Source organism: Leiobunum rupestre, chromosome 10, assembly GCF_980474605.1.
Source record: "Leiobunum rupestre chromosome 10, qqLeiRupe1.1.hap1, whole genome shotgun sequence".
Taxonomy (NCBI): Eukaryota; Metazoa; Arthropoda; class Arachnida; order Opiliones; family Sclerosomatidae; genus Leiobunum; species Leiobunum rupestre.
The window spans coordinates 56156924-56217871 of record NC_143393.1 but is presented as its reverse complement, the minus strand read 5'-3'; the positions used below and the strand labels follow the sequence as shown (position 1 = coordinate 56217871).

Here is a 60948-nt window from a genome sequence, read left to right as displayed (position 1 = left end):
CGATATAATCGTGAGTATTTGTACTGAAGATCATCGCTCGGCTAACTTTGTTGTAACTTTTGGTTCCCGAATAAAGTTGTTTCCGATTAGCTCTCAAAGTATCTTTTATTTGAAACAGAAACCATGATATGGATTCGGTGTCTTCTATCAGGGCTTTTTGACCTTTTGCAAAATCTCCTAGCACTTATTTTCCGATATTTTTATCTTCAATTAAAACCGTCTTTAATTGGAAGATTTCTCCAGAATTTTCTGCCTATATTATAAAAATAATCATAATCGAATAGATTTTAAGCACTTTCTATAACTATAAGTCTTAAAGTTTGTCCTTTTATTTATTTATTTGAATTTTATGTTCGTAAAAAGTCGAGAGCGGTTAGCTCTAGAGCTTTGAAATTTAAACTCAATGCTCAGGGCATGATTTGCAACTAAAGGCGCCTAATTTCAAATACCTGATATGGTTATTAATCTAATTCAATTTTATTTTTATTTTACTCGACTTTGGAATTTCGTCTCTTTGCTTCCCTTATCTAACTTTTCGGCTGGTCTCGGCTTTCATTTTTTTTCCGACTTCCACCACTTGGCTTCTCTTATCTTTTTTTACGTTTTTGCTTTAAGGCCTTTTTGCTACGCGTGTTACCGTGTGTTAGGTTTTTGCTACGCGTGTTGCGTTTTTGCTACAGCGTTTACCTTCCCTACGTACAAATCAGATCTAATTCATTCGAACTAAGAACCCGGGCGAAGCCGGGTAAAAAAGCTAGTTAACTATAAAGTTGGCGGTAAACTGCGACAACTTATCGCTTTCAATAATGTGATCATGTTTATTACGAAAAATTTGCAAACTTTAAAAAGCAATGTAAAATTTGCTGTTTTAACGATATATGTAATTGACTGAACAACACTGATTTTTAGTCGGAACGGCTCAGAAGAAAAAATGTTTCAACAGATTCCAGCATACCGGTTAAAAATACTTAAATGCGACATTTACCAAATGGCATTATTTTTATTGAATCGCAAGATCAGGTTTATACATCTGACACGATAGGAGGATCCAATTTATAATTTCAAATAAGCCATTTTTTTATAGGACTATTGTAATATCCAGAATCGTTGAATTTCATTTAATCTCTATAGTATCAGTTAGCTGTTAAATACTTGACTAAATTCAAATGACATATTTTGTTATAATAATGCGTGTTTAATATATGTTAAGCGCTTGTTATTAATGTATGAGGAGCTATGCAGGTGTACTTAAGATTTGAAAATTCCAATTTTAAAACCATGCTATGCGGCGGCGCGTCTCCGTATGAGACGCTGTGACCCCTGCTTACCAGCCTTTTGGAGGCAAACCGCGGGATTCCGATGCCAGTTGTGCCGGTCTTCTCTAGGTGGCAGCAGGGTTGTACAACCCTGGTCGCAGTGTGCCCGTCATTCACCTTTTGCAGCCATTACTGAAGGGCTGGCTATCTACCTATGTAGATAGGGTGTCAAATAAAGGTGGTTGATCATCTACTCTTATTCTAACAGTTGTGCGCAAAGTGGTGTGTTGGTCATCTTTTTGTTGCACATTTTGCTGGGTTGACTGACTTGCGGCGAAGGGGCGACTGCCAGCAGTAGGGTTATTTTGCTACCCTGGCTTGTTTTGTCTCATCTCAGGGCTGTGGGTGCTGGCGTAGGGCATAACGATGATGAACTCAGGAGCACCGGACTATAAATCGGACTTACATGGTTAATTTATAAGTTGGTAAGCAGAATCGTGAATGAATCATCTTTCACGACTCACAAAGGAACGACTGCTCGCCAGTAACGTACAAGCGTTTCAATTTTGCAAGAGATGGTAGGAAACAGGTTTATTTTTATGTGTTACGTTAAGCGTCTTGAAACAGCATTCCCAACGGCAAAAATGTTAAATTCATTGAACCCCCTTCAACCTACTACTTTATAAACCTTTGAAACGGTTTTGCTTTCTACTTGATAAATAAATTGCTTAGCTTACGCTGTTCTCGGGATGTTTATAAGAACGTATTGAGCCACAGACATTGCCAGTTCACTGTATTGAACTTTTCCACTAATAAAGTCCTCAATAGGGTTTTGACGTAGAAAAATCTATAGAAAAAACCTTTGGATTATTCTTAACTGTTCGATAGAGTCTGAGATTGATTCTAGTACAATAACTTACGCTGATTTTTTTTTACAAAAACGTATAAAAACAACTGCCCATTAATCGATTAAATTAGCTGTGTAAAAACATTTGTAGATAGGCACTGATATAATAATGTGTTTGTTACTAAAAATCCTACTACGTTCAAAAGTTATAATGATCCATAGTCGCTTAGCTCCATAAAATAATCAACTTAACCTACTAGATATTTTTTTATATTGATCTACAAACGACATCGCACTTCTTCTATGGGATTTGGCTTTCGACAGATTTTTCTGAAATTGAAATATGTTGCTAAGCCTGATCAAAGGAGCAAAATTGTTCATTGCCATTTTTGCCGAGCTCCTATAGTTTGTCCATTATCAGCGGTCAAAAGTGGACAAAACGTATTATAGTCTAATTGTTAAAAGAAATCAAGGCCGATCGGTTAGCGTTCTACGTTCGCTAGTCCGGGCTCACTATCAATAGAGTTTTCTCTCCAAGATTCGCGGTGCGTCCCAAAACAGAGCGTCGGATTTGGTTACTTTCTGATCGCCCGATGAACGAACTCAGTGAATAAATAATTACATATTTAGTTTTAGATGTCGTTTGACCGTGACTTTAGACTACTGTGTGACTAAAATCGATAAAAAAGTGTTTGATATGTTGTGGTGTGACTGTTTCTTTCCTATCAGCGAGTGTTGAATGGGAGATTCAACGAAACGGTTAATCATATATATTCTGATTTCTTAAGAATTTATTTTATGTTATGTTTTCTTTATTATTACTCATAAAATAGTGAACAATAAATTACTCCACGTACGAAAATTCATCGAATAATAAGTTTCGAGAAAATAAATAATGAATAATGAAGTAGAGGTGTAAAAATCTTGACAATAAAAATTTATTTATAGTGAGCCCGGACTAGCGAACGTAGAACGTACGCTAACCGATGAGCGCTAACTCCTTTTAGCAAATTGACTACACTAAGTTTTATCCACTTTTGACCGCTGATACTGGACAAACTATAGGAGCTAGGGAAAATTGGCAATGGACAATTTTGCTCAATGTTTCAATTTGAAAAAAATCTGTCGAAAGCCAAATCCCATAGAAGAAGTGCGATGTCCTTTTTAAAAAAACAAAGGCGTAGAATGTAGAATATATCTTGAATGAAACTGAAGTTATAACCATTTCCTTAAAATATATTCCATATTTTTTAACTGTTTTTCATTTCACGTTATACAGTATAATATTAGACATGTTGGCATAAATGCTATTTTATGTGGCGATGCTTTAAATTTCGTTTAACACTTATACCACTAATTACCTATTTTTTTTAGGGACAAGATTTTAATCGGAATATTTTAAATATATTTCTATTAATATAATAAGGAAAAAGGAAATATTTTCTCACCATTGGAATAGTGAAATTCAAAGAAAACTGAGTCATTTCTGTCAATAAATATTTAATAATATATTACATTTTGTTAAAAAAAATATTCCTCCTGTTTATTTTTACAATCTCTCTGAGTAGTCCAGTAACTTAAGTGTTTCGATTCGGAAAACTTTCTCCTGTTTTGGATTTTGAAGGCATTTTCATTTAGTCATAATGTATAACATTTAAAAAAACCCTTTCTTTTGTTTCCGAGTACAATTTTTAATAACTGAACAAGGCCAACAAAATTGGGTTTGTATTATTTCTACGGCTATAATTATAAAAATTAAGGCCGGCTTTTTCTACAAAAATGGTCTTATGAAATATTTCGGTACGAGCCATCGTTTTTGCGCAATCGCAGTTAGAATGCCGTTTACATAAGACACCTACCTTTACTTTAACTTGGGGCCTATAATTATCGCAATTGGGTTTGCAGTCGTAAATACAAATTAAATGGAGATATTAACCAAAACTCAGTTTTTTGCGCCTATTTCCCGTTATAAATTATGGTGCTCAAAAGAAAATGATAGGGATTTTTGACAATTTATATATTATGAATTATTGAAGGTGTTTGCCGAAATTAAGCTCGGTAGCAATTACTGATAGCTTAAGTAAATTATTATAAATTTGCATGGTGGTGTATGAACACCAAATACCACAGATCATAAAACAAAGATTAAATACCATCAATTTATAATTTTAAGGATTATAAAATTGAAATTCAGTGGGCAGTTTGGGGTGGTGAAATGGTTTGCATTTTCGACTTGCAGCAAGAGGAGCTGGGTTCAATCACATGTGGCACTGGTTGAAAACTCGGAACCACTCCTTCCGCGTTGAGTTGCAAGTTCTCTCCCCACTGGTTTACGGGGTTTCCCCCGAGCTCATCAGTTTCCCTTTCCATAAAAACTGGTCGACGTTAACGGTAATAGTGAGTGTAGGGAGCTGTTGGCTCGCGTGGCATGAAGGGCTTACCGCCACACTCCTACGCATTGTTATCCGGCCACCTGTATTCATTGCTTTCAAAGTCGCTGGATAACTTAGGCCGAAGGTGGTGCCTAGTTAAGGGTATTAGCCCGACACAGAAAAAGGGTAAATTTATTTAAACAATGCGGTTCTTCGAAGCGAAGGTATGCTCAAAAGAGAATTAAATTTTAAATTGAAAAGAGGTCTATGAACGTTCAGAATGCGTTAAATGTCTATACAACAGTAAACGATCAACTGTTTTCTATTCATTAAAGTGATCCCATTGTTATACGTCCCTGGTGCTTTAAATTAATTTGAATTTAATTTTTTTAATTTAAAAAACATTTCCCTTCCCCCCATGCGTAAATTTCACCCTATGTCGAATGCGAGCAACCACAGGCCCTTTGAATGAACCGTTTCCGAGTTATGGCCGAATTTGTACTGAATCGCTGCGGACTCATCGGATCCTCAAAATAGACACTAAAATATAATTTTTAGGCAACGGAGGGGAGAGAAATCCGATTCCCCGCTTTTTCCCCCCTCCCGACAGGCACCTGTGCACGCGGGGTAGATTTTGTGGCCCCCGCGTGTTTCTAGGAATACGGGGGTTAACTACTGGTCATTTATGAATACAATTTCTAATGGTATACAACGCCCTTTTTTCGTTTTACTTACTTTACTCGTAACTTCATAACTTGTTTTACGTGTTTTCTTATCGGCTTTAAATGTTTGATACATTTTCAACAGTGCTCCCGCCAGCAGTAGGCACAAGTAGGCACGTGCCTATGTTCAAAAATTTTAGGCCTATTTTAGGGGCCTCTAAAAGTTTAAAAAAATTGTCTCTGGGGCTTCCAAATGTTATTTTTAAATTTTATTTATTTTTAAAAATTGGTCATCTAGCCCCCTAAAAAAAGAACTCCCATTCAATTCCAATTTCCAAGAGTCCTAAATGGCCCAACAAAACGTTCCCTTTTGAGCCACCTATACTCGAAATCAATATTACTTGAATACACAAACAAAGGCAGCGAACTCTGTGGTTTCTGCTTTTGGTAGTGTACTCTATTAACATTGATATAGAGTATATGACAAAAGACTGGCCCGGGACGGGGAAGTCCGTCGTGCAAGGAAAGCAGCAAAAAACAAACCACCTGTTAGCCTCAGTGATAACTTAGCTCCAACCAACACAATAAACATAAGCTTAGTTTCTAGGAATTCTAGAAAAGGGGGCATGAAGTGAGAAACTGGATTTCTCTAATACGACTTAAACCGTTGCAACGCTTAAACGAAGGGAAATCCCAGCGGAGCTGAAGTCGAAGCGTAAAGCATCGTACCAGTCACTACTTTTATTAGAGAGCGTCCTTGTCCCTTTTGCGAAATCAAGTGATATCAGTGACCACTGATCGTAGATAAAGGACCTAGACCTTCGGTGGTCGGACTTGTTCCAGATAACGCGCGTTTCTTCATTTCGTTTTCTGCTCCTGAACAAACAGGTAGTTCTCAATTTCGATTCTCTCCCAGTCAAATTTTTTCTAAGTCTCTTCCGAAACTAACTTTGCCAATACAGCCTTTTTGAAGGCTATTTAGCTGTTTTAGCTAATTACCTATTCTAGAAAAAATATTCAAACCGCTTTTTTTAGGGCTTTGATATAGCTGGTATTATTAAAAAGTCTGTTTGAAGACTACATAGCTTTAACTAAGCTTTATTTTCTTAAACCTTTATAAGGTTATTTCGCTATTAGTATATAATAGTAGCATTTTCAAATATGAGTACCAGAAAATTTTTATCTGGGTCCCAAAAATGAGAAAAATGGAAAAGGGAAGATAGTTTCGTTAGTAATCAGAAAGGTGCAATGGCACGTTTTTTGAAATCGTCGGCGCAAAGCCATAACTATAGTTCTGAGAAAAACCTAGTCAAAGAATTAGGAAAGGGTTTAGAATCCTTGGAGACTGATAACAGTCACTGTTTTAGTATAACTGCTGAAGTTCTTCCAAACGTCAGTACTGATATGGAAATGGAACTGACTCATGAAGGAGAAATTGCAGAAGTAATTGCAAACCCCAACTCTAACCATGCACAAAATACATCAAACGACGTGTCCAATTCAAAATAAATGGGCTTACACGCGTTGAATAACTTGGATATTAGTCTAGATAAAGATTGCCTTCCAGTTCAGCCTAAACTAAATCCTTTTCCTAAAAGATTAATTGGCGGTAAAAATCGAGGTTTCAATTCTTCTTGGTATGACAAATATCAAATGATTGAATATTCAGTTGCAAAGGATGCAGTGTATTGCTTTTGTTGCCGTTATTTTTAGGCAGTAGAAACACTGCATTTCTAAAGGGATTTTCGGATTGTAAAAACATGGGGACACAGTTCAAAGAACACTTCACTTCCAACAAATCTTCTCACCAACTAGCCTACAAAATGTACTTAGACTACATGGAATCCAAATCCCGTGGATCAATAGTTTGCCAGGTTAACGACCACCATAGACTAGACGTTATTAGAAACAGAGAGGTCCTATCTACACACGTGGAAGTGATTATTTTATGTGCCCAACAAGATTTAGCACTTCAGGGGAACACTTACACATCCGCCGACAATATTGGGAATAGGGGAAACTTTATTGCAATATTAGAGATTTTAAAAAAATGTCATGATATAAAAGCAAGTTTATTGAGAAAAATTATTTTTCAAGAGGTCAACTACTATAGGGTAGTTTGGGCGCTTGCCCAACGCGTTTAGCTCCGGGGTCCGAATTAAAACGCAATAATTAGATTACTTTGAAATTTAAAATTGTCAAAATTATTTTAAGCACTAAACAAGAGGCTGTTTTACACATCAATATTAATTTAATAAGTTAAAACACAACAATAAAACAGTTCAGCTTGAAATAGCGCGAAACTAGACAATGGCCACTGTAGTCTTCCCCCTTAACAATGGGGGAGACAAGCCTAAATAAGTAGTTGATGAATTTGGGTAAAGAGGTAATCGTAGGGTGGAATTCTTCGATTAAAAGTAAAGTTGGTAATATTTATTTGTAAATAATATACTTAATAATAAAAAAATTATTAATTTAATAATAATAAAATTTTTATTAATTTAATAATGATAACATTTTTAATGATATAATACTAATAAAATTTGTAAATAATTATATACAATTTGGCTAGTTAAAGAACAACAAAAATTACAAAGGAGTTTTTTATGGGGGCCTCTTAATCACGCAGTGCCTACTCGCGAAAAAATCCTGGTGGGGCTACTGATTTTCAATTATGTGGTTACGTTGGTTTTATTTATTTTGAGCTATGCGCTATTGCTTAGCCTTAACTACTCATTGAAAGATTTTTTGTATGCGTCGGGAATTGTTAACGGTAGGGTGTTAATGGTCTTTTTTATTACAATATTAATTACCGTTAGTATATGGATTGACATTTTCTGATTTCTTAATATTTAAGTTACCTTGTTGTTTTATTGGGTTATTATATATTTTTATGGCATATTTTTGCTAATACAATGTTTATTACTGTGGGTATTTAGATTGACTTTTTCTTGATTCGTAAGTATTTTAATTAACTTGTTACTTGGTTGGGTTATTATTATATATTTTTCTATTGGTTATTTTTCTTGTTTTATTTCGTCTATCGAAAGTGTTGATAATGTGGGGGATAATTCATGTCTACGATTGTTTATTTGCATTGATTTTTATCGGCTTCGTTTGGTTGTCGTAATGAGCCCGCGCAGTTTTTATTAGTGCTTTCACTTAAAGTTTTGGTTTTTGCTTTAACTTTTGTGTTCTTATAAATTTGATTGTTTAAGACCTATAACACAATGGGTTGGGTTTCGTCTATGAAATAGTTTCTCGCACGTTCTAACAATTTAAAATTTTGTATTTTCTATTTCTCATTTTCTTGCTTTGTTATTATAATAACATTTTGGGTCTACATTTCGTTTTTTGTTTTATTGCTATAATTTAATACTATAAAATTTTATTTTATTACATTTGTGATATTTAATATAATTATAATAAATATTCTACTGTTTGGGATATCACGGGGATTACGTTTTTTTGGAGGACGCTTTGAATATGGCGAAATATCGTTTGAACAATATGTAAAGAATAAATTGAAATTGAAAGATAATGAAAGTTAAAAAATGACGGGTACTACTTCGTTTAAAAGATAGTTTTATTTAAAAACGACGTAGTCTCCGTTATGTATATTTCACTTTCATCATACAATTTTACCGTGGTAGAAATGATATATAAATATTATGACAATGAAAATAAATAAATCGCGAAGCAATATTATTCGATGAAAACATTATTAATCCACCACCCTCCTACGCATTGTAACACAGTCACATGTTTAACAGCTTTTATAGTCGCTAGATGGCTTGGGCATTAGCCTAGAATATTATTTTTAATATTCTTATCGATATCGTTACTTAAAAGGCGGGTTAAAAAATACGTTTTTATTTTTAAATCAAATTAACTTTTCGTATGTTGATTTCAAATTTCGTAAAAGGAGTTATTGACATTTAAAGGAAAAATTACTTAACTACATAAAACGTGTGCGTTTCTTTGATACTTCTGAAAATGGAATGCCGTGCGAAAATCCGTCGCAATAAACAACAAATAGACACGCATATTAACTGACACTTAGGATTGTTATAATTATTAAATGGAAAATGAAGCTCGCCATTTGTGCACAAAACCATAATGCGAACTAAATATATTTTAAATATGTGAAATAAGTGAAAGAAGCTTACCTAAATACAACGGAAACAAAAAATTTCCTTAAGAAAAGAAGAATATAAGGATCCTTCTCCAACGTTTTGGAAATTTCTTACGCAGTAAACAGAGCTTCACAAAGGGTTACTGTTATAGGAATTTGGCAAATATTGGTCAAAATGTATGGAAAACAAATATCTTTCTGTATAAAAATAATGTTTTTCCGATTCGATTAGACAAAATATTTTTCTGAGTGACGAGAATCGATTACGTAAACCTGTTAATAGTGTTTAGTTTCTCACCATTAAAATAAACTGTCTATTTTCCGACTGGGCCTTTGGTGCCAAGGACAACTATTAAAAACCGTTGTGTTAAAGCTTGTGGCCGAGAGTGAAAAGTCAATAGAATTCCTTTCACGTTGTGTTTGCAAGATAATTTACAAAATTACTATTCAGATTTCGACTATATACTTTCCCACAATTTTAATAAACCTTATCAAAATTAAATTTAAGGATATAAATGGTTAACTTAAAGGGTTTTTTTACGACGTTTCTTCGCTAGAAGCCTTTGATAACGCCAAAGTAAACCCAGTAAGTTTGTTAGCTAATAGTGAAACTAAAGAAGCATAGTAATAGAGTTTTACCATTTTTCTACCAAATATGTTAATGTTTTTGTACTGATTTTACTTAAAAAAATTCTGAAACATTGTCAAGCGGTTCTTTATCTTGATGGGTAAAACAAAATATTTAATCACAATATTTTTAAGTCTTTTTTGGTCTGAGTGATACGTTTTATTAACCCGAAAACTATGCCTCAATATCACTTTGGATGATAAAACACGCGAATAAGTAGATAAGTCCATATTTAAAAGGGATAAAATAGCTAAACCCTAAACAAATTTTAAGAAATTAAAAAAAAACGTACAAATAACTCGTACCAATAGGTCTTTGAATAAAAAAACTACATAAAAAATTAGATTTTTTACTCGAAAATCTATTTGATCCGAGATTCGCGTCTTTTGGTTTGCTCGAAAACCTATTGGTACGAGTTATTTGTAAGTTTTTCAATTTCTTCTCATTTGTTTTTTAAATTTCTTCAAATTTGTTTAGGGTTTAGCTATTTTATCCCATTAATTATGGACTAATCTACTTATTCGCGTATTTTTGCACGGTCCATAGGTGTTTTCTTCTAACTTAACCTTTCAATATCACTTTCTCGGCTCTGACCTATGAACTAAAGCAGCAGTAATTCCAAATGATTCGTCTGCGGGTTTTTATGGCCTTAACACTTACAAAAGTCAATCGTTTTTATACTCCTTTTTTCAAAAACCTTTCCTTGAGTACTGATAATTACCCATAGAGGTTATTTAAAACTACCATTATTTCCATCCACAAAAAAAGGTGGTAAAAAAAACAGGCCTATATTATAGCTCCCATTCTTGGTAAGCTATTGGATCGATTAAATAATAATTGGCAATAATAATTTAGTGCAAAGTGTAATCTTCATTCTAAATCGAAAGTCGGCTTACTTGCCGGCTTGGGAACGACTAACACCATTTGTATGGCCTACAAGCGAATCATGAATAATTAAGATGCTAGTCAAACCTGTATTGGCGTCATTTTGGATTTCGAAAAGACCTTTGACTCGATCAAGAAAAAATGTAACAAGGGTGTCTATGCTATGAGTAATAGGGGTCTTGCAGTAACTGTATTAACAGGGCCTGTCCTAAAGAAAGTATCCTTAGACTATCCGAAGAGTAATTTCTTATAAATGAGTTACCACACAGGTCAATTATATTGGTATGAAGGTAAATGTGTTGTTTGGAAAATTTTAAATTAATTTATTATTAGAAGAAAATCATATAGAGACCCGAATAGTATTGCGTAGGTGACTTTATTTTAAAAACATTTAAAAACAAATATTAGTCGACTAGTTTCGGCGGTGTCAACGCCATCATCATTTCTCGCGCGTGCATTGTATTGTATTTAAATGCCCTGTTTTAGGGTTTTGTAAACACCTATTATTAGAGAATAGGGATGACATAATTTTTTGTGGGGGAAAGTCATCTATAAATCGGAGACATGGGACTCCCCATACTTAAACCGTGACGCTGTTTATAGATTTTTTTATCGAAAGTAACATACGTGTTTTCTACACCAAAAACTTACTAGTGTTAATATTCCATTACCTTCATCCGTTGTAGAAAACGTTTTTAGTCTATTTGCCAGAATAGACAGTTTCATCCACAGGGACCTTCTTAAAATTTGTCGTGAACGTTAGTAGAAGGAAAGTGACGGTCTGGCGCCGATCCCGGGATCGGAATCGTCGGGATCCGGGATTTAAGGGGTGAAATGGGGGTAAAATCGTCGAAAAGTCAATGTATTTAAGGTATTTCTCGCGACGATTTGTTTTTTCGTATATCAACATATTGTGTTCAGGCGAACTTGTTTATTTATCTCCGCTTATCTTGAAAGACACTTGAACGTATATCTTATCGCGTTTTATCGTACGGAATAAGTTGAAATTATGTAAAAAGTGATAACCTGGGCGGCGCGCGTGCGCAGATTCCCCGGGAGGCGCGGTTAATTTGAATTTAAGAGTGTTTTGACGTCATGGAATATTCGTTTTTAAATTAGAATGGAAATATTTTTAAACTTCATTTTAATATCATTGTAGTACTTAAATGTTATTGGCACTTGAACCTATCTCACGAGTATTTCAAACAAATATTTCGTGGATTTGAGTGTTTTGACGTCATGGAATATTCGTTGTTAAAGTGACGTAGAATGGAAATATTTTTACACTTCATTTTAATATCATTGTAGTACTTAAATATGATTGGCACTTGAATCTATATCACGAGTATTTCAAACGAATATCTAAAGTTTTCTATATTTTTAACATTAACAAGTCTCCAAATTATACCAACTTTTAACCAATTTTCCCAAATTGTACTAATTTTTAACAGAATTTCCTAAATTATTCTAATTTTTATCATAAGCCAACTTAATTTTAAAACTATTGTCTATTTATGAAAATTGAGTTTGTAGATATTTTGAATCGTTTCATTTTTATAACTGGTTAAAAGTTATTATAATTGGGGATATTTTGTTAAAAGTTAGTATAATTTGGGAGATTCTTTTAAAAAACTGTATAGTTTTCGTTATTTTCAAACAAAAATAGAAAATTAAAGCCTGCTTTTTGATTTTGGATACCTTGGATCTTAATAACAACGCTAATCACTTGCATCTTGTAAAAACAGAAACCTGAGATTAGAATTAAAATTTGCAAAACCGTTACCGGAGACGATTTCCATTCTAATTTACGCTGAGTTTCAAAATTTGATTGAAATTGATAAAAATCGAACCGTGATTTTCGATTACAGTAATTAATGGATTCGCCACAGATAACTAAAATTCTTGAAAAAGATTTAAGTACTAAAAGTATATTTCGAGGCGTGTTCGCGGCTGACAAGCTACCTAAATAGGTAAAAATATTCCCTTCTCTATTTGTTGTAAATACCGATACGAGTGCTGAACCTGGAGAACACTGGGTTCTAATACATTTGTCTAAACATAAAAATAGTGAATACATGGATTCCTTTGAAAACCCGCCAGATTATTTTAAATTTAATGACTTTATTGAACGAAACAGTAAAACTGTTACTTTTAATTCTAATCAATTACAGAGTAATTCTAGTAATACGTGTGGAGCATTCTGTATCTATTTTGCTATAAACAGGTGTAAAGGAATAGAAATGTATAACATTGTGTCTAGGTTTAAGAAAGATAAAAATGTAAACGATAAAATGATTAAAGAGTTTATCTGCAAAATGTATTCAATAAAATATTTTTTTTACAATTTATAGCAATAGCAGTTTTTATATATTCATAAATACAAGCATTTTGTTATCATTTTTCAATATCTTTATGACCGTGCGCTAAGGTACGAACCCCGCCGGGTAGAATATATCTCTTATCATCATTTGGTGATAAACAAAGTTTTCTAGTATTTAAAGTAAATAGCTCATGCTTGAAACTAGCTATACGCATAATCTCGGCTGACATGGTTTCTTGATTAAAAAGACAACGTTCATAGTCTTCGTGGCGGATGACGATTCTAATAACGTTCATGGCAACACCCTTACAAACCTTTTTACCTCTCCGAGGGGACAAAGTCCCCTAGGAGGGGTTATACAACGACCGTGTCTGTCTGTGGGTCTGTCTGTCTGTCAGGACTGCGAACGCGTTCGCATTTTCGGTGCAAAGTGTAATCACTGCGTACGCAGTTTCTCAAAGGGTTGGCAAAACCACCGTGTGACGGTGAGCGTTAACGGATGCATTTGCGGTTTGGTTTGGATGGTGTTTTTTCGCTCACCGTCGTGACGGTTTGGTGTATTACGTTTTTGTAATGTTTATGCGTAGGTTGTGAGTGTTGAATTTGTTGTGTTTGTGTTCTGATGGTTGTGCATGTTGAGTCTGTTGTGTTTATATGGGCGTTTTCTCTCCAACTTCTTCTTTATGACTTTGGGACGGACCGAGTGCTGAGTGTAATGCTACCTCTCAACGTCCAATGTCAGGGTTTCCACCAGTTGTACACGGTATTCGTCTTAGTATCAATTTGCGATCGCATCGGGCGGGATTTGAACCCGAGACCTCCTGATTGACAGGCGGACGTTCTACCACAGAACCACCGACACTTGTTACGCCTTATTGAAAATTAGACCTTCAGCTTTATCGGAAGCGTATTTAATAGAGTACGAAATTTTGGTTTAATTGAAATAGAATTGAAATTGAAATTATTGCATCGAAGAAATTCTAATTTAGCGTTTCTCTATTGATTAAAAACAAATGCGCCACCCAGGTTTCGAACCCAGACCATTCGGCTTGGCAGTCGAGCGCTCTACCACAGAACCACCGATAGCTGCTTAGATTCACTGAAATTAAGACAGGCATCGTAAGCATAATAGGTAATAAAGTCTTTTTTTATTAATGAATTTATGAAGGCCTAATCTGGTATTTTTTAAAGGTTAAATCTTGTTTTAGCGCAATCAGCCGAGATTAGAGGGTTAAAGGGTAGACCCTGTGGGTGGTCCCCTTTCTTAACGACCTATATATAGTTCTGTTAATTCAAAGGAGATAATTTAACGTTAATTGCTTTAAGAGGTGGCAGTTAGTCAAGTGGCTCTCTGTGCTTTGTTGATGGTAAGGTATTTGCTTCTTGTAAATACATTTGGTGTGGATATTTGGATATCTACGATTTCTAACGCAGTCAATGATTTCTTGGGTGTGCGAGTCATTATATGATATTGGAAATTGGACGGCATTGGTCTTTTTCATGTGGTATGCGTCACAACGTCAACAGGAAGTGAACGAGTCGTCCACTACCAGATATATACGGTATCTTCATCAAGGGCGAGTGTTGAAATAAAATGAGCGTTAAAGATGCGGCAAGTATTTCGTAAGCGAGTAATTCCAAAAAGCCTCTGTAGATATGTCTTTCATTAAAATTTGCTTCGTATTATATTTAACTGATAAACTTGTTCTGTAAAAGGGTTTAATTCAATTGTGCATTGTTATAGTACGCCTAACTTACTGTTGTAACTACTTAACTTATGATATTCTGAATAAATTAAAATTGGTCGTTTCGTCTCAATTATTTTAATTATAATTAAAATTTTATACCGGGCGGGATAGAAATGGGTTAATATTTTTAACAAATAACTCTAAATTGCGGAGATATATCTTTAAGGGTTATCTCGAGAAATTAATACCACTAGGGACAATTCTATCGAGGAGAGGTATATTTTGGCTTGCCAACTTGTTATGGTTTAAAATTGACTCAAAAGATTTCCCCACGCGAACTCCTTTTCTATCTCTTCAGCGGTCTTAGACTCCCCGTACGATTTAATAGAATAAAGCTTTGGACGAAGTCCTACAAAGCTTTGAATTAACTGTGAATTTGTCTCGTCTTTAAAATAGCCGAGAGCTTTTTTATTCTGAGTAGAATGAAGGAAATGCGAAGGTGGATAATCAGAGAAGTCAAAGCGGTTTTTATGAACTTCAAAGTCTTTATTAACATCATCCGCATTAATGTTGTACGTTAAACTGTCTGTTAATATTTTATGTATTAGTACTATTTAAATAAAAAAATTAGTCGAAAATGATATGTCAATTGTAATAAGCTTATAAATTTAGGAATAAACTTATATATTAAAGATAGTGTTGTAAATAAGAAAATTAAAATTAAAAAAATTAATATGTAAATATAGGTATAAAATAGGACGAAAACCACTTATCTATATTTTAAATAGAGTAAAATACAATTATTATACACAAATATAGTCAGAAAAATACTATAAAAACTCTTTATTCAACTTTAATACGATAAATTAAGTTTCCAATGTGTAAATAAAGGTCGGAAAATACTCTACGGTCATTACGTATACATTTCAAATATGAAAATATAAATAGAAAAATACTACTAAAATCCCTTTTAATACGGCATAACACAACTCCGATACGCAAATATAGACAGAAAATACTAATAAAAAACTCTTTACTCTACGTTCGATTCGTTAATATACATTTCCGATACACATATAAAGATAAAGAATAACTACAAAATATAAAAAGGTAGAAAAATAGTTCACATTAACCATTATGAATTTAATCTTACAACATCCTTCCCGTAGAGTAAAACATATTTGTTCAAGGTCTACTTGTTTCCTCGTTATCTTTATCTCATGTGTTTTAAATAGCGTACGGAATAAGTTAATAATGTATTGAAATGGTGTATGTTAAAACGTTGTAGAACAAAGTGTAAAACATATGTTCAGAAAATTAAAAATACTTAATTAATGTACTAAAAGAACCTATTGTAACAATTCCAATATGTAAATTTAGGTATAAGGATTGAAAAAATACTTAGTTAGTGGGTTTACTGATAAACTCTTAACGAATTCAACTTTAAAGGGTTTATTAGATTATTGTTTTAAATTTTATTCAAGTTCAACGTATTAAGAGTCCTTCAAAGTACTATAAAAGGATTTTATTTACAAACTAAATTCATATTTTCTTCAAACTTAGAAGTTAGTTTGTATGAAATACTTACTAATACCTGAAAAATGGACATTAGGCCATAACGTCGACGCCGTTGCGTATTGCTAGATCTGAACGTGGAGCTAAAGATACATGTACTATAGAATAAATTAAAGGGGGATAATTTTAGTAACCATTAATAAATAAATACCTATACGTCCATTTTAGTTGAAACGGATATAAGCATTAGGGTATTATTTTTCTGACTATATTTGTGTATAATAATTGTATTTTACTGTATTTAAAATATAGATAAGTGGTTTTCGTCCTATTTTATACCTATATTTACATATTAATTTTTTTAATTTTAATTTTCTTATTTACAACACTATCTTTAATATATAAGTTTATTCCTAAATTTATAAGCTTATTACAATTGACATATCATTTTCGACTAATTTTTTTATTTAAATAGTACTAATACATAAAATATTAACAGACAGTTTAACGTACAACATTAAGACGGATGATGTTAATAAAGACTTTGAAGTTCATAAAAACCGCTTTGACTTCTCTGATTATCCACCTTCGCATTTCCTTCATTCTACTCAGAATAAAAAGGCTCTCGGCTATTTTAAAGACGAGACAAATTCACAGTTAATTCAAAGCTTTGTAGGACTTCGTCCAAAGCTTTATTCTATTAAATTGTACGGGGAGTCTAAGACCGCTGAAGAGATAGAAAAGGAGTTGCGATTGGGGAAATCTTTAGAGTCAATGTTAAACCATAAAAAGGTTTGTAAGGGTGTTGCCATGAACGTTATTAGAATCGTCATCCGCCACGAAAACTATGAACGTTGTCTTTTTAATCAAGAAACCATGTCAGCCGAGATGATGCGTATATAGTTTCAAGCATGAGCTATTTACTTTAAATACTAGAAAACTTTGTTTATCACCAAATGATGATAAGAGATATATTCTACCCGGCGTGGTTCGTACCTTAGCGCATGGTCATAAAGATATTGAAAAATGATAATGAATGCTTGTATTTATGAATATATAAAAACTGATATTGCTATAAATTGTAAAAAAGTATTTTATTGAATACATTTTGCAGATAAACCCTTTGATCATTTTATCGTTTACATTTTTATCTTTCTTAAACCTGGACACAATGTTATACATTTCTATTCCTTTACACCTGTTTATAGCAAAATAGATACAGAATGCTCCACACGTATTACTAGAATTACTCTGTAATTGATTAGAATTAAAAGTAACAGTTTTACTGTTTCGTTCAATAAAGTCATTAAATTTAAAATAATCTGGTGGGTTTCCAAAGGAATCCATGTATTCACTATTTTTATGTTTAGAAAAATATATTAGAACCCAGTGTTCTCCAGGTTCAGCAACAACAAATAGAGAAGGGAATATTTTTACCTATTTAGGTAGATTGTCGGTTTTGCAAATTTTAATTCTAATCTCAGGTTTCTGTTTTTACAAGATGCAAGTGATTAGCGTTGTTATTAAGATCCAAGGTATCCAAAATCATAAAGCAGGCTTTAATTTCTATTTTTGTTTGAAAATAACGAAAACTATACAGTTTTTTAAAAGAATCTCCCAAATTATACTAACTTTTAACAAAATATCCCCAATTATAATAACTTTTAACCAGGTATAAAAATGAAACGATTCAAAATATCTAAAAACTCAATTTTCATAAATAGACAATAGTTTTAAAATTAAGTTGGCTTATGATAAAAATTAGAATAATTTAGGAAATTCTTTTAAAAATTAGTAATTTTAATATTTTTATATTTTTTATTTTATTTCATATTTTATTTTATATTTTATTTAACAGGTCTTAATCCAATCAATGACATACAATATTATCCCTTTACTTATCTGCTCCCATCCAGCTTTAACAGCCACTTTAGTATGTAGGCACTTAATGATACTAAAATGGAGCTCAAAATAACACTTCAAAACACTCGTGACATTTGTCAAATATTCCCTAACGTAGTTAAAAAATAAAGTGTACTTCATATCGCTATTTAAAACACTAGACCTAAAGATAAGCAGAGATAATAATTATTAATTTAATAAAACTCATTTATTAATTTTATAAATTAACTTGAAATATCGTAAAGCCGATAAAAATAATATACATTTATTACAAATCACCCATTTTAGGTATAAAAATGAAACGATTCAAAATATCTACAAAACTCAATTTTCATAAATAGACAATAGTTTTAAAATTTAGTTGGCTTATGGTAAAAATTAGAATAATTTAGGAAATTCTGTTAAAAACTAGTAATTTTAATATTTTAATATTTTAATGTTTTTATATTTTTATATTTCTATATTTTTATTTTATTTTATTTCATTTTATTTTATATTTTATTTTATATTTTATTTAACAGGTCTTAAGCCAATCAATGGCATACAATATTATCCCTTTACTTCTCTGCTCCCTTCCAACTATCTTGCAATATTTTCAATCCAATTGTATTTGGTTTTATATCTTTAACTTTATTTCTCAGTACAATTTCCCTTTGAGAAGCTTCTTCTAACTTCAATTCCCACTTTTTAAATGCTTTTCCATTTCGTCCAAATGCCCTTTTATTTCTTGCATATCTAAGCACGTCCTATTATACTCTTCCACTATTTCACTAACTTCCTCGAATGAATGGAAATCCATATGACTAAAAGTATCAGAACACAATAAATATAAAACGTCCAGCAATGTTAAAAGTTAGGTCACCAGAAAGACCATTTCCTCTTGTTGTTTCTATTTCAGTGGAGACGAAACTTGGACTTCAAGACGCCCACGTCTTTTACGTTTATATGGATTGTTCATGACGGTTCAATTTTGATTTTATAAATGGGCACGTATAGTAGGGAGCTGGATCGAGAGTGTGGGGGATAAAAAATTAATCTAGGTGAAAAAATTATTATAAATAAATATCGATTCAATATACGAACGAAACTTAATTATTAATTTAATTAAACTCATTTATAAATTTTATAAATTAACTTGAAAAATCATAAAGCCAATAAAAAATATAAATTTCCTACAAATCACCCATTTTAGGGATAAAAATGAAACGATTCAAAATACGTACAAAACTCAATTTTCATAAATAGACAATAGTTTTGAAATTAAGTTGGCTTATGGTAAAAATTAGAATAATTTAGGAAATTCTGTTAAAAATTAGTACAATTGGGGAAAATTGGTTAAAAGTTGGTATAATTTGGAGACTTGTTAATGTTAAAAATATAGAAAACTTTAGATATTCGTTTGAAATACTCGTGATATAGATTCAAGTGCCAATCATATTTAAGTACTACAATGATATTAAAATGAAGTTTAAAAATATTTCCATTTTACGTCACTTTAACAAAGAATATTCCATGACGTCAAAACACTCAAATCCATGAAATATTCGTTTGAAATACTCGTGAGATAGGTTCAAGTGCCAATCATATTTAAGTACTACAATGATATTAAAATAAAGTTTAAAAATATTTCCATTCTACTTTAACAACGAATATTCCATGACGTCAAAACACTCTTAAATTCAAATTAACCGCGCCTCCCGGGGAATCTGCGCGGGCGCGCCGCCCAGGTTATCTTTTTTTACATAATTTCAACTTATTCCGTACGATAAAACGCGATAAGATATACGCTCAAGTGTCTTTCGAAATAAGCGGAGATAAATAAACAAGCTGGCCTGAACAAAATATGTTGATATACGAAAAAAAATCGTCGCGAGAAATACCTTAAATACATTGACTTTTCGACGATTTTACCCCCATTTCACCCCTTAAATCCCGGATCCCGATCCCGGGATCGGCGCCAGACCCTCGCTTTCCTTCTACTAACGTTCTGGCGTAATTAATTAGCTTCACTATTTAAAAACTGTAGCAGCTAGTCGTGGTTTTAAACCGGAAATAATACAAAAAATGTTCAACAAAATCAAAAGAACTTATGAAGGACCTAAAACTAACCTCATACCTATAAAAAGACAGAAATAAGAAATGTTTTAAGTCATTAACGTATTTTCCTAAAGAATCCGAAAAATAACTGCTTTAAAACGAGTAATATTAATATTGCTTTTAGACCAACAAACCTGCTTAAAAATATTTGATAATAGCAAAGACCGTTCAGACGATATGCGTAAACAAGGTATTTCATTAATACCTTGTAGATATTGTAACCAGATTTATATTGGTCAAACAAAACGGAACTTGAAAAAACGTTTAGCAGAACACAGAGGTCATATTAACAGGCTAGAACATGAAAAATCAGCCGTAGCGTTCCACAGAAAAAAAAACCAAACATGTGATTGACTTTGAACATTCCAAAATTAAAGCGCAGCCTAATCATTACGCACGAATAAATATACGCGAAGGAATTGAAATCGCTTAACGTAAAAATTTTGTCATGAACTTTAATGAAGGTCCGTTTTTATTTAACTGCTGGAAAAACTTATTTAAAAAATGAATGTCTTTATTTTATTAGTCTCCCCCCTACAATTGTTGGTATACGTTATAAATACAATGCACGCGCGATAAATACTGTTTGTCTTGATGATGGCGTTGACACCGCCGAAACTAGTCGACGAATCTGTTTTTAAATGTTTTAAAATAAATACGCCTGACTTAGCGTAAGGTTAGAACGTTTAACTCTTATTAATTTATTATTAATATAATAATTAATAAATGGATAAAAAAGCTAAATTTAAGTCTTAAATAAAAATAACCGAAATTGTATAAAATAGCTGGTTAAATTCCTTTAAATTCATAACACGAAGCGTATAAATAGAAATTTTAAGAATAGACTTGTATATTTTAGAATATTCGGGAAATAAATGAGATCCAAAATCATTTAAAAAAGTTCCTAATGTGAAAAGGAGGCCCAACTTACTTGACGTACCGAAAATACTTCATGGTTTTTGCTATTTTGACAAAGCGTCCAAATATTAATTTTGTTTGAACTTTTAAAAGTTCTTTAAGTGTAGCTATATCAGTGCAAATAAATATTGCATTTCCTAGCTGGTCATAAACATACCCTGCGATATTAAGGTTTATTTGGTTTTTGGTAACTATAAAAGATCCATTAAATTTCAAAAAGGATTGTACACAAAAACCACTCTCTTTTGTAAACGACCATGCTTTTAATAAGACACTTTGCTGTTAGCTGAAAGCAACCATTTCCGATGAACTGATATGAAGGTGTTATCGAACTTTTCGAGCGAAAATTGTATTTGCAAATTGCAGACGTGTTTAAAAAACTAACAAATGAATTTGAAAACCAATCTAATCCATTCTCTGTTGATTACCTGAACACTTGATCATTTCAGGTGTTTCCATCATTCTGAACACCGCCTTTACAGCTATTTGCGGACTTTCACATCTTTGGAGCGGTTTTAAAGTAGTGTTGAAATCTTAACTGTAAGCTAGCGCTGACTTAACATTTGTCTTGGACACAAATGTCAGATTTCCAAAGATGTAAACAAGAGAGAAACTCCTACTTAAAAAGCCTAACTAGAAAGCTGAATTGGAAAATAGGCTTAGAACGAGTAGGATTTCAAATCAAATTTTATTGCAGCCCCATGAGATGTTTATTTTACATATATAACGGAGCTTATTCATTAAACCGATTTGTAAGCAATTTTTTGTATTAAAAATAGAAAACAAATAATTAAAAGTGTACTTAAAATTACATAAAGGTAACCAGGGATGAAGCGGCGGAACCAACCGGCTAATCCGAGGAAGCGACTTAATTCATCCGTATTTCGCGGGGGTGGATACGAAAGTAAAACTTCTATTTTTTCAAGATCTGGTCTAATGCCGCTACTCCTGATAATATACCCTAACAATATACCCTAACAATTTGACTTCGGTGCGGGCAAATATGCATTTATCTAGGCGAAGGGTCAGACCGGCGGCCTGGGGAGCGAGAGGACGTATCGGAGGTCAATTACGTGACGGGGCCAATTGGGGGAGGCTGTATTTATAACGTATCGATACAAACTCGTGTTTTATTGCTTACGTTGTTCGGGCGGAAAAACTTGGTCCATAAAATGCGCGAAAGATGCTACCGGGCGTTAACTAGACCGAATGGCATCACGGGAAATTCCTATTTCCCGCTCGAGGTTATGAAGGCTGTTTTCGTAATACTATTTTTATTCATAGAAATTTGCCAGAATTTCGAAATCTATTGTGGTCAAGTGCGTGGGGGAACCGATTGCGTCTAATACTTCGTCTACTTTGGGGTAGGGATACACAGTTTTAATGGTGATCTCATTTAACTTTCGGTAGTCTATGCAAAAACAGGTGTCACCCGTTATCTTCGGAACTAACACGACGGGGCTACACCACGGGGCCTTCGAGGGGCGTACTATTCCGGCGTCTAACATATTGTCCAGGTGCTCTTGTATGACAGATTGTTTCGCGGGGGATACTCGATAGGGGGCCTTAGCGATCGGGGGGTTGGTTCCGATTTCTATGACATGCTCTAAAAGATGGGTTCTATCGGTTTTATTGGCCAAAAATGGAAATAATTCAATTAATTCCTCCTTTTGTTGGTTATCTAATTCCGCGTTTACGGGAAGGATTAGTTTAGGGGGGTTTTGATCGGTGATTTCCGACTTGCTCAATTTCCATGCCTTCCCTGGGATCTTTAATAAACTGCAAATAATGGGCCAGTCCATGCAAATTTAGAGAAACCACGCCCTCTTTTGTGACTATTTCTGCATTTAAAGCGTTCAACCAATCCAACCCCAGAAGGATTCCAAAATTTGCGTTTTCTACTATGTTTATCGGAAAATCCATGCCGGGGCCTAACTGGTCTACCAATTGAATCGGGAGCAGGACTGGACCCTGGGCTTATACCTTATGACACTGCGAGGCCGACGAAAAACTGGCGGGGAACATGGTCCCAAAATTATGCGTGGGGAAAACCTTTTCCTCGATATTACGAAAGACAAATGAACGGCACGCTCCGGCGTCTAAAATTCAAGCAACGCGGGCTTGTGGGAAATACAGTGTGAGGCTGAGGGTACCCGGCGTAAAATGTTAAATGAAATTAACATTATTCGGTGGTAATTCCACCACTTGTTTGGAGACGGTATTAGTGGAGTCAAAATGTAATTGATGAGGTGGATGCACACGACTGGGGCAATCTCTGACAAAATGTCCCGTCTCATTACAATGAAAACAACGATTTTCGTAAGTAGGTCGCGGGAATGGAGGTGGGGGTGGAAAATTCTAACCCTTTCTCGCTTCTTCGGAAGGGTATGATCGTCGGCTCGGACAAATATTTATGTGATGGCCGGATTCTTTACAATATCGACAAAATTCGTTCGCGGCTCGAGGGGGGTATTAATGGAGGGGTTCGATTCTTCTGGAATACACCTTCTACTGGTTTCAGTTGGGTGACGACATGCAATAATTCGTCTACGGAAATAAAAGTTTTAATATGGAGGAGTGCTGCGTAATCGGAGAGCAAACCGGCCTTCATTTGCGTAAAATGGAGTTTTCGCTGGACTTGATCCCATATCCGGACCTCGTAATCCACCCTAAGATATGCTGACTGAAAATGATTTACGAAACCATCCCAATCATGAATTGACCCTGAATTATCGCGAAACCAATCGCTAGCTTGGTCCTCGAGGGTCAATGGTATAAGGGGCAACATCTCATTTAAACCAATTTCGGAGGCACGTGAATATTCTTTCAATTTAAAAATGAAACTGAGGGGGTTCGCTCAAGCGGGCTTTAATGGGGGGAATCTTGGAACCATGGCGAAAATACATATTCTGTGACCGGAAATGACCAGGAAGGGACGGCGTAGAAGGGGTGAGAGCGCTGTAGACCCCCTAAGCATCGCTACAATCTACGTTCAAAGGCAAACGCGTAATAACACTTATTGGGTGGGGGTCTAACTTATTCCGTAGAATTTGAGATACCTTGAATTATACGTAATTTTGGCTGAAGATTGTTGCGAATTCGCGCCATCTTTCAGCAATTGTAACCAGGATCAGGGAGGTCGATCCTGATCTGGCCGGTCGGGGCGGAGAGCAGCCGCCTCCACCAGAGGCAATTCTACTCGAGGACGTCAGATTGGGCAGACGGCCTCAGGAACGCCGGGGCAGACCGCCCTGTCGAGAGGAGGGCAACCAGCTCAAACCACAAGGCAGACGGCCTTAGGACGACCCTTAAGGCATACCGCCCAAGGATCAAGGGGGCAGGCCGCCCACTCCGCAACAGCATAAGCGGCGTCCTTTGAGGCGAGGCATACGCCCCCTCAACGGATGTCGAGGACCATGGCTACTTGAGTGGCACCGATGGACGTTGGCCTGTTGACCTATTTCAGTGCCACCCGGTGGCCCAAGCAGCAGATGCCTGGGGTAGTGGGACGCCCCATGTCTTCCAGAGGTGTACTGTAGGGAAAGAAGCTCTGAACCTGTATCCTTCGGTGGCTGTCCCTATGGTGCAGGGGGTTTCCGTTGTCAAGTCAGTCGAGCCGATTCCGGTCGCTGAGCTTGGCGCCGCCCCTACCCCAGTCTTACCCCCACGAGTGTCAGGATCCGCCGTCACGATGGATCTGGACGCTTTGTTATTGGGGGATAACGACGTCTCTCCCTTCGATAGCGGCGACGAGCATTTTCCAGACGCTATGGACCACCTTAACCTCACACCCGACGCCTAATTTTTGGGTGGGGGTGTGTAAAGCCCGCATTTGCATCCGCAAATGTAGGCTTTATCCCTAACAGCCTTTCCCTTTACTTCAGAGAGTTATCTCGTTGTTTTGGGCCAACGCTGCTGAGGAAGGTAGGGATGACTCATCCTCGCTCGCGTCGTCCACCTTTGGAATTCTCCGAAAGTGGCGACCTCTGACCCGAAGGGTTAAGAGCGGGGTAAAGTTACCGTTGACGCTTATTATTGCACCACAGTGAGTCTGCAAAGATTTCTTAGCGGGCTTTCTTCTCCAGCCAATTAGGTTGGAGACCGGTAGCGTCATCCGAGGGGCGCACTATATAAGGGACGTCGGGACAATGGACTAACTCCCTCTTGGTTAGAGACAGTTTAGTTGCCATGCCTTGTAATATTTTGTAAATATATATATATATATATATAAGTTTATATCAAATTTTACTTTAACCCACCACCAAAATGAGAAAATCTTGGGAATTGTTTGTACCCACAGGTCCGTGACATCTTGTTCTTTTCAAAATGTTATGGTCAATCTTGCTCCACATGTTCTCCTGAATTATTATTATGATTTTTCCCAATTTTCCAGCTATCGTTCTACTTAAAAAATGTATTATTGTTCGCTCGCCTTAAATGTAATAAATTTCAAAATTAGAGCGCTCATACGAAAAACGTTATTTTCACGGTTAAAATAATGCGGTTCAAGTTTAAAATCTAGCCAGAGAATGGACAATCGAAATGCCAAATTTATGTACTACTCTTTTTTATGTACTAAATAAAAGGCATAAAATATATTAGTCGCAAATTTATATCAATAAATCAGGTAATACAACTCCCCAGCAAACATAAAAGCCCGGGGACGTCCTTATAATACGTGGTTCATTTAGCCCAGCTGGGTCCCGTCCAGAATTCTTCGAACCAGTGGCGACGCCTAGAGATATTAAGGTGTAGGCTAAAAATGTTCCTTAAATGTGAACCCCATGATTCTCCATTGTTGGGCCCAATATGAATTGGCAAATTTTAAGTTTAAACCGAAAATGGTCTTTTATATTTAATTGAAGCCTGAAAAATAAACTTGAAATGACTTCTTTTACTAGATTTGTGAGATCCTACGTGAAAACAAAATTTAATGTCGACTATAGCTTATTATGTGAGTACCATCGATAAAGAACCACTTATGGACTGGCTTTTGGTAAAAATCACGAAAGAGGGCAGAATATTATCTTTCTTTGATGGACTTTTCTACCATTTTCCGTAATTTATAGCTTATTAAGCCGATCTGAGGCCCCAATCGCTACTCCTGTTTTGTTCGCAAGGTATTAGATGTTAGTTACATCAGATATTTATCCAATTAGACTTAGCATAAGCCTCTAATAGACAGAACCACCTAGAACGAAGTTCACTAAGCCGCGACTCGCTTATAGCGCCGTTCATATGGGTGAAACCGCTACCGACAGACATACCGTTATCGATCGTTGTCATACTTATGACGATTATATTTTACTTATTTTAATGAACGACTTATTAGCGTTTGGTAATGTGAAAGAGCGAATAACAAAGCCTTACTTATTTATATAATCGAAGCTCCTATCATCGAAACTAGTCGATCCTGATTTTAATGCAAAATTTTTTTTATCACGGCAAAGGCGTGAGTCCTCTCAATCTATCAATTGATTTGATCTTATTGGGAGTTTAATCATTATATAATATTAAATTATCGATAGAACAGAAATAACGACGTAAGACGTAAAAAAGAAAGACCAGGCTCCAGATAATTTGAAAAAACTTGTTTGTTGTGAAATTACTCAAATAGGTCATTTTAGGTTGTGAAGCCTGGAAATTGTCGGCTTATATCTAAACCATGTACTAGAGTAAAACTGTTAAATACTCTTTATTAATAATAATATTTATATTTACCAAAGATAGCAAGGCCTGGCAAGCAACTAATAACTATCTCTAGAAGAGATAATAGTAAAGAATTCCGAAGGTGGACGACGCGAGTGAGGATGAGTCATCCTTACCGTCCCCAGCAGCATTGGCCCAAAAGAACGAGTTAACTCTACATTTGCGGATGCAATTACGGGCTTTACACACCCCCACCCAACTATTTGCCGTCGGGTGTGAGGTCAAGGTGGTCCATAGCGTCGAGAAAGTGCTCGTCGCCGATATCGAGGGCAGAAACGTCCCAGTCCTTATGCCGTTCGTGATAAGAAATTATCATTGGCTTAATAGTTCTATTCATCTGCTCAGTCAGATTTGTCTCCGTACCCTCGACGTGCATTCGGAATTTCTTGAGGGCGTATACCACAGCAAGACATTCCAATTCGGGACATTTTCCATTCAAAGAGGCATCTTTTTGAATTGAAAAAGACCCCGATGACAGACAAAGGCGGTCTTCGGTCTGTCACACTCCATTACGTTGACTTGATAAAAGCCTTTAGAAAGGTCAAACGTGGTGAAATACTAAGCGTTTCCCAAATACGTCAAAATATTTGGGATCGAAGACATGGGGTAGCAATGAGACTCCGTTACCCCGTTTATAGCCCTACAGTTAATGCAAAGCTGTTTTGTACGATCTTGCATGCTCGCTAGTACAATAGGCGCAGCCCAAGGCGAGACACTGGTTTCTATCAAATCTAGATCCAACAACTCATCAAACGCCTTGTCAATCTACTCTCGCTTTCTTTTACTAGCTGGATGGCGTGGACGAAAATAGGCTTGGCATCGCCCGTTTCTATCGCGTGTTCAATGATAAAAGTTTCGCCGGGTCGTTTCGTAAACTTTTCTCGGAAATCCAAGATGGTTTTTAACAAAAGTCCCTTTCCCCATCCATGCACTTAGACTTTGAAACCAACGTCTCCAACGCTGCGGGGGTATCCACGGCGCCGGGACTCTCATTGTCTACCTGACAATAATTAAATCTTTCGCCCTCCTCTTCGGAATTGAAGGGGTCAACGCGATGAGGTAGGGGGCCGATTGACCACCCTCCCTAGCTCATACTTAGGTCTATTCTCTCCACCGCAATAAAATATCTACCCAAGATAGCAGGCGGGGTGAGACCGTGAACTACAAGAAAGCGCTGGGGGCGAATGCCGTCGGCCCACTTTATGGAAAGCCCTATACTGCCCGCGTCACGGCACTTACTACGGCCAAATCTAACTGTCGTGCTATTTTCACTCATTTTCCTCCCTTTTGCTCTAAATAGGGATAAAATTATCACCCAAGAGAGAGACGGAGGAACCAGAGTCTAACAAGCCTAGAAACGAAAGTTCCAAAGCTTGGAACCGTAACAATGAGGGATTCTTCCAGCCAAATGTTCCGTCAGCACACCGATTGATTAAAGGAGTGCAATTTTGAGTATTCGAAAGCTCTCCTTCGTTACCGGCTTTCCAAACGTCAGAATTTTGCCGAGGCTTACTCCCTTTCCTGGATATACATCCTTCAAATTAAAGGCCTCCCTCACCAGTTTCCTTGCTCGGGACATTGGCGTTTGATACCGGGCTAGGATTAGTCGGCACTCTGGTGGCCTCTAAACTCACCGCGCAACCAATAACAGGGAGTACTCGCCCAACCTGTCTTAAAATTCCATCATAAGCCCGAGTTGGCTCAAGGGATTCTAAAGCGGTGGGGGGGGGGCGATAAATGGCTTGCGTGAGAAGATCAGATTGAATAATCTTGGCCTCCTGCGACTTGTCTTTCAGGTTGGCGAATGCCTTTCCCCTTAAGTGATGACGGTATGTCGGGTGACATTGCCGTAACACTTGAGCTACCATATTGGACTAAGTTGCGTTTCCCCCAATACGACGGTTGTATTCAGCTATACAGTGAATATACTGCGTCGGGGGTTCATCCGACCCTTGAGTTTGGGTATCCAATTCAATATGGATACGCCTGCCGTAGTCGGTCTGGGCTTTCAGCACCAGTACCCTTAATTTCCCAAAACCATTCCGCACCTGGTTTTAATGTTTAAGACTTAAACCGCGACTCTAAAAACCCTAGAGCCGCCTAACCCAAAAACCCCTCCGGACAACCTACTTGGAATTAAAGGTACCTCCAATACACTAATTTTAAAAAAACTAACACTAAAAATTTAAATAACCCATAACCCAAAAAGTACACTAACAATTTAAAATAACCTAAGCTCTCGTACACTCAACAACTCTAGCCCCATCCACGTTGGGCGCCAAAAGGCGATATAATAAAGTAACGTGGCCTTCTTGTTTTGATGGGAAAGACCACCTTCCACTATGCTTCCATTAGCTTTCCCACCAAAGAGCCTATGAATTCATCTGTAGGCTTTACCTGTACTATTTCGTTATCCCATTTTAACAAGTTGAGCAAGCATATCTGACTTTATAATATCGCCTATTGTGAAGCCTGGAAATTGTCGGCTTATGTCTTAACCATGTACGAGAGTCAAACTAAAATTATTTTTATTAATAATAATATATATATTTACCAAAGATTACAAGGCATGGTGTATTTAGTGCGCTGCATTTTCATATCGTACAAATTGTAGTTGCGTTCTCATAAATAGCACTTGGTATGGGGGGGCTGCGAGACTAATATTTCGATGGCGGCGACTAAAAATTTCCAAGCAGTCAAAATCGTTCCCAATCCGGCCCTGCTCACGTAAGCCGCTATAGATATTATATTAAAAAGCTTAGTTTCGCTGGGAAAAAAGTTGATATAGCTAACTGTATGCTTATTCACTACGGCTAAGAACCGTTTCTTCAAGGTCTCGAGAACAGCTAGATTTAGAAACTTCGTTCCAATTAGAAAGGTGTTCCTAATCATATCTAATGTCTGAATTCATTAGATCAATTGAAAGCCGAAAAATTTCACACTTAAAACCAGTTGGTCATCAAGTAAATAATGCTAAACTGGCTGCAGTAAAGTTATTATGAATTGGACATAACATATGTTCTGTTCACAAATATTCTATTTATTCAAATTTATGTTGAGAACCATAATGGATATTCAAAAAAATCTAATTAGAAAAGTGTTCTTCGCCACATTTTATGCGAAATGGGCTTTGATATGATTCAATTTGTAAAAAAGAAAGCCAAGTAATCGAAAATTTATTTTCTTTACAAATCGTCGATTCAACTTAAAACTATGCTAAGTCAATGGGAGAATTTCTACGTAAATTTTGGATTTATTAAATATTTATTGTAAACAGTTTAGTATTGTTTACTTGATGACCAACTTGTTTTCCGGCTTTCAATTGTTCAAAATTAATTGGGGTTAAAGTTATTCAGACAATAAATATGATGAGGAACAACTTTCTAATTGGAACGAAGTTTCTAAATAACGATTCTCGAGATGATTTTTCAATGACCTTGAAGACATGGTTCAAGGTCATCGATGTTATTATCTTTAATTGTCCCCCAACACGTGTTAAGTGTCACAAAAATTGGAAATTGGTACCGGAAACGATTTTTGATATATTAATTTTGACCAGGTTTGGGCTCAGTTTGCCCCACTGTGCTTCGCGTCGCCCAGTTATAAAAAGAACGTTGAACGATCAAATTGGCGCCTCGTGCCATGATTTTATTGGTTACATAATAACTCCGCTGTTAAAACCGTTTCTAGTTCAAGAGAGCGCTGCACGCGGATTTTAGGGTGGAGTAATTCTGAAACCGATTAAATCATGGCCCATGCCACCACCCAAGCGATGCCTTTTGTTCAACGTTCTTATACATATATACGTTCTTGGTTAAGGTAGTGTCGTGTAACACGACTCGTGTTACAGCAACAAGATCGTTATTGCATATTTACCCAACTGGAATTTTTAAAGATTTTTCTTTCAACGGGTAAAAAGATCGCAAATGATCATGAAGTTACAGCCAGTCGTACTCGGCTGAATTCAACGTAGCAAACCACGTAGGAGGCCCATACTCGCAAACTTTGCATGTAAGCAAACAAACTAGCTTCTAGTTCTTTGTCATTACCTTCCATTTGATTCACAGAAAAATTAACAGGAATAGACTTACTCGCAGTCGTACGTAACTTAACATTTATGCTATTCGACAAATATTTGTATTCACTATCATAAAGAAGTTGAAAAGGGTATTGTTCGTTTTTAGAAAACCTTCTATCCTGGTGTAAATTGAAAATAAGCAAAATTCTTGAAAAATTATTTATAACCTTTCCTTTCAAATTTAATAGAAATAATATGGCTAGGAAATTAATTTAAACTATAAACGAAAATCCCTTTAAAAAGTTTCATCACAAACTTGTTTTACCTGTACAAGTGTCTAAAAGTTACTTAAACTTATGGGTACCTCAGCACCAAAATATCTCATTTTTAAGTTAACTTTCACATAGCGTGAAGGCCTCGAGTTTTATCGATTTTAATGTTAAAACGCTCGTTAGCGGCGAGTCGTCCCCAAGGTATAATAATTACTCAAAGGTGTGCCAGAAAGAACGTCTTCTCAATGAGACCTTGTTCGCAGGATATGACGTAATCGAAGACGGCTTTTTCGTCATCAAAACCCGGTCTGGCGGGAAGGGAAAGAAGTTAATACCATATCTCGCTCGTGATCTCTTTGGTAGCTGTGGAACAAGGTCTCATTGAAATTTTTAATACAGTGATGTTATATAGAGGCATACTTATGAGTAAGTATAATTAAATAAAAAGTTTGTTAATAGACGAATTCTTTTCGGCCTACTTTCAAAAATTAAATATTTATTGGTTAACGAAGCAATTCATTATAAAATGTCAACACCAAATTATTGTTAGGGCTAACGCCGCTCCAAACGGTAAAAAAGATAGTACGAAAAGGCTCTACTGATCTTCATTTTTTTTCGAAAAAAAAACGCAGTTGATGTTAGGTCTATGGCGGAGTCTAACTTACGAGGAGACGACCCGAGGTGGTTCTCACCGATTTTGTTCAAACTTGGGTATAGTTAGACCTATGTGTAAGATGAAAACAGCTACAGGGAAAAGTTACGCTGGGCTTCCGTTTTGCCATGGCAACCAAAAATGTTTTTGACAACTTAAAACGGAAAAAATCCAAATAACATAGGAAAATGACAAATTCTAAGGGTCCCCCTGTGCAAAATTTAAATATATATTTTTTTAAAAAATTAAAAAAAAAGTAAATTTTACGTTTGTGGAGTACTATGCACTAATGAAGGGGGAGGGGTAAAAACTATTTTAGGTGAGCTCGAGCTAAATTGAATTGATACGTCGTAATTTTAAGAATAATACACAATATTGGTAAAATGTATGCTGTAATAACTTCCATATATTTTCGCCGAGAAATCTAAAAAATTATACATAACAATGTCGGAGCCATATCAACAAGCTTTTTTATATTTTGATAGAAATCCGTCGCCATTTTGCAAAATGGCGGATATAAATATAAATCGCGGCGCGATATATTCGGTACTTTGTACCCGATTAATCTGAGATTTTCTACGTTGCCTTATCTGACCGAGTGAATTAGTAGTATATATTTTAATAGGAATCCCTCGCCACTTTGCAAAATGGCGGATATGAAAACATGGTGCGATAAGTTCCGTAATTATTCGTCTATTAATTTGAATTTTTTTACGTTTCATGCTCTGCGCGAAATAAATAGCTTTATAGCTTTTCCATAATAATCCGACACCATTTTGAAATATGGTGGATACAATTATAACTTAAGCTGTCATAACTACCTATATTATTGGCAATTGGAAATTATTGGCAATTGGGAAATTATGGGTAATTGGGAAATTATGGGTAATTGGGAAATTATGGGTAATTGGGAAATTTTTGGTAATTGGGAAATTATGGGTAATTGGGAAATTATTGGTAATTGGGAAATTATTGGTAATTGGGAAATTCTTGGTAATTGGGAAATTCTTGGTAATTGGGAAATTCTTGGTAATTCGGGCAATTCTTGGTGATTCGGGCAATTCTTGGTGATTCGGGCAATTCTTGGTGATTCGGGCAATTCTTGGTGATTCGGGCAATTCTTGGTGATTCGGGCAATTCTTGGTGATTCGGGCAATTCTTGGTGATTCGGGCAATTCTTGGTGATTCGGGCAATTCTTGGTGATTCGGGCAATTCTTGGTGATTCGGGCAATTCTTGGTGATTCGGGCAATTCTTGGTGATTCGGGAAATAATTGGTATTTCTGTAAATAATAGTTCTTTTTATAAAATAACCTTGGCCATCTTGTTGAAATGTTGCCTCCCCGCTTCAGCTGTGGATCCGTTATCTCTCCCACTAAAGAGTTTATGAACTCATTCTTAGGCAGTGGCTGAACTATTCCAGGGCAACATTTCAACAAGTTGGGCAAGCGTAAAGACATTTTATAAAATCAACTATTGGTATATCTGGAAATTAGAAATTCAATAAAATATTGGTAAGTGGGGAAATTATTATTATGCAAATAAAATTGATTGAATCGTGGTAATGGCGATGAATAGCCTCAAAATTTTGAGAAAGATATTAATTACAAACAACAGACTAACATATGTCTCAACCATTAACGCGAAAGAGTCGATTTGCAAGTAAATTAATTTCTGCCGCTAGTGTAACAGGGATCACATGACATCCGGTTGTGTCTCGAACAAGGAAGATTCTTCCGTTCATAGACAGTTTGTCGAATCTCTCGTAATACTAAATAATCTAACATGCTAAATGTGCATCTGTGAAGAATGTGTGAAAAAGATTTCCTCAGAGAATAATAAATAAACGCTGAGTTTACTGGACCAACACTAACAGACCATTTGTAGTGAGAGCGCATGGTTACAAAATTGACCCGAATTGTTCGAAATTGGTATACAGCTCTGAAAATTGATATACACGTGCCTTGAGCTATAATCTCGACTACCTAAATTTTATTTTTTTAAAAACCGACTCGGAAAACTTTTATAAACAAAAAACGCCCTTGTTGCCGAGGCCGCGCGCATCTTAGTTATAATTGTTTTTAAAATGTACTTTCTAAGTTGCACCGCAGCTTCGCAACTCTTGGAATTAAAAATGGTAAATCGTGTGTTACTCGCGTGGTAAAGGTGGTAAAGTTATGAATTTTTTTATGGTGATACGTGTCACAGTGCTACTTAAAACCTGATATGGAACAACATCGAAGTATTTTTTTACTTGACGTTTTTTACCATTTTTCATTTTTCTCCTTAGGGAAAAATGGTAAATCTAGTGTAGCACGGGCAGTGGCGTAGACAAGGGGGGGGTTTCCATGTCCTAACCCCCCCCCCTTGGGCCTATCTTTGACTGCACTAAATTTCCACCCTCTTCTCAAGCCCCCTTTTAACATTCACATACTTCGACCCCCCCTTAAGAATTTCTGGCTACGCCACTGAGCTCGGGTGGTAAAGGTGGTAAAGTTATGAAATGGTTTATGGTGATACGTGTAATAGTACTACTTAAAACCTGATATGGAACCAAATCGAGGTATTTTTTTTTACTTCACGTTTTTAACGATTTTTCGTTTTTCTCCATAGGGAAAAAAGGTAAATCGCGTGTATCTCGGGTGGTGAAGGTGGAAAAGTTATGAAATTTTTTATGGTGATACGTGTAATAGTACTACTTAAAACCTGATTTGGAACCACATTGAGGTATTTTTTTACTTGACGTTTTCAACGATTTTTCGTTTTTCTCCTTAGGGAAAAATGGTATATCGAGTGTAAATCGGGTGGTAAAGGTGGTAAAGTTATGAAATGTTTTTATGGTAATACGTGTAATAGTACTACTTAAAACCTGATATGGAACCACCATATCGAGGTATTTTTTTACTTGACGTTTTTAACGATTTTTCGTTTTTCTCCATAGGGAAAAAAGCAAAATTTCGTGTATCTCGGGTGGTAAAGGTGGAAAAGTTATGAATTTTTTTATGGTGATACGTGTCATAGTACTACTTAAAACCTGTTATGGAACCACATCGAGATATTATTTCACTAATGTTTTTTTTTAATTTCCCTTTTTTTTCACCTAATAAATAAGAAAAACTCAAATACAACTGAAATGATCTACGTTTATTACATACTTTATGTATAATAAAAATGTCTAAAAATGTGAAAGGCGATTTGTTTTTAAATAAAAAATTACAATTATTATAAATATAGAATTATATTACATAAATATGGAAATATTGAAACGAAAAATCGTTAAAAACCGCAAGTAAAAAATATCTCGTTGTGGTTCCATATCAGGTTTTAGGTAGTACTATTACACGTATCACCATAAAAAAATTCATAACTTTACCACCCCAGCTACACACGATTTACCATTTTTCCCTATGGAGAAAAATGAAAAATGGTAAAAAACGTCAAGTAAACAAAAATACCTCGATGTGGTTCCATATCAGGTTTTAAGAAGCACTGTGACACGTATTACCATAAAAAAATTAATAACTTTACCACCTTTACCACGCGAGCTACACGCGATTTACCATTTTTTATTCCATAGTTGCGGAGATACGGTGCAACTTAGAACATAGCATTTTAAAAACCCGCAAACTAAGATGCGGGCGTGCTCTGCAACAAGGGAGTTTTTTGCTTATAAAAGTTTTTCCAGTCGGTTTTTTTGAAAAATAAGTAGAGTTCAAGGCACGTGTATATTAATTTTCAGAACTGTATACCAATTTCGAACAATTTATCACCATGCGCTCTCACTATTGTTACCAAGTCTATGCGTGTAACATTTAAAGGGACACACCAGCGTTTAAGTTAAATAGTTTAACGCACTTGTTTTTAGAATATGAATACGACTACGTGTTAAATCCGGGCCAACTTTTTCAAACACTGGTGTGGCCCTTTAAAAGCGCGTGGAGAATTGGTCAGTACCACCAGAAGGGTGGATATCAACGTCAAACGAGATATTCAACACATGATAACCCGACTTCTGCGACTCCCAAGACATTTAAATATCTTATTGGTTTGAAATTATGGAGTTAATGGATCGAGATTCTCTAGCATGACCTGGAAAAATACACGATTCTCTTGCTTGGCCCATTCAACAAAATGGGCGATGATATAATTTGCTCCCTGTCGCTTGATGAAGCACATAGAGTCAATTAAGGGTGGAGCTTTGGTCAAAAAGTCGGTTTTAGATCTTGGTACAAATGCCGACTCTAAAATTTTTAAACCTTTTTATGGATAATTGCGCGAAAGTACGTTTTGAACCCTTTCAAATTCGGTTTCGTGACTTAAAATGCTCTACTACCTGCCGACTCGAAAAGTCTTAAACATTTTCGAGATAATTCCACCTAAGCACGTTTTTGGTCCCTTGTGAAGTCATTACGGTGACCTCATTTTGTGCCACGTAAACTCTTAAATTAAATTTATTAATAACTTTTAAAACTTAGCTTGACAGAAAAGGTCCATTATATCGGTGAAAGTGATTTTCGATTAAAGTCTTCGATAAATCAGAAAAAGAACGTTTATGAACCTTTTAAAGTCAGTATGGCGACCACAATTTGTACCACTTGCCGACTCTAAAGCCTGAACGTTTTTGAGATAATTCCACATAAGATTTTTTTTCTTTTTTAAGTCAGAATGGCCAATTAACAATTTGTCGTAATTTGAATAAGGCACTACAAATTTATAACCTGACCAATAGCTGAATTATATCCGGCAGTTTGTTGGGAATTAGTTGCGCAAAACTGTGAATGTTTGCGATTTAATAAAACAATTTTGATTATTTTTTAAATAACACATAATACAATTTTTCGAAAAAAGACATACATGTATATAATATGAAAATGTTTACTTTATTAAAAATTTCTCAACTCGACTAGGTCAGATTCGTTGAAGTAAATATGTTAGTGGGAAATATTGTTCATGAAGACTTGGATCGTTATAATAATATTCAGCTAGGCTAATACCCATGGCACCACCTTCGGCCTAAGTCATCAAGGGACATAAAAAGCCAGTTATTTAGGTGGCCGTAGGAGGGTGGTTGCCAGCCCTTTATTACACGCGAACAAACACATCCCTACACTAACTATTACCTCAACAAGTTTTTATGAAAGGGGAAACTCCTTCAAACCAGCGGGGAGAGAGCTGTTCCGAGTTTTTGGTATGTAGGGAAAAGAGCACTTGACTTAAATAGCATTTGTTCAAATAGCGTTTTCAAAACAGCATTTTGTTGCAACGGCGCTTTGTTAAAACAGCGGTTGTTGAAATAGCGTTTCTCAATACCGCGGTTTGTCGAAAGAGCGTTTTGTTTAGTCATCGTTTTTTGCTTAAGCGTTTCTCAGTAGAGCGGTTTGTCAAAACAGCTTATTCCATAAACAGCGTTTCTGAATATAGCGTTTCTCAAATTAGCGATTTTGAAACAGCGGTTTCTTAAAACAGCGGTTTCTTAAAATGTATATGAATTGACGATGGAAAATGTATAACATACATATGATCTTCAGGGGTAGGGTTAGGTTAGGTAAGTTTGCAATACTAAATATCGGCAGAAACCATTAGGTAATGAAATTTGCCGAAATTCCAGAACAAAATGTATTACAATAGGCCTATATTATTAGTGCTATAGAAAGCAGCGCCGTTTTGGGAAACGCTGTTTCGACAAAATACGGTTTTGAGAACCGCCGCTATGACAAAGCGCCGTTTGAACAATTTGTTGTTTTGGGAAACGCTGTATAAAGAAACGCTGTTATGACAAAGGGCTATTTTGACAAAACGCTGATTTGAAAAAACTGTTTTGGAAAATGCTGATAAAACAAATGCTGTTTAGGAAAGCGCTGTAGTCCCTACAGATCGAATTTTTACTTAGTAATGTACCGAATTAAGTTGTTGTAGGCTCAAAGTGCTGACTGCAGCTTCAAAATGACAAAACCATTCGAACATGATGCCGTCTCTATATGTTATGTATTTTAATCTGATAATAAATGGAAAGTTGACCTGACTCCGGTTTAGGGTCACTCTTAAGGTCGACCGACTAGTTAACCCCTAGGACAATTCGACCATAAATAACCTTTTTGGCCGACCTTGCCGTGTGACGGGTGTTTTTCAACTTTAGGCTGACCCTGTCGTGCTAGAGTGCCAATATTGTAAATATTTCCTCATACCTTGAAAAAGGCGAAATAACGCAATACGCTCTACAAATATGTGAATATAGAAATGAACCAGATCTAATTCGAGAAAATAAAATGGGCACTCAATAACAAAATCCAGTGAACGATTTCCGATATGTGGACTTTATTGTTAAAGCATTTCCTCACCTCTTCCCCGTTGCCAAAGCGGATTTTAATAATAGCAGCAGAAGAGACTTAGCTGGATTCCACAAATGGAGTTACTTTTTAATGGTGTACAAAGGTGAAGATTTGCTTGAGAATCAAGTTTAAGTGACTTTACTTTAAACACTTTACAAATACACGAGTCATTTACTCAAGGTTCTGTTTATGCAAATTGTTATTTTAGTCAGACCGTATAATCTTTTAAAACTCAGCCGCAGACTGATCTAAGCATTATAAAGATATTTATATATTGGAATTTATGTTACGACGACCAAACCCGTATTGGTATCACCGCCGCTCAAGGGCCGCCCTGATATTCGATTGGCCCACCCTATGAATTTCAAAGAAAAATCTTTTAAGGATGTTTGGCCCTACCAAAAATTACCAGTGCCCTACGAATTAATTGTCTGATACTCTCATAAACATTGTCTTAGTTATGGTTACGAGTATGAAACTATATTTATTAACTTCACCATAGGTGACCAGACTAACTACACTTTTACAATATACAAACCATAGCTCGAGCCATCTACCAAAGGCAAATTTCACACCATTATATTTGGTCAAATGCCTGCATAGAAATCGGAAGATGACTAGAACGATTTTTACAATGACGGAATAACCGTTAATTAGAACCGCAACTTTGACTTTACTTAAACTTGGCAGAATCTCCTAATTTTGTATTTTAAAAAGTCTACCTTGGTTAGGAATAAAGTAAAGAGCTCCTAAAGGGGAACGACGGGCACACAGCAGTCCAAGAAACCCGGCATAGCCGGCACCGGAGATCCCGGTGGTGTTCCAAAAGGCTGGGAAACAGGACCGCCGTGCCCTCATACGGAGGCCCGCCGCCCCACAGTAGGCTACCCAATCCGCCGAGGTGGCCAGTTTGCACGGACCCCTCCGTTTGGCTGAGCCGAAGCTCAGTATCCAGCCCAAACCTGACCGAAGTCGGAGGTGGAGATAGGACCATTTGATAAGAGCTAACATTTCCCAGTGCGGCACCGCCCTTATGGGTTACAAGTGCCGGTCCCCGACTCCCCGGTAAAGCCACCAGTTATTGCACACTCTAACCCATTGAGGGCCTTGAGCCAATCGCAACCAAACCGAATCTTACTCTTTCCCAATCTAACTTGAACTTTTACCCAACTTATATAAACCTAGACTAACCTGACCTGAGCCTTAGCCCACTAAACTTTACCCTATCTCAACCTTACCTCACCCTTATCTGATATATCAAAAATATCCCAACTTAAAGTTACTTAACCTCTTACGTACTAATATGATTTTTAAGGACCTCTTATTACAATATAAATTCAATTCTCATTGCCTTCCTCTGAAATTAAAACACCATCCAAAAACATTCCCCAAATTCAAACAGCGTTTATCCACATTTTCAGATGTGTTGCTTCAGTGAAACCGAGTAACAAATGAATTTGTCATGGTAATTCATGGTTCAAAAGTTAATTTCAAAATGTCTCTCTTAGTAATGATTTTGCTCAAACATATTTAGTCGACATTTATAACAAATTAAGCGGTAATACTAAAAACATCGTTTCTTCTTCGTTATTAATAAAAAAAAGAAAATCATAGGTCCTCTTGTCCATTTTTTGCGTCTCCTTAAAAAAATCAGCTAGGCTAATACTCCTTTACTTCAAAACACCTTTTCCAATATTTCAGGGCCCACATGTCTGATATTTAGAGGGCCAGTAAAATTTTTACAAGAAAGCTGTGACCTACCACTGTCAACGTCAATGTGGAAAATCGGATCCCGAGAAGCTTGATTACTAGAGACCAACATAAATGATATGTGCTTGTAAATTTTATAACATTAAAATTTACATTAATTGCAAAATTAAATCAAAATCAATGATGTTATTAAAGTAATTAGTGTTTTAGTACAATTTATGAGCGCAGCCATATTTATCCTGAAGTATGCTTCTTGGCAGAGCACCAAGGCACAGAAGTCTGATTGGCTTTGACTACCGAGTGAAAGAAATAATCAATAAAATACGATTTCTTTTTTATCTCCTTCTCAAAAAAACCAATTGGGGGTTACGCAGCCTCACATGGCAGTCGTTTTTAGTGGTTTCCAACTTTTAAGTTCAGGGTAGTTTGTTATTCTTTGGTTAAAGAGAATTCGGCTTATGTCCGGTCTTTATATGAATATTTTAGAGACGTCCATTTTAGGAGTTGTAGGAGGGACCCTAGGTGTTGAAATATGTTTCGGGTTAAGAATATTTTCATGATTTAAGTTTCTTTTTAAACCCTTGGATTTGGGACTAGTATTTTGCTTATTTGCCATCATTTTAAATAAAAAAATGGCGCGGAAAGCCGGGCATTAGTGAAGCCTAGGCTAGCAACTACGCTTCTACTAAAAATCGACTGCTCTCAATTTCTTATTGCAAACCGCTCAAGCAGACGTCTCTAACGTCAATGGGCAGAAATCTACAAGACAGCGCCTCGTTCTGGACAATGAAGTAGCATAGCTTACATTAAAGAAGATCTCTCGCGTCAACTTTACCTAGAAGTCCTTGGCGAAAAGACCCTAGACGTATATCGCTTCGCATCGGCTAAACCCTTCAGAATTACACGCCGCAGAGTTCGAATGACGTTGACAAACATCAATAACCCTTCTATGTCGATCATCATCGATGCCATTGAAACTCCTGAAATCAGCGGCCCGGTATTTTCTCATCCTGACGCCGGAACGGTAGCTGAAATGGATCACCGCGGAATGCCAATCGCTGATCTCAACGCCTCTCCTACCAGAGAAAACCTCTCAGTCGACATTCTTATCGGCTCCGACTACCTTTGGAAAATCCTATCAGGAACCACTGTCCGAATGGGAGAAGCCCTGGTAGCCCTCGACTCCCTCTTTGGCTGGATAGCAACAGGAGGTACTCAAGCCCCTACTATATCCGTTGGAGTACACATCGTCACCGCCATGGTCACAACGTCAGAAAAAGACTCTCTCTTAGACACCCAACTCCAGAAATTTTGGCCATTGGACGCTATTGGAATTCAAGAAGACAATTCTACAAAAACTGGACAATGCTACGTACTCCAACACTTTGAAGACACCACAACTTTTCAGGACGGCCGATATTGCATTTCGCTCCCATGGAAACCCAACCGGAATCTACTTGGAGACCACCTAGCGGTCGCAAACAAACGCACGCGAACCCTCCTTCTAAACCTGAGACAAAATCCGGAACACTTGGCCGCCTACGACGGTATAATGAAAGAGCAACTGGAAGCCGGTGTGATTGAAAAAGTCTGTCCAAACCTCCAACGTGGCGAATCCGTACATTGTTTTCCTCACCGATCCGTCGTCAGAGAAAATCAAGACACTACTAAAAAAAAATTGTATATGACGCCTCCTCGCAAGAAAGAGTAATTCCATCACTTAATGACTGCCCCGAATCAGGGCCCATTCTAAATCCCGAGTTACTAAATGTATTGGTCCGGTTCCGTAGGGCAAACCCATGGAAAATACCCAAAAGACGTCACGAGCGGGAAACCAGCGAAAACGGGAGAAACCAGCCATTTTGTTTTCTACACCAATTTCCGTTCATATTTCAGCAACACAAAAATAGCAATGCTAACTATACGTCTAAGAAAAGAAAATGACCATGGTTTTAAAATTAAAAATATCCAAAAATTAAGGGGAACCTTATTATAATCAAATATATAATTATTTTTCTATTTGTTACACCGAGTTTGCCTCCCCTTTCGATACGTACCAAAATTCAGCCTCACTCCTCAAACTATTTTACAGGATAACTCCCATGCAAATGCCACCCTCAAAAATGTGGCGCCCTGGGCGGACCGCCCCCTCCGTCCCCTCTAGCCACGCTAGTGCGAATGCTTTTAATTATCAAAATAAATTTTGCCCAACTATAATGAAAGGCATTGTCGATTTTTTTTTGTTATACTCCAAAATAATTATTCATCTCCCAATACTGTTAGGGTGTTATTTCTTTGATACATCCAGTGGCGTAGCAGCGAGGGGGCAGAGGGGCAAAACGGGTCTCACCCTTTTTTGATTTCCCAGAAAATTTCTCTATCAATTTGATGCACCCACAATGCGACAAAATGCGACAACAAGAAAAAGAGATACGACTTAACCATTATCGAGATATAATTAAAATTAAAATGGGGCTAAATTAACGTCAGCCCCCATAATTTCGTTATTCAACCAGGACACAATATCATAGCCACTACATGTCAATGCGAAGAAATGCGACAGATATAATTTTGATTGCGAAAAAATAGTTTATGTTAAAATTAATAGAGAAAATGGGGGGGGGCTAACTTAACAGTAACCCCCAATATTAATTCATAATGTTGATTAACCTTAATATAAAGAGACGTCAATGCGAATTTATGCGACACTTTTTTTAACGAATGCGACAAATAAGGTTGTGAGATAATAGCCAAACGAAAAAAGGGAGCTTATTTAATGGCAGCCCCCGAAATATAAAAAATAAGTTATTAAAAAAATTAAATTATGTCGTTAACGCGGACCAATGCGACAACCATTTTTGCAAATGCGACATCGTAACCAGATTGGAATGTGACCAGTAATAGATAAAATTAAATGGGGGCTTATTTAATGGCAGCACCCAAATTTTAAATATACAATCATTTCTTTAAATGCGACATCAATAAATAGTTCTTCCTCACCAGATTGGAATATGACCAATAAACGATAAAAAGCGGGCTAGTTTTATGGCAGCCCCCAAAATATAAGAAGGGAGTTTACAAAAATAATTTGCGTTTTTAACGCTAATTAACGTGACAAATGATTTTCAAATGTGACATCAATAGAAAGAGTATTTCTTAACCAGAATTGTTTTATCAGAATTAGAAAAAAAACAATTTAAGGAGAAGTCAATCAAATTAATGCAACACTATTTTTGTAAAAAGGGGGGCTAATTTATTGGTAGCCTCGGAATATTAAAAATTGAAAAAAATATTAAATTTTGTCTTTAACGCGGACCAATGCGACAACACCTTTATTAATTGCGACAACATATAATACCTGTGGAACTGACTACTAAATTTGTGTTTTAGAAGCGATAGTTGTATTTAAGAAAACTGATAGCACCGATTGCATATGATTACGAATCATCTCGATTCGAAAGCGACATCTTGGTGACTGCTTGCGACATCATTTTAATAAATGTGACCTTATTTAAATGAATGGGATATCATTTTAAGTGAATGCGACAACAATATAAAAATGTAACATCAATATTAATAAATATTACATTATTATAAAGAATGCGACACCAATATAAATGAATGCGGCATCAATATAAATGCATGTGACATCAATATACACGAATGCGACATAAATTTAAATGAATGGGACATCATTTTAAATTAATGCGAAACCATACAATGAATGCGAAACCAATATAAATGAATGCGACATTTTTTCAAATGAATGACAAGTCATTTTAAATGAATGACAAGTCATTTTAAATGAATGACAAGTCATTTTAAATGAATGACAAGTCATTTTAAATGAATGACAAGTCATTTTAAATGAATGACAAGTCATTTTAAATGAATGACAAGTCATTTTAAATGAATGACTAGTCATTTTAAATGAATGACAAGTCATTTTAAATGAATGACAAGTCATTTTAAATGAATGACAAGTCATTTTAAATGAATGCGATATCATTTTAAATGAAAACGACATGTTAAATAAATAATACATCATTTGAATTGAATGCGATATAATTTGAATTGAATGCGATATATTTTTAAATAATGCGACTTCAATTTCATTGAACGCGGGACCATATTTATTAAATGCATTTATTTCAAAATACTAATGCCATCAAACCGCAATTGCACGACATAAGTAAATTCTATAGAGGGTGTTAAAGATAATTTTGTCAAATATTAAGGGGAGTGGCGTAGACAAGGGGTTCGTTGTCGAACGCCCCACCCGTTTTGGGCCAACCTTGGTCTGTGTTATATATCAACTCCTTCTTAACATTGACACACGTCGACACGTTTGACGTATTTCTGGCTACGTCACAGATTAAGAGCTGGTTTCTATGGATCCCAATGAGTAGAACTTGCGAAATGAACATGAGTTGTAAATTGCTTGGTTTCAGAGATTTGGGTTTCTAAAAAATTACTTGGAAAACCCAACGCAGCCCTAATACTGGTAATCAGTATTCTTCCTTAAACCAATTTTGATTTCATAAAGTGATAAGTTGTTTTTATCAGTGAAATGAAATATTTTAATAAGTGGGAAAATTAATTTTTTTTATGGTTCGCATTAATTTTGAATGATTTCCCATTCATTTAAATTGATGTCCCATTCATTTAAATTGATGTCCCATTCATTTAAATTGATGTCCCATTCATTTAAATTGATGTTCCATTCATTTAAATTGATGTCCCATTCATTTAAATTAATGTCGCATTCGTTTTATGGTTTCGCATTAAAATGATGTCGCATTAATTTAAATTGATGTCACATTAACTTAAAACGATATCCTATTCAGTTAAATAATTTCACATTTATTAAAATGATGTCGCAAGCAGTCACTTAGTTGTCGCTTTTGAATCGAGATGATTCGTAATCATATGCAATGTGTAGGTGGGAAATATTCCACTTCTAGAGCGTATTGACTTCGGAACTGAGCATGAAAGTAATTGAAAAACAAGTTGGCAAGCCAAAATATACCTCTCCTCGGAAGAATTGTCCCTAGTTGTATTAATTTATCGAGATGACCCTTAATGATATATCTCTGCAATTCAGAGTTATTTACAGAAAACGTAATCCTGGTTCAATCCCGCACGGTATACAATTTAAATATAATTAAAATAACTGAGAGGAAACAACCGAGTTTAATTTATTCAGAATATTATAAATTAAGTAGTTACAACAGTGAGTTAGACGAACTAGAACAACGCACAATTGAATTTAACCCTATTTACAGAACAAGTTTATCAGTTAAATGTAATACGAAGCAAATTTTAATGAAAGAAATATCTACAGAGGGTATTTGTATTTTTCTCGCTTACGAAATAACAACACAAAAAACCTTCTTTAAACCACTTCACACGATAAAATGATAATTAAAAGCCAACAATACCGCCCAAAAGCTCAACACAATCAAAAAATTAAAATAACAAAACCCAATCGACCCAACTTTGGAGCCAAAACGACCAATAGAAAAATATATAATAACAACCCAATCAATCAGACCAGAGCAGAGCAAAAATAACGAATAGAAAAATATTTAATAATATCCAAATTATCAGGCTTCAGAGCAAAAATAACGAATAGAAAAAAATTCTAATAATATCCCAATCAATCAGACTTCAGGATCAAAATAGCTCATAGAAAAATATTGTTATGCAGTCGATTAATAAATTAATTCAAAACCAAGCAATAGAAAATAGAAAATCAAGAAGCGCAACACCTAACCATTCACAAATACGAATTTTCGACGTTATTATAATGAAAACAGGTAAGCTTAAAGCCCCGATGTAACCACTTAAAAGGTTCCACTAAAACTGAACGATTTCGAAAACTAAGCTTAAAAACCAACAATACCCAAGAATAGACAAAAAATCTCGATCAGTAAATATAACATAAAACCCTTACTTTGCCTGAAACCCAGATACTTATATTTTAAAACAAGATTTGACCTTTAAAATTTCATACGTAAAAAATGTAGACTTTAACAAGATTAAATAAACATAATTTCATTCGTAAAAAAACCAGATTAGGCCTTCATAAATTCATTCATAAAAAAATTCAAGACTTTATTACCTATTATGCTTACGATGAGTGTCTTATTTTCAGTGAAGCTAAGCAGCTATCGGTGGTTCTGTGACAGAGCGCTCGACTGCCAAGCCGAAAGGCCTGGGTTCGACAGCTGGGTGGCGCATTTGTATTAAATCAATAGAGAAAACGCTAAATTAGAATTTCTTCGATGCAATAATTTCAACATCAATTCTATTTCAATTAAACCAAAATTTCGTACTCTATTAAATACGCTTCCGAAAAAACAAAATAAACATCTTCGTAGGGTGTTTATAATCTTCCCACCCAAACAAATATTACATTTATTTTTATCTCGGTTTTATTGGTATTTCAAGATTAGGGAAGTAGATGTCAATGGCTCATCGGTAAAACGTCCGCGTCTTAACAAAGTGGCCCGGGTTCGATTCCTGACGGCGATCGAACTTAACTTCAAATTAATTTATTTTCACATTTGAAAATAATTTCACTTCAAATTAATTTATTTTCACATTTGAAAATTTTATACATATCTAAAAAAAATAAAATTGTACAGGATATATTGACGATAACAACTTTAAAACTGCTTAAAAGACTTTCGATAAAGCTGTTATTGAATAAATGTTAACAACATTATGGAAATATTTGACATCAATAAACTCATAATAGCGTAAAAAAGAACGGACTTTCGCCAAAGCTGTTTAAAAAAAAAATTAACTAGTCATATACTTGTCAGTGGTTCGGTGGTAAAGCATTTTCTTGTCAAGCAGAACGGCCCGGGTTCGAACAATTGGTGAACAATTGGTGGAAACCCTGTCATTGGATGTTGTGAGGTTGCCTTAGCACTCAGCGCTCGATCCGTCCCAAAAGTCTAGAAGAAGTTGGAGAAAAAACGCGCATACATACAAAACACAAACACCACAAACCCAACAAACACAACCGTCATAACACAAACTCAACCTTCCCACCCAACACATAAACATTACAAAAAAATATCCAATCAAACTGAGTTAAAACTGCCTTGAGTGAGCGTTAACGAAAAGCAACAACCAAACTCAACGCAATCGCAAATTTATCCGTTAACGCTTACCGTCACACGGTGGTTTTGCCAACCTTTAAACTGCTAAAACGGTTATTCGACTGCGTACGTAGTGAGCCAAAAAACCTGGGTGGCGCATTTGTTTTTAATCAATAGAGAAACGCCAAATTAGAATTTCTTCGATGCAATTATTTCAATTTCAATTCTATTTCATTTAAACAAAAATTTCGTACTCTATTAAATACGCTTCCGATAAAGCTGAAGGTCTAATTTTCAATGAAGCGTAACAAGTGTCGGTAGAACGTCCGCCTGTCAAGCAGGAGGTCTCAGGTTCAAATCCCGCCCGATGCGATCACAAATTGATACTAAGACGAATACCTTGTACAACTGGTGGAAACCCTGCCATTGGACGTTGAGAGGTAGCATTACACTCAGCACTCGGTCCGTCCCAAAGTCATTAAGAAGAAGTTGGAGAGAAAACGCCCATACAAACACAACAGACTCAACATGCATAACCATCAGAACACAAACACAACAAACTCAACACTCACAACCTACGCATAAACATTACAAAAACGTAATACACCAAACCGTCACGACGGTGAGCGAAAAAACACCAACCAAACCCAACCGGAAATGAATCTGTTAACGCTCACCGTCACACGGTGGTTTTGCCGACCCTTCGAGAAACTGCGAACGCAGAGATCTCCAGAAACTGCGTACGCAGTGATTACACTTTGCACCGAAAATGCGAACGCGTTCGCAGGCCTGAGAGACAGACAGACAGACAGACAGACAGACCCACAGACAGACACGGTGATTGTATAACCCCTCCTAGGGGACATAGTCCCCTCGGAGAGGTAAAAAGAACTATTTCGCGACATCCGATATTCAGCCCAATCGACGTCGCATGGATCTCCACTATTCGTCCGAAATGTTTCGTCCATCAATACTATCTAGAGGCGCGTTTATCAGCAATTAATTTTAATTTGTTTCACCTGTATTTGTAATTGAGCTGATGTTGATTAATGAACCACAAAAAATTAATTTTATTATGAATATTATTATTTAAATTTACGAGTTTATTTAACGTGAATTAATGAAATTACGTGTTAAATCAAAACTAATTATTTTTATCATTCTGTTCTTAATTTTTATATTTTTTTATATAATTATTTTCGTTATTTTTATTTCCATTATTTTCATTTGATGAATTATTTCTACAACCACAGCCAATTACTGCGAAAAAGCTGATATAAGTTGGACGTGCTAAAATCCTTTTAAAATATCTGGTAGCCCAGTTTGTAGTTTCTTTTGTACGACGCCATTACTCGATAGTTTGGAATAGGTCACCATAAAGTCCATAATGCGTTCTACACAAACGTTAGAGATTATAACATAGTAATCTCTATTATCGCTGACAATATATCATAAGAGTAAGTATTTTATTAAAAAACTGTTTGATTTTTTTAATGATTTTAATGCGATTTTTTAAATGTGTCTTTTACAGAGGTAGGAAGAAAATATGTTTGATCAAAGTCTATTTTGACTCGTTACCTTCATTGAGTATTCATCTTCACTCTCACTGAATGGTGGACTTATAGCTCAAATGTGTTCCGTGAATAGTTTAGTGAATTTGTGTATTTCCAAAAGTAAGATTTTGGGTGTATTCTCCGAAAGTTAGGGAAGGTTCGCTGTTTTTAAAGTCCATTTGGCCAATGTGAAGAATAGCCCCCCCCCCTATTATTTTTCGTTTTTTATTCGATTTATTGATAGCGTTTTTTACGCTGAATTTAATGGTGTATTAATTATTATCCGCAAACATGTAAATAAAAAGTTATCGGGAATGTGATTTTTCGTATTTCACTGGTATTATCCTGAGATTTCACTGGCTGTTCTACCCCGAGATAGAGTAGGACACATGAAAACAAACTTTCATTTTGGTCTATACTAATTGAATATCAATTAATTATTTCGGCCAATGTGAAGAATTGAACATCAATTAACTATTTTACTTTTCCGCGTATTTGGACAATACTTGATGCGTTGAATATCAATTAATTATTTCGGCCAATGTCAAGCATTGAACACCAATTAACTATTTTAGTTTTCCGCGTATTTGGACAATACTTGATGCGTTATGGCTAGGTCGCGTTAAAGACGGCCCATCGTGACAGCAAGAATGGTTTTGGGGTGGCGCCGTCAGGCACCAATATTCTGTTTTCAATTGCACAAGTTGAAATTCAGTCGATAAGAACTTTTCTTACCCTCGCAAATGCTTTGAAATTGTAGATTTTTCACACGTGTTAACAAAGTCCTTAGGGCTTTTTTTAACAATAGGTACTTTTGTTTTTTTTTGGTTTTGTTTATTGTTTTCGGGTTTACGATACTTGATGCGTCAGGCTTGGTGCTGTCCTCTAGGTTGCGTTATAGTAGGCCCATAGCTTTTTTTAGTATGGGGTTGGGGAGGCGCTGCGCGCCCCCAGCGCTCGAGCGAAGTGAGTGCGCGGCGCCGTTAGGCGCCAATACTTAGAGTACATTCGACGTTGTATAAGTCAACATCACACAGAAGTCAGGTATAATTAAAAAAACCTAAAATGCGTTGAAATACGAGAAAAATTCCCAACCCTTATAAGTTAGTACTGTTCTGCATTTCAGCCTTTTCCTTTTTCGTCATCAGTCCTACGTTCTCCAAAACGTATTAAAATCTAGAAATTTAAAGAATCGTCCTCCTCATCAGCCCTACGTCATCAAATAAACAAATAAATCTCGAAATATGTCGTATTTCTCGTTGTAAAAATTGCTGGCAGGTAACAATTTTACATTGATCATATATTTTAAAACAATAAATTGCGGTTAAAACTTTTTGCATTGTTAAAAAATCCCGTTCTTTGAGGTACATATCATTAACATATTCAGTTCCCTCCCAAATCCCTTATTTGTAAGAGTTAAGTATAGTCTACACTACCACTACAAATTTCATTTTCAGTATTCCTCCTTAGTACACACCAAACATAAATTTTGATTTCACGTGTCCTGCTCTATCTCGAGAGAAAAAGTATAGAACTCACATTACACTATTGTGGAAAATGCATTGAAATTGACGGTTTTCAAAACGCGTTAACTTAACTAATTATCATTTTCGGTAACTAAAAAAAATTCCTTTGTACTCCTTACACACTGGGCTTTCATCTAAGAAAATAAAAAACCAAAAAAAGGAGTGGGGGGCTGTTCTTCACTTTTGCCCTAATTTAACTTGGGCAATAATTTAACAAAATTATTAGTAATCAAAAAACCCTTTTAATATCTCTCACAAAATTCCTGGTCTGAGTGTTGCCTCTAGAGGAGGCCTTCTTGAACGGGGGAACTAAGTCTGCTCTTCTGCATACCTCCCTTTCCAACTGCTTTCAAATAGACCGACTCTCTGCTATTTATAGCTAATAGGTGGCTACCTGTAGCGCCACCTGTAGCCAGTGGTGGGGAATTTGGCCTCTGGCCAAATTAGGCCTTCCATCACCCCCCCTAAAAACAAAACTCCAGACCATTCTATATATATATACATAAATGAAAAGTAGTTAACAAAAGTATCATAATTCTAAAATAGTTATTTAACAAAATTAAAACATTATTCATTTTAATTCGCGGGCATGGTACCGGTAGGTTAAGAAAAATAATTTAACATATAATTGTTGTCTTTAGAATCGAAAATATAGTTTGTTAGAATAATTGGGCAGTTTGCCTCGGAATTGTACTCATATATAGTCTTCTGACGTATGAATAGATCCAGGCGGAGAGAACTGGAAACGGCAATTTTTTCTTGGAGTCTTCCTCTCATTGGAATTTCACCCATGCTCACAACAACTAGATATTTTTTTTATTAGACCGTCTATAAGATGGAAAAACAAGAGTTAGTAAAATTATCTAGCTGGTCGAACTATTTCCTGATGGGCCAGGGCCCCACGTATCGGCTCTTAACTAAAATGGAGGTAGTCAGTTTGCAAGCCTTGTACTAAACCTGCGGACGTTAATGATGCCCAAGCTCGTTTTATCTCTTCCCGAGACCTATACTTTTTCACTTGTGGTTGTGGTGAATAGTAGTAAGTGTCGCCAATACGTCCCCGGGTAGCATTCTTTCGAAAAACTACCTCACGAGTCCATCCTAGTTCCAATGGTTTCAGGAATTGTGATGTAGTTTCAACCGGGTCCTCGGTTTCGACGTTATTATCAGCTGGCTCTAGTAGGCTGGTTTCCTCTAGCTCGGAATCTTCGCCCTCTGATTCCTCTGGCTCAGGATTATCTTCTTCGACTTCGGAGTCATCAGAGTCTTCTCTCAAGACTACTGATTCACTGGAGGTCGAATTAGGATTTTCTTGTTTAATAAAATACTTTAATTGTTCTATATGCCATTTACCAACGTTTTTACCAGTTCTGAGTTCTTCCAACTCGTAGGTTACCGGGCTAATTTTTTGAAGGATTTTATACGGACCTTGCCATTTCGGTAGGAGCTTAACCATGACACCTGCTGCTGCGTAAGATAGTTTATGGGTACGTTTCCATACTAACTGACCTACTTCCATTTCGGAACCGGAGAATTTTAGGTCATAATAGTGTTTCTGCTTCTCCAGGGCTAGTCTGGCAAACTGTTGGACTGCCTCCAAGGATTGATGTAATTCCTGAAGCGGTCCTCTCTCATATGCTTCGATCGTTGACTCTTCAATTTCATCTGCTACTAGGTGCTTTTCTTCCTCCCATGGCATTTGGGGTTTCCGTCCATATGTCAAATAGAATGGAGACGTATTAATAGTTTTGTGATGTACACTATTAATAGCAAATTGATGCAACTCCAGTCCTATATCCCATTTGTTATGGGCATTTCCCACATACATACTTAGTAATTCGCCCAGAACTCTGTTTACCCGTTCACTCAAATTGGTTTGAGGATGGTAGGGGGTGGTAAAACGTGGCTTTATTTTCATCAGTCGACACATTTCTTGCCATACTGCTGAAGTGAACTGTAAACCATTATCGGATAGGACTCGTTCAGGACCTCCATGTCTCGAGACGTATTTAAGGAAAACATTGACTACGGTGCAAGCTGAAATATTACGAATAGCAAATAGTTCCACATACTTTGTAAAGTAGTCCACAATGATACTGTTGCCTTTGCCAGTGGTTAGTAGCGGTCCCATCATGTCGATACCAACTAATTGGTTCGGACCATCAGTAGAGGTATTGCTGATCATTTTACCAGGTGTCTTAAAATTCCTCGCTTTGTATTGCTGACAGGTATTACATTGTCGCATCCAGTCATAAATGATCTTCCGGAACTTTGGATAGAAATATTTCTTAGTTATCTTATGCTCAGTTACAATTTTACCTCGATGTCCAGCGGTAAGATGATTGTGGTATTGATCGAAGAGGCGTTCATGTAGAGATTCAGGAACTACCGCTTTGGAAGGTTTTTGGGGTGTTGACTTGCGATATATTATATCTTTGTTCAGTTCATACTGGGCATGGTCAGTACCATTACGTAGAGACGCCAGAATAGGACTCAAGACTTCATCTTCTTCTTGGGCTTTCTTGATGTCATCTAAAAGAATAGGTTAAAGTGCCTGCTGACCCGTAGCTAGATAAATGGTTAGTAATTGCTTCAAGGGTATAGTTTTATCTCGTTGCAGCACTTCTACTGATCTTGACAACGCATCTGCTACCCTGTTAGTTTTCCCAGGTATATACAACGTCAAAGTTGTATTCCTGTAAAAGCAAAGCCCAACGGATCAACTTGCTCTTGGGATTCTTTAGATTGAACAGCCAAGTCAAAGCTTTGTGATCTGTTACCACTGCGAACTTTCGCCCATCTAAATGATACCGGAACTTTTCTATTGCATAGACTATCGCAAGGCATTCCTTCTCCGGTATACTGTATTTATCTTCAGCCCCCTTGAATATACGACTGGTATACGCCATCAGAACTTCTTTACCATCTTGTATTTGAGACAGCATTACCCCAATGGCATAATCACTGACATCTGTAGTAACTATAAACGGAAGATTATCATCGGGTACGTGTAAGATAACTGCGTTGGCTATACTATTCTTCATATCTTCAAAGCTTTAACTTTCGACATCGCCCCACTTCCAAGGGACACCTTTTCTTTTAAGACGCTGAAGAGGTCCGACCATGTCTGCGAAGTTGGGAACAAATCGTGTATGGTAAGTAACCATACCTAGGAAGGTTGCGAGCTCTGCAACATTCTTCGGTGCGGCGTATTGCCTGATGGTCTTGACTTTACCTTCCTTGATTTTTATCCCTTCGCTGCTTATGACATGACCCAGCACGTCGACCTCCCGACAAGCAAAGGCACATTTGGATAGTTTGATTGCTAACCCGGCCTTTTCTAGTTGAGTGAACACGAACCTCAAAGCCTTGAGATGATCGGCCCAAGTCTGGCTAGCAATTACGATGTCGTCGAGATACCAATATACTCCCAAGCGGTCACCATGTTTGAGAACTCGATCCATTAATCGCTGAAATGTGGAAGGACTAGTTTTGAGACCAAACGGCATCTTCTTAAATTGATATTTTCCTTGGTCGACCATAAAACCACTTCTCACTTTCCGGATCCATGGGGACTTCCCAAAACCCTGCTCGTAAATCCAACTTAGTTATATATTTAGGGTTCTTAATTTTGTCTAAAATTTCATTTACTCGTGGTAATGGATATGGGTCATCTTCGATTAGGTTATTTATAGGTTTGTAGTTAACGCAAACTCTCCTACCTCCATTTTTCTTTCCTACTCTATTTGGATCTTTCAAGCCCATGGCGAAGTTGACGGTACGATGACTCCTTCTTTCAGCATATTCGCTAGTTCTTCATCGACAACCTGTTTCTCTTTCTTCGTGAACCGTCTAGGCCGTCTTTGTACTGGTTGTGCCCCTTATTTTAGCTTGACTTGATGTTGAATCCAATCGGTTTTTCCGATGCGGTCAGTTACAACTGTAGGAAACTTTTTAAGTAAGTCGACCAATTTTCACCTTTCTGCTGCGACGTAACATTCTCAGCATCGATGACTTTGTGAACATCATTTAGAACGTGTAACGGGACGTCTCCCTGCTCTGGTTTCAATTCACTGTCCATCCGGTGGAGGCCGGTTACTTGATTATTCCATCGCATCTCCTGGCGACTGAAATCAATAATAGCTTTAATCCGGGTTAAAAAGTCCGTACCTAGTATGACGGCACAACTTTTAAGTTGAGTTTCGCGGTGTCGATCTCGTTGATATGCATAGGAAGCATTAGTTGTCCAAATATCGGAACAGTTTCGCCATTGGCCTGGAAACAGTTCTCATTATAGTTAGTACGATTATTCGCTACACCCATTTGATCCAAATATTTTCGAGTAATAAAACTGGCTTCTGCACCCGTATCAACGCAGGCTAAAAGTTGATTAGTATTGTTCAAGGTTAGAAACACTCCATACGACTGCCTCATCTTCATAGTTAAAAGAACGAACTTTGCAATACTGAGGACTGAATTCCTGCTTTATTCAATCCTGATTGGAGTTTTCCTCCTTCTGCGTCCTTTCGTCTGTCAGTTTGGTTGTTTCAACCTTCTTGGGTTGCTTCCGTTCGTTTCACATTCTGGGTGGATATCGTTGGGTGGTCCACGGACACAGACTCCGCGGATGGCCTACGTCCCCACAGTGCACACAGGGCTGATTGTAGACCGTGTTCATAATGGTCGGAACTCATCTATATCGTCTTTATCATAGGTCATTAGGAATTGAGCATACATGGGTAAAACATAATTTTTCAACGTGGTTACCAGTTCAGACTGTGGTATTGGTTGACTTAACATCAAAGTTTGTTGGACTAATCGGTCTATAATTGACTGACCTTTTCGGTGGACTCCTGTCTGGTATTTTCAATATGGAATCTGAGACTTCTTTCCCGACCTTCTGGGATAAATCGTTTTCGGAAGGACCGCTCAAATAAATCCCAAGTCCAGGTAACCAAGTCATACTTAGACTCGAAACCTTCATACCAGATATGGGCAGAACCTTGGAATAGGGCCCTTGAGATAGCTGCTAGGTCAAACCCTTCCAATTGTTTCACCGTCATTTATTTCTGTAACTCTTTCAGGAAACCTCTGGGATTCTCATCTTGCGTTCCTATAGAAGAAGGTCGTCCTCCGGAACCAATGGTTGACCCAAACGATAATCGATTAGATGGCAAAGGTTGGATGCCTGGCAGTTGGTACTGTTGTCCAATGGGACTACTAAAGTGAACAGACCTCTGTTGGAGATTACTCCCTGTCGGTCCTAATACGTTAAATGGAGACCCTCCCTGTGGAGTATTAGAAGTGGTCCTTGGTGTCATGGAAATTGGTGGTGGCGTGCCGCCTATAGAGGGTGGAAGTTGCGGAGCTGGTGGAGTAAGTTGATTTAGACCATCCTGGATTACTTTCATTAGATCAGCCATTAAATAAATAGGCTGTTGATTGCCCCTTGTTGCGGCATTAGTTCCATTATTATTGGTGACTGGATCAGGAGGCGCAATTGATCCCTGGGATGTTGGGTCAACGGACGTAGCACTCCAAGCCTTCACTTTATTATGTAATCCATCTAATTTCCACAAAAAAGGCATTAAACAGTTAGTAAAGACCAGTTAAATAATCATCCAAAACAGTGCCAGTAAAGACCAAGGCAGTTCCAAGACGTTAATCCACAATTTCAACTTTGACCTAGGATTATTGCCACACCTTCTGAACTTCTGTAAAGCAAGTAACACACCCAGAAGTGCGCAGTAACCACAGATTCCAATGAGACCAACAAGCCAACATTCTAAAAACTCCAATAATAACCACATTAATTGTGTATACAAAGACATACTGATGACAGACAAGGCCAAGGACCGAATACGTTATTCAATTGTATAATACTTCGGTAAAAACTCGTTCAGTTTAAATTGATTAAACCGGTGCTTATTATTTGATTTGAATATTATTCTTATTAAGCTTGTAGAAAAGCTTACCTTGTCAAATAAGTTTGTCAAACTAAACGGAGTATTGCGACGGCGATGTTCAGACAATGGCGGAAGATACGGAAATGGCGGATCAGTTGTTGTTTCTTGTTTGTTGAAACACAACGGCCAGCCGGCTTCCCAGACGCTGATTGGCTCAGACGACACGTGCCTAGATAACTAAGAAATTTGGCGCGAAAACAACGGCACAACAAATATGGCGGCGCTGTTTTTCGGACCCTGTTTTCCTCAACGACCAAATCTTGTAGAAATATTAATTTCGTTCGAATTTTTATGACTTGCCAAGGCAATTAATAATCAGATCCTCACTCGGGGCACCAAAATGTAAGGGACTAATTTAACTTGGGCAATAATTTAACAAATTATTAGTAATCAAAAAACCCTTTTAATATATCTAAAAAAATTCCTGGTCTGAATGTTGTCTCTAGAGGAAGCCTTCTTGAACGGGGGAACTTACAAGGAGAGAACCCGAGGTGTTTATTGCCGATTTTGTTCAAAGTCGGGCGTAATGTAGACCTATATGAGATATGAAATTTCCCAAAAGGAGACGTTGCACTACCCATTCGTTTTACTATAGCAACCGAAAATGTTTTACCTTATATGATTCAATGTTAAAGTAAGAAGTGCTAATGCGTTAGAAAGAGTACTTTTATAAAGGATGTAATAAGAAACGCGACCTTAAGGAAGTCAGTAACGAAAGCATATTTCTCGAAATGCTTTTACTCCTCGCCCTGCGGCCTTATTAATTTCTATTAGCAGTAACAATCGTAATCTATGAACTAGCGATACAGTACCCAAAAACGCGGGCAACAGTATTTGGTAGATGCGCTACTGGGTTATTTTTGTGGCAAGCAATAAATGTAAATAGTCTATAATGAGTGTTATAAAATTCCGAAAAATGGTAGAAAAGTCCATCTAAGAAAGGGGGAAATAAAGCTTAACCCTACCAAATTTGGATAAAACGTCGAGAAAAACCCGGACAAAATAAATAGGCGAAACTCGGACCACATAGGCCTTCGGGTATAAAATGATAATCGGCCGTATTCTGCATGACCCCGCAAGTAAGAAGGGAAACGCCTACTTGCTTCGGCCCTACCATTCGACGAGAGCTCACTGATTTCCCTCTTCTTCCCCTCTTGCTTGGCCAATTGAAGGGCTGCAGTGACGTCACTAGTGTGACGTGACTCTTGATGACCCATGTGCCGAAATAACGTTAAAACGCCCTCTACTCCAAAATTAAGCGTACAGTGTCATCTAGTGTTATTTTAGGGAAGAAAATTTGCAATGCCATCTATTTTTCATTTTTTATTCCATACTTTTGTAATGCCATCTTCTTACAAACCAAAAAGTAATAGCCCTAAAACAATGCCATCTATTTTAAATTTCATTAACTTTAGAACAACATCTTTTAGAATAATAGCAATACTTAAAAATAGCCTTCCATGGTAATCTTGTTTGAAATTAAAACAGAATAAAAATATAATTATTTTTGACAATATTTTTATTACATATTCAGCTTTAGTGTACAATTTATTGAATAAAATTTACATAAATTTACAGCCAACTTTGACCACTCAGTTGCGCGGGGAAAACGGAAGAAGAGCTTCGTGAAGTTACCAACAAGTGACGAATATTCTTTAGTTCGTTTACTTTATGGAATTTTATTCTAGCAAGAATTATGAACCTGTAGGCCATATAAAATTATGCACCTATAAGCCATATCAAAATAGGAACCTGTAGGAGTAACGAACTAGTGATTGTATTATCAGTAGTTACTAAGCGGCTGGAGCTCTTTTCTAACAGCCAAATGTAGGCGGTGGTGATAATTACACATTTTAAGTTGCTATAATTGGCTGTATTCAAATAGGGATGGCTCTTAAATCAACTTATGGAAATAACTGATCACCCATTCGCCATCCTTACAGGTTTTTTTCTCCCAAGCACAAAAATAAATAGTTTTTTAGTATTGTTTGGAAAATGTGTAGAAATGTGTGAAATAAATATTTGACTCAGTTCGGTTTTGTGAGATCTTTTCGTAAGCACTAAGCAATTGTTTAAAAATGGGTGATGAAGACCCTTCTTATACTGTGGAGGAAGTGGAAGCCTCTATTCCCCATCTTAAGGAACCCAAATGTGAAGAGCTTCAGCGGCATAAAAGCAGTGCTCATAACTATAGGCAGAATAATCGATGGGAAACAGTTGCACTCGTGGTTAATCTGCTTTGCTAGACCACAAAATTTCGCCATCTGATTTTACAAAAATGGAACAACCTAAAAACTGATGCAAGGAATAACAATACTGGTGGCGGATAATATCCAGACATACTTAAAAATGAACCACTTAAAAGAAAACACTTGTACATATTATTGCATAATTGTCGTATGGAGGAGTACCTGGTAGTATTTACATCTGAATAGGGGCTTTCTGTGAAAAATCTGCAATATATAAAGAGTGGTAATGATGCGATGAGATAATTGTTAATTGTTACATTCAGCCTTTTCAGTCTGACTGCATCCAGAGAGAGAGAGACATTCGGAAGATTAATGAAGCTTCTGGAGTAGGGAAAAAAATTTAAGTAAAAAGCAATTGTGATAAAATAAATATTACCTTTAAGTATAATGCTAATGAATTAACTGAGTTTAGTGCTCTTGATTGAAAAATATTCTTGCAATTTGTAACAGGACGGGCGAAATTTTTCAAAGTTCGAAAAATTATGCAAGAGACAGCAGGATAAAATTATATTCCATCGACACATCGGCCCTAACAGTAAATAAAAAACATTACTTTAAATATCATTCGTATTGACGTATTTTTAAGCCCCAGCCCTTGTGGGTTAGGACACTAAGCCAACGTGCAAAGATATCACCCAAATATACATGCGAATGTGTATTATTGATGTGCGCAGAGTTCATTCGGTAGTACGCATCTGCAAATAAAAATATTTGTATTTCCAAATTAATAATGTAATCATAATTTACAAAGATTATTGTACCATTGGCTCTTCAATTTTATAATTTTGTACCGGAAAGCCGCATGTGTTGATGAGCGTTACTGAACGTAGCCCAGTTTCGTGGTTACTAGAAAAAAACACGTTGAAAAGATCTTTAACTGTAAAAAAACGCCAATTAAAACCTTATGTTCAACGATTGTAACGTACATATTAAATACCTGCTTCTCCAATGATGCGCTTAGCTCAACATTCTCAATTCCATGCTACCTTCGTTAAAAATTTCTACTTCTTCCGCTAAGCCTATCGCTTCAATTCCCAAGACAGCAGCAATAACTCCCATTGCAGTTTCGGCAAAATTCACTTTACAAATGATATTAAAAATGTCGGAAAATTTTAACCGGAAGTTTGGAATTCAAAACAAGTAATACGTCACACTAAAGCAGCCCTTCAATTGGCCAAGCAAGAGGGGAAAGAAGAGGGAAATCAGTGAGCTCTCGTCGAATGGTAGGGCCGAAGCAAGATAGGCGTTTCCCTTCTTACTTGCGGGGTCATGCAGAATACGGCCGAATACTTACAGTAAATAGCCAAAAAATCCACCAGTAGACCGGTTTCGCCCTAGTTGGGGCTCATCAGTACTGGGTAGGCATCTGGCGAGCGGCTTACAAACCGATCTTTAACTAAGCCTAACTTTAAATAAATTTCAAAACACGCGCCGAAGCTGCGGATAGCCGAAACGTTGGGAGGGTGGCTTAGATTTAAAAATTACGAGAGTAGAAGTCCATCGGCAGCTATTCTTGACTTCTTCTCTTATAAATAGTGTAAGAATCTTTAAGTACCAAAACCAAATCCAAAATGTAACAATACACATTTCAATAAGTATTATTCAAAAAACCTCTTTTTGTGTATTTGTTTGTCTGAGTGCTTTTGAAGAAAAAAAGCACTTCATCCAATTTAATTTACGAATTAAATATATTCGAATTTGAGATTGAAAGGAATGCTTTACAAATTGATAGTTTCAAACCCAGATTATTCTTTCCGCGAAGAGATTGTAGTGAAGAAATATTCATTACCTTCACACGAAAACTCCACTTTATGAATCCAAATATATTAATGGCTTCGGTCATATTAAAAATATCGCAATTTCTTTAAACGTTTTTATTTTTTAAACGAGAATTATTAATAATAATAGCGAATAAATGTGGTTTGAATTCGATTATTAGAAAAATAAATAATCTTTATAGTCTTTTAATTTTTACCTCTCCGAGGGGACTTTATACAACGACCGTGTCTGTCTGTGGGTCTGTGGGTGGGTCTGTCTGTCTGTCAGGACTGCGAACGCGTTCGCATTTTCGGTGCAAAGTGTAATCACTGCGTACGCAGTTTCTCAAAGGGTTGGCAAAACCACCGTGTGACGGTGAGCGTTAACGGATGCATTTGCGGTTTGGTTTGGATGGTGTTTTTTCGCTCACCGTCGTGACGGTTTGGTGTATTACGTTTTTGTAATGTTTATGCGTAGGTTGTGAGTGTTGAATTTGTTGTGTTTGTGTTCTGATGGTTGTGCATGTTGAGTCTGTTGTGTTTATATGGGCGTTTTCTCTCCAACTTCTTCTTAATGACTTTGGGACGGACCGAGTGCTGAGTGTAATGCTACCTCTCAACGTCCAATGGCAGGGTTTCCACCAGTTGTACACGGTATTCGTCTTAGTATCAATTTGCGATCGCATCGGGCGGGATTTGAACCCGAGACCTCCTGATTGACAGGCGAACGTTCTACCACAGAACCACCGACACTTGTTACGCCTTATTGAAAATTAGACCATCAGCTTTATCGGAAGCGTATTTAATAGAGTACGAAATTGTGGTTTAATTGAAATAGAATTGAAATTTAAATTATTGCATCGAAGAAATT

General features: G+C 36.4%; 1 protein-coding gene and 1 long non-coding RNA gene across 2 annotated transcripts; one reads left to right on the top strand and one right to left on the bottom strand.

The window, feature by feature from the left end:
- Window positions 1-216: 216 nt before the first annotated feature.
- Window positions 217-25537, bottom strand: LOC149926240 (uncharacterized). The gene is made up of 4 exons (XR_016477101.1): window positions 25520-25537; window positions 3552-3589; window positions 1994-2103; window positions 217-253 (listed from the first exon to the last, which is right to left on the bottom strand). It is a non-coding gene; the product is annotated as an uncharacterized LOC149926240 (long non-coding RNA).
- Window positions 25538-40833: 15296 nt separating this feature from the next.
- Window positions 40834-41625, top strand: LOC149926239 (uncharacterized). The gene has a single exon (XM_090161920.1). The coding sequence runs from the start codon at window positions 40834-40836 to the stop codon at window positions 41623-41625; it is 792 nt and encodes a 263-aa protein (XP_090018046.1).
- Window positions 41626-60948: the final 19323 nt, after the last annotated feature.

Coding starts and splice junctions, on each gene's coding strand:
- LOC149926239 (XM_090161920.1), top strand. CDS start 40,834: ATGACGTTGACAAACATCAATAACCCTTCTATGTCGATCATCATCGAT.